Raw genomic sequence first — 60,948 nt, forward strand, 5'->3', positions numbered from 1 at the left:
CCCCCAGGGGAAAATAGGAAATAAAATAAAACGCTGGGAAAATCCGGCAACATGCGAATCGAGCATTAGGCGTCACCTCTAATTTCCCTTTTGATTTTAAGTAATTTATATGAAATTACCAGAAACAGGGAAACCGAGGGCTTTATGATAAATGTTCGTTTTCTATTCGATTAGGTAGATAAATGCGACTGATATGTATCGATGAATGATCGACTGCGTAATAATCACCTCGGGAATGATATCTCGCATCAGCTTGAATATTTCAGTGCTTAGTGTCATTGTAACTGGGATGATTACTGTAAACGGGGATGATTATTTCATTTGGAAGAACTATAATTATCATCGTGGTCGTTTGTTACCTACATAATTGTTAAAGGTATGTCCCAGTTTGCCTAAACTTGGTGAAATTCGTTTTTGAAAGACATTAATGAAATCCGACCCGAAAATCCCCAAGCATGTCCCCTACCTACGAGCATGGAATTTGGAGATGGGCACACTAAATGTTAGGTCGTGTCACATCACAAGATCTTGAGAAAGGAGCTGGCGAACACTGTCATCCGACCTACTCCGATATTATTTAGTCAAATGTTTTGAATAGGTACAAAACAAATACTACAAGGATTAAACTAGGTTGAGTTCAAGGTTGGCAGGTTTGCCAAGCCAAGAGATCGCCCAGTCTCTGTAAACGACCCATGACAAACTTCCACAGCAGACTTTCTCTATAAAGTACAAGCTCTAATATTTGTTAAAAATTATATCGAGATACTGACACGCCCCCGAGCTCTCTAGAGATTCTAAATATTAACCGTTAAGATAATTACATTAGCGCAGCGCTATTCTTCACAACTGTTGTCGACCACTTCCTCACTAGTTGTCCAATATTCGTGTAACCTTCAATCAGGCTTTATACTCGATTGTCCTGGGACTCCTGGGTTCGAAACTCTGTAATGGTATTTATTTGTGTTGTGGGATGCGTTGGATGATTACCTATGTAATACGTTATTGTTTGAGTATCTATTCACAGATTAGATGTACGTACGGTCAGAAAGTTAGATCTACCTATGACACTTTAGACTAGACTAGAACCGTCTTATTGACACCGTGCCTTATTTGCCACAATGTTTTAACGTTTACTGTACCTGCCATAGCAAAAATCTCCTGTTTTTAAATCATGACTCCCTTTGTTCTATGTATGTCAGTGTGTCTTTCTCTGTTGTTTAAGCACCCAGTATCCACATTACAAGCTTTCTCTAGCTTACCTTAAGGCATGGTCAATTTGTGTAAGATTGCCCAACAATTATTTATTCTCAAGAATCACGAGGCCAAGTTATACTAGGGAGACTGTGAGCTACAGAACAATGTTTAGTGAATTCTCGAGCGCACGCGCCACTGTCAATCAAGTCCGCTCATGCGCAGAACGCTGTTATTAGACAAGTATTGGAAATTTGACTACACTTTGATTTGAAACGTTATAAATCAAATAGAAACTATAGGAATGTAAATGAATGGAGTCAAATGTTAGGTCCGGGGTCTAATGTGGTAAAAAGTAACGGATTTTGATGTGCGCGTGAGTTACCTAATGTGATAGGTAAGTCTTTTAAAGTAAAGAGACTGTCAAATATCGATTTTGATTTTAAATTTATTGTTACATACATAGGTACGTTTCTTGAGAGTTCCGTCATTTATTTAACATATTTCTTTAATATATCTAGGTATATGTATATTCGAAGAGATAGTATGTACCTAGTACCTACGTAATTACGTATAGTACATATTTTAAATCAAATTTCATTAATATGTATAAGAAATATTTTGTTTAAAAGATAATGAACAGTAAGACACAGTCAGGACCAGGAAACAAGACACTATAGATGTGATATATATAATTGACCGACAGAATTACTGACCACCGCGCCGTACAGATCTAATCGTGATTTGATGGCTTATTTGCCATTCACAAACACGTACATACAAAAATTCATTCAGAAATAACGGTACACATTAAACCAATTTCAAACACCACGCTAATTTTGACACAAATTCATAATAATTATATCGAACAACATTATTGTTATTCTTTCCAAAACGTTCACACTTAAACTATACTTTGTGCTACGATAGTTTAAGGTATATTTTCAGTTTGGGGTAAATTATGAGGTATGTAAGGAACGTGCACATTTAAACTATACTTTTGCTTTGATGGTTTAAGGTATATTTTCAATTTAAGGGTGGTAGAGGTATGTAGGGCTGGTGCTACCTGGTGTACTTCCTAGAACGCGGTGGGTAATGGCGAAATCTGTAATCCCTTTGTACAGGATGCCGTGATGCAGCCATGATAATTTAAAACTGTAGGGTTGACACTGCTTACGATTTGGTGTACCTAATATTGTTCGATAAATATTAGGAAGTTCAAATTAATTAATGATAAAAGGAATAATTAGTTTACTTTTGGTTTATTCTATTTAAGAATAGATCGACATATTATGGATTATCTGAAGTGTTCATCAATTAGGATATATTATATTTAATAAAAAAATAAATGATATACCTACAACTGTTTCAAAAAATGTGAACATAGAGCTATGTATTTGGTAACTTATTTTATAAATACCATGCTAGGTACTATTGTAGTGACAAGGTGTTGTTAAAATAGTTTAACCAACGCAATTTAAAAACCGGTGAATCTTGTTAATTACTAATTACACTATTTATTTCTCATATAAATGCACCCAGTAACAGCGACATAATCGTAATATGTATTCACATAGATTTTTCAATATTTTTATCCGCCTGTTGCCAACCCTGCACACCTGAGGTACTCCGAACGATTAGCGATTTCACCAGCGCGGCGTCACAAAGTCTCCGAAAGCCGAAATCAGGCCCGGAAAGGATTACTCTTTTTGCCGATTATCCGGGACTATTTACTCGAAACATTAGTCCTGGATATGGATATGTGCAAACATTATGTGCAGGTACAGCGAAAAACTTACTAGATACTTAGATACTACTGGCTCTGTGATCTGTAGATCTTTGCGGTGCTGAGAAAACGCAAAAGTGAAAAACAGTTTTATTCTTTTTTTTATGTTATGCGCCATATATATTAGGCACTAAAGTATTTTATGGCAACTTCTGTATTTTAAATAAAATCCAAAAATTGCACCGTCAAAACTTATAGACATACATATAATCTATAGGTACCATAGACCAAAGGAGCAAAGCTAACGGTACGATCAAAAATGAACCGCAAAACAGTTGGGACATAGTTCGTCGGTAGTCCTAAATTTAATATCAAATGATAAAATAGGTGGTGTATAATTTACACATGACTTGCTTGGAACATCTCATACGATCTTTAAAAATATATGTAGGCTTATGTTTAGAATGCGCGTTGAGTTTTGAGTTGATACAGTCGTACCTCGTACAATTATTGATGTCAGAAAAAATGTTCAATGCTTATTTAGACGCACGCTTATTTTCACTATAGTTAAATTAATTATGGTTAAAAATGAGTTTCTCTAGATTGTATTTTAATATTAATGTAGAAAACACACTGTAGAATATATGTTGTATCAAACGATCTGGAAAAGTGACCATCTTATGTTTATGCGTACCTACGTCATACCATCGATATGCTGTGTGTGCACTGATACTCGTACCACTTGCCAGCTTGTCAATATTGGCACAAATGTTCCAATGACAAACACTAACAACTGTACTACATATATAGACCGTGATGGACACGAAGACGCCCGCCTTGACTCGTAATATCATGTAATTAAAGATTAGATTAGACAAATCTAAGCGACATCATGGATGACGCGAACAATACAAATTGAATCAACGAGTCACAATTAAAGGAATATATTTCAATAAAAGAATTAAAAGATCGTGAAAATATTAATGCACTGTATTGTGAAAAGTATTAAATAATAAAGAATTTTTTGTGTGTTAAAAAAGGCACACGTAACCTAATATGTATTTTGTGACGTAACCTATATTAAATGGATAATACTGACGAAAAATGATTGCCAAGGCAATCAATATAATTTTATAACTGAAACCATAGTCTACAGACTAACCTACTAAGAAGCTGAAAAAAAATCTGTTAGCGCCCTTCGCGTAGACATGTACACTACGCTTAGAAACTTTGAAAATGGAGATTTTTATCAAACATCTATCAGGCCGATTTATGACCTGATAGATGCCGCAATAAAAGTATTTTTGACACAACAACTCATGTCTCATTTATGATATATAGAATTTATTATAGTAGACTATTTTTTTTATCATAGATGTTCAGGCACTATCATCAAAATAAGCGTCTTAACATGTCTAAAGCCAACTTTCTATCTAGACATACTAATATCGACCAATTGGTGGAGGGTATACAAGAACTAACAGGCGTCAAAAGGTTAATAACTAATTCATAAATTATATTCACGCTGAGCAGATTATATGACTGACTCGCTCTCATCTTAGCACTCAATTTTGGATCTGAGAAGGCTGAGGTGTATAATTTGGTGGGTTGATACAGGCCTAGCCTAGTTTGTAGTCCACCGACATTGACATTGCCTGTGTGTAAAACTTGGTGTTTTTATTTAATTAATAAATTTACTTTACTTTACTATACTTCGTTTCTTTTAAGATTAGAATTATCTGTCAAACGGGTAAACAAAGAAGCAGTGGTCGTAGACCTTCCTTCTTCGATTTCGGCCGATACCACTGATTTCTTGGAACTTATGTACATAGTATTATAAGTTATAAGTTCCAAGAAATCAGTGGTAACGGCCGAAATCGAAGAGGGAAGGTCTACGACCACTGCTTCTTTGTTTACCCGTTTGACAGATAATTCTAATCTTAAAAGAAACGAAGTATATATACACACGATAAAATATCAGGCCGTCCCTATCGCACTTACAAATAGGGCGATAGGGACGGCCTGCTATTTTATCGTCTATCGCGCGACCATGCTTCCCGTGCTGATAACGGACCTAACGACGTGTCGAATTTAACGGAAAACAAAAAAAACACGGTGTATACAAAATGTATTTATTGGCAATTGGAACAAGCAAGACTAAGAAGAAGAAAAATAAGTGGGTTTGAGATACAAATTATTAAACATTACAATATATTAGTTTAACAGTAGTCTTTACACTAGGTCAAGCCTGTGTCTTGTGGATTAAATATGTTTATTTAGGTGGAGGACCAATAACCGTACCTACCATTAAAATAACAATTATTTTTCTTATACATAGTTTTTTCTAACAAGACCACAGTAAAATAATCCCTATTATTTTTCCCTCGCCTTTCACCTTTCGCCCTTTCTCTTTTTTCGTTTTTCGTTCGCATTTGTACAAATGATGTATGTGTTATTTTTTTTTCCTATTATGTATATGTGTTTTTATTGTTGTACAATAAAGTGTATTACTACTACTACCATTTTTGTCACATAATTAGATAGATGCAACGGTGTTTAACTGAGTCAAAAAATGCTCGTGGCGTCTTTATTAACAATTTTCGGCTTCGCCTCAAATTGTTACCCACGCCGCTCACCTTTTATGACCTCTTTTAACCACCAGTTGCATAAAATACTATTAATTTCTGTACCAATTTTTTTGTAGCTACTGTACTGCATACAATTACACCGTCATAGTTTAAATAGATACCTAACTCGACACCGACAGCAATAAGAAGCTGCTGTCTATAAGGCTGTCCTTCCGTCCTTCGTCCACATACTTATTAGTTAAAATAATGATAAAAAAGTTTTCCTTCATCGTACAATCTGCCCCTGTTGCGGCCTCAATATATTAAATAACAACATTTTTAAAGTGGATAAATGATCATTACGATTCGGTTATATGTAGGTACCGTACTACATTTGGTTTTGATGTACTCTATTTTTTAGATCGTCCAGTTTATAATATAACGGAACACTCCTGGTAATCGATGCAGACCCCAGATTCATAAACGTACTCTAAAGTGATCAAGCCGCGAGCCGATAAAGTTCGTTTGTCCTTTACTATCACACCAATACGTCGGAAAGTGATAATTTTAGAGTACGTTTATGAATAAGGGGGTTACTATTTAGGTAACCGCTTTGTAAACCTGGGTAATCGTTACGCTGCGTGCGGTATACGACTAGTTTTGCGCCAGTTAGAATACAGTACATACTAATAAGATTAAGTGTTGTGTCCAAGTCTTCATAAATTAACTTGTCTCTGGCTTGTGTTATATATGTACCCGATTAGTTGTGGTGATACACGTCATTATTTCACATATGTAAAACTGTTTACATAGCCTGCGTGGAAACAAATCCAGCGAGAGAGTACGTGCCGACAAGAAAATATTTAGTAAATAGTTATCGTAAATACTTAATATGATAAGAGATTTGGCAAAAAAAAAATATAATGGAATGAAAGAAAAAGAGACGTTGGTAGCCCGAAAGGCATGATAAATATATACCTAAACGACAGAAAGTTGAAGTTTTCATGTGATAGGTGACAATTGAATTTGTGAAAATTTGGATTTCGCGCCTTTTTTTAGTGCCAAAATTTGGTTGACCGATCTATATCGTCTCTGGCAAGCTGAAACTAAAAAACTACTGAACTGATATGACTACTGAACTGACACTTTTTATTAATTCAAACAATAGAATTTATTTTTAAGGAAGATAGATAGATAGATAGATAGATAGAATACTCTTTATTGGCACACCTCAGCAAGAGATACAGAAAAAAGATACAGCGGAGACAAAACAAATGATTATAAATAGAGGCAGACAACAGGCGGTCTTATCGCTAAAGAGCGATCTCTACCAGACAACCTTTGAATATGTATTATATTTAAGCCTAACGTCGAGCCAACTGTATGGCAAAGCCTTTTTCCATACAGTTGACCCGACGCTACGCTCGCGAGACGCTAGATGTGGGGGGGGGGCTCTAAGTAAGGCTTTGTGTAACCTGTGCGAAACCGGGGCAGGGCGCTAGTTCAAGGTCAAAAATAAACTACAAATGACACGTAACCAACCAATTACTGGGATCGTCCAGTTGTTTATCTGACTCGCTCTCATCTTAGCGGTCAATTCACACCGTCCGCGAGGAGCGAGCGTGGTCGTTTTTTACGGCGGCTCTAAGTGACGCGATCTTGGCGGGGGCGTGGGGTAAATGTTTTAGGACAATAAATAGTTGGGAGTTGGACTTTATTAGTTTATGAATGGACAGGGTTTTAATTATACAGTCAGGATTCAGGTCACTCTCGGAAAAAATCATGACCGGAGGCAAAGCATGAATAAATACGTTTATTATGTTGGTTATACTAGTAAATTCTGTGACTCATCTCATCCCCAAGTAATTTCTTACCCTAAGTTTTGCTTCCATGATCCCACAGTTCGTATTAGTGTCGGATATTTAGTGCGTCGCCAATGTCCCGCTGCGTGACGATTTGGTATAAAAAAACTTAGCCAGGGAATTCAACCAACCAGAGTTTATATTCGTAATGTTCCAAAAACTAGCACAAATGTACTAATGAGTGCTCGTTTTTTTTTTATTTAACGTCATTTATTGAATACACGTACCACAGATAATTATAGTATTTTATGTTCTGAGACACGTACCAACTGTAACACAGCATTTTGACTCTTTTCCGTCACATTTTCTTCATGATTCGATGGTCAAACGACGTAAGTGGGATTTTAGGATTACCCTTGGTTCTATGATCACACTAAGCTAAATATATATTTTTATAGACCTAGTGATCGGACAACACGAAATTAAAAATCTTTTGTCCACCGACACATCAGACAAGACTAAAACTAAATATGTTGTTGGTTTCGCATAGAGTAATTATACCTACAATACATAATGTTATAGTAATACTGTAAAGAAAAAAAAATCTACAACCGGGGTTTATCAGCAATTCAGGGACGAAACGTGTTGTCATCAGCCTTCGGGTTGGGTTGGTTTCGAAAAACGAAAGTACCTACATATTAACTTTTCTGCTGATATGCACGCAAGATAGTCAAGTTTTGCCGACCCTGATAGCCTTCCTAAGCCGAACGCAACCGACATCGCCCGAAACGAACAATTTCTCGCCACTGCTTGATACCTCTAGCTAGTGAATAGTGTCTTTCCCGTCCTCTCGTTCCTTGCACCGTCCCCAGATGATACCGTGGTCGTCGTTTTGCTATCGGCCGTCGATGTCGGCGCATCAAAGTGCGCCCGATGACGCTGCGTTTTCGCTGCGATGCTTTTCCTCATCCTTGAGCGTCGGACAACAGTGAAATATGTCGGTGTGCGTGATTAATAATTTTATAATGATATTTTGTAAAAATTATGCTTGAATTTATTGTAGTTAATGTCATTAGACTCATTATAATAAATGCGTGACAATCAGTGATATGATATGTAACCATCACATTATTTTCCATTTTTTACTCATAGGTATAGGAGGCGAATTGCGAAGAGATTACCGCTGTCTATATACACCTGCAACATCAAAGAAGTCAATAGTGTATAGCCGGCTTTAAGATGGGTGTACGCTCTTTTCTTGAATTAAAAAAAATCAACCAAACGTCATAGAAAATAGATATTTCATGGACACCTTAGTGAGTATAATACCACTAAAGCAATGAATACTTTTAATTCTATGAAAAAAAACTTATAGACGTTAAACTTTTGTGAGACATATTCAAATATTTAATGAAACCATGGTTGTACTCACGTTATTATATCGCTACTGCTCCTATATCTCCTATCTTTAACTCCTATATATGCCTGAAGAGGGGCCTCCAAAATTGGCCCAAAACATGTATTGTCACAGCAGTAACAATATAATAACGTGAGTATAACCGTGGTTTCATTAAATATTTAAAATAAACTTATATCAACCATTTCAAATCTGCCATCCAATTTGTATTCAAATAACAAAAATAAACACAAATTTATAGACTTACTTAAATCCGTTTGCGTAGTTCATTACCTACAAATTACTCATACCTTATTCCATAAAGACATATGACTGCAGCATTTGAACCATTCGAGTGACATTTTTGTATCGAATTGATACCAAATACGACTACCTGGTTTGATCACATCCGTTCCTTAATCCTAACAGAGTAATCGTTTACTTCCTACGTAATTGAAAAGGGATGGTTGAAAAAAACGTTAACTTCAATTCAATTCAATTTTTAAATAAGAGAGGTTATGTTACCAAAGATCGTGTAGGATATACTTCCGTGGGATTGGGAACCCATTTGATTCATACTCAAAAGAAAATGTCATGCCTTAGTTGTAACACGTAGGCATTTATGACCTTTGGTAGCTGAGATTTTTAGGGTTGGTTGCGTGAAAGTTGACCAACGAATTAGGTGTTTCATAGTTATTAATGTTATTATATTACCTACTTTTGATCCAGTTGAATCACACGTTTAAAATATCTGGTATAAAAAATAGCAAAATTCTTGGTACCCTCAAGTGACATCGAGATTAGGTACCATATAAGACGTAGGCTAGGAACCCAAATGGGAAATTCGTGATTTAAAAAATAGGCCAGTAAGTCGTCAGTCAAAATTCTCCCCCTGTTAGACCTTATAACTTTTTCCTGTGATTTTGATACGACCCGATCTTAGACATGGTCTTGGTGACTGGCCAGCGACTCGCGCATAAATCGCATGATTCGCATTATTTTACACGCATTTTTAATAAAGTATGATTTTACATATTACTTTCTAAATCTACCACTTTTATTCACAGATTTATACAAACTTGTGTTGTCATGTGAACAAAAAAAAAGTATCTACTTACATAAGTAAGCAAAATTCCTTATTTATCTTACCTATATGGCGTTAAGTGTCACTGACACTGCCAATCTACAAATAATCCTCGTGATCTTGTTATATTTAATTTATCAACACGTCGTGTCATCACGTCATTATTCTCGCACGGGCGCCATCTTGTGACGTCACGTGCACGTGCAGCCGGTGTACACTTTCAGTAACCAGAGCCGCCCCGCCCCGCTGAAGCAAAAAACGAACACCCGGCGTATATAACGGATATATGGCAGTTTGGGGCACTTATGTATGTAGCTGTAGGCATTTATTTTAATTTAAGTACCCAATAAAACAAATTGAATATTAAACCATTAACCGTTCTGTAAGTAATAGTTATTTGTTTTACAAGGGGGCAAAGTAGTTGTTTAACCGCACGGGCCAATATTGATACCTGAGCAAGCGAAAGATTCCAATATTGAACCGCGAGCGTAGCGAGTGGTTCAAAAAGTGGAATCTTGAGCGTTGCGAGGGTATCAAGGCACGAAGGTTAAACAAACTTTGCCACCGAGTGAAACACAAAATTTTTCACCACACCAACACGAACAAAATACTGACTATAAAACATCAAAATAAATCAAATCCATCAATTTATTCAATATTTATGATTCAAAATCATCATTAATAGGTAAAATCTAGCAGCCAGATTAAGACATCGAGTTAAAATTTGTATGAAATTACTTTGCCCCCTTGTGGATAAAATGCAATTTTGCTATCTGTTTTTGGATAGCAAAGAAAGCCTTTACCAGTTGGTGTGGTGAAAACATACTTACTGCGATAATGTAGTACTACATAACATAAAATACATAAATATATGTTTTTGTGATAGTATGTATATGCAATATAAAACTACCTGAAGCAATAAATCAAAGCTACCAGCTTCATTAATGATACGTTCAATAATCCTAGTAATTAATTAAGTAAATCTTCAAAAGCTTCACACAAAAGAATTATATCAATAAACGGAAAGGTCAGCACGAGTAAACATAACGCATTGTTTAAACCCATGACCGTATCAATTACAACATAATTATATTTCATTGTAACACTGACCGAATGTTTCGTTCATAATTACATTAATCTGTTAACAGACAAAAGTACTGCGCGCACAAAAAGTTCGCGACTATTGATATTACAACAATATCATTCTTTTGGATCCTAACCATTCATATGAGACCTTTGACGCCGCGCGACTTCAGTACAAAGACGACAAAGTCATTATGATCCGCAAAGCTCAAGAGAAATTGGCCGTTTCATAAAGAACTATCGCATGAATTGTACACTTGTACAACATGCTTTGTTGAAACGGCGCCTGTCTTTGTATACAAACAATACAACATGCAAGAAACGTTTTTTAGGAATCCTCCATTCATGAATCTATTAGATCGTACGGTTTTGTGGCAAACGCCGTGATAATGTAACCTGTTGCGATGCCATTCAGTGATCGAGGAATGTGTTTACCCATTCAGTAGATGAATGAAATGAATGGTCGTTTTCATTCCATTTCAAAAACGTTAGTTTTTAATTGTAGTCTAAGCTTTGTGTCTGTGGGCGGTAGTTATGTGTCAGTAGTTCAGACAACAGTTTATCCTGTACATTTGTACATGTGCAAATTATACAATAACAATACAGTATGCTTGCAATTAACAAATTAACATAGACTTACGTAAACGAAAGGAACGTTCGCGCCATAAGTTCATAATGTTCATATCCATACTAATATTTATTATTTATTTATTTATTTATTTATTTGAAAACATATTTCAATGACATTACAGATAAATCCAATGCGTCATGAAACTTAAATAAAAGTAAAAAAACAGTAAATAAGAACAAATATATAAGTAATAATATAAGTAATATATAATAATGTAATATAGTAATGTATATATAAGTTATATATAAGTAGTAGTAGTATATTATAAATGGGAAAGTGTGTGTGTCTGTTTGTCCGTCTTTCACGGCAAAACGGAGCGACGAATCGACGTGATTTTTTAAGTGGATATAGTTGAAGGGATGGAAAGTAACATAGGTTACTTTTTGTCTCTTTCTAACGCAAGCAAAGCCGCGGGCAAAAGCTAGTATTGTACGGTATACTCAATATTATTTCAAACTTTATGTGGCTCGGCTAGCTCCAGGCCTCGTTATTTGTTTAGAAATTGAAAACAGTTTATTGTGTCATTATCACAGTGAAATGGTAAAAAATCTTAAATAGATGCTATTGACACTTAAGTAATTGGTGCCAGTTTTGGTATTTTGATAAACTCCCAAAAACATTATCGAAAAAACTACAGAATCTGTTTCTCGAGAATCGGAAAATATTATAGGTCATTCTTATTCATAATATTTTATCAATTTTTTTTTTTGTAACATAATTATTGTATTAATATTTAAAATAAATAAATTGAAAATAAAAACGTTTTATGTCACTCTCAAGTTTACACCACAAGTATTAAGAAGTTTAAAAACACGCACAAAGAAAAAGCTCCCCATGATCTAAATAAGAATTGGTATTTAATACCTACAACATTTAAGGTAGAATAAGAAATATACTGGAACTACTCCGTAGAGACAGTGAACAAAGTAGTTAAGGAGATATTTATGCTATAACCTCGTTTTCAAGCTAAGTAGAATAATGTTTGTGGACTTGCGAAAATGCCCAACATAACTAACCTACATATGAATCAAGCGCACATCCCACATTTACTTAAACACGCTTAAGCATGCCACATGCATGCGGCGAGGAAGCAACAGTTATGATCATCAGAATACCCCCACTAAAGCAATGCCAACTTCGTTAAATATAATCAAAAACGTTTACATAGTTTCCCCTGAAATAATCATGACGTAGGCGGGTACTCAAGTACCACCGTATTAATCAGTTAAAAACAAATTTAATGTTTGTAGGTACTCAAGTTTACACCACTAAAAAGTATAAGTAATTTACGAAAAGTGACAAAAGAGCTCCCCATGATCTAAATATAAGACCAAGGCTGGAAGCATTGTTCTAATACGGCCAAATATCATCAGAATAATGAAAATAACCTGGTAAGGTAATTCACCAAAATTTATATTTCAACTAACAAAGTGACGTCACGCCTACATCTCAAAATAAATAATTGAAACACTCCCCGTGATCTAAATACCTACAAAATGTGCTGGAAATCACAGCGCGCAAACCGCACTCACTCAAACAGTACATAGCACACATGCGTACGCGCAGCGAGGAAGCTGCGCGTGAGATTCGCTCGCAGCTGCGCGGCCAGGTGTGCGCTCCCCTCCGCGTGTGAAGTACAGGCGCGCACAGAGCACATGTACCTACGGTTTTTTGGGAGTTGGTTTTTGGATAGACTTAATATGTATATGATGGCCTATATTGCGGAATTTTATTGAAACTAATATTTGATCCTAGATCCGTAAATATTTGCTTTTGTAATACTTTGTTATGTTTAAATGTTTATTAATACGATACTGAAGTAACACATACCTACTTAAAAAACGATTACTTGATTTTACTTTGCCAAGAGCGTGTCGGGCCACGCTCATAGTGTAGGGTTCCGTAGTTTTCCGTACTGTTTTCTCAAAAACTACTGAACCTATCAAGTTCAAAAACAATTTTCCTAGAAAGTCTTTATAAAGTTCTACTTTTGTGATTTTTTTCATATTTTTTAAACATATGGTTCAAAAGTTAGAGGGGGGGGACGCACAAAAGTCGTCATGGGTGTCGTAAAATAGGTTTTAGGGGGTGCTGATTCCAAAATTAATGACCAATGTTCAATCTGACATTGCTTGTTTTTTCCTTTAGGAGCGATTATTTCCGAAAATATTAATATTATCAAAAAACGATCTTAGCAAACCCTTATTCATTTTTTAATACCTATCCAACAGTATATCACACGTTGGGGTTGGAATGAAAAAAAATATCAGCTCCCACTTTACATGTAGGGGGTACCCTAATAAAACATTTTTTGGGATCTACTTTTATAATTATTACTTTAATTTTTTAAAATAAATTTTCCATTTTTTATTTTTGCACTTTGTTGGCGTGATCGATATACATATTGGTACCAAATTTCAGCTTTCTAGTGCTAACGGTTACTGAGATTATCCGCGGACGGACGGACGGACGGACGGACGGACGGACGGACAGACAGACATGGCGAAACTATAAGGGTTCCTAGTTGACTACGGAACCCTAAAAAACATATATCTGAAAAAGCTGGGAACAGTGCGTCTCTACTATCTACATTTATATAAAACTGTTTCAGAAATAAAGTCCTATAAAAAATTTACTGTTATAATTTTTACGTTATGTATGGTTTAAGAACTTTATTCTCATAAATTATGTCAATTATTAGTTAGGGTACGAGACAGACGGACTGTAACTCTACTGCATTATACATCCGCTTGCTTACTGCACTCCGATAGGTTTGATCACCTTCCAATTTCCATACAAATTTCATGTGGTTCACAGTGCGTCTGTGTCGACTGATTACAAGTATATCTAATTATCTAATCTAATAGTGTTAAATACTTAGCTCAGCTTCAAAACTTTTTCATGCAATTACCATTGGTAACATTTATTCATTTAAAAATAACTATACCCTATTCTTTAACAAATTTAACAGGAGAAAACAAAAACTGCACATTATTAGCCAGAGAAAAGGGCATCGTAGGCGCACATTATGGGTTTACATGGCGGTCCAATTTCAGTCAACATCTGTCTCTCGTACGGTGCGGACGCGTTAGATTAGTGCTCTTCTTTGTTTTGTTTTTACTGGCTCGTTTATTGGACTGATTCCATTCATCGACAGCAGGATGATTAGGTAGTAATAAATTTAGAAAATTATAATTGTGATGATACAGATAATTATTAAATATTTTTACAAAGAAATGATTATTATTCATATGACATTTTCACACTTCAATTAACTACTTTCGAAGTAGGTTATTCTTATTACATTAAATGAATAATAATGTATAAGTAATTGTACTTTATAGTGAAACATTACAACAAAAATCATAAGGAATAAAATTAAGACAAATATTCCAACCGACGGCATGTAAGCCGAGCTCGCCTCTGAGGTAAAGTTGTTTACGCCCATCGACTGTTTTTTGTCCTTTTCAATTGCATACAAAAGTGCAACAGAGACGGCGCTCTATTAACTTTGTTAAATGAATAGGGTATAGGTGGGTTATTGATATAATCAATGATATAAATAGGTATTATTTAGAGCGTTTGGTACCTAAATAATTATGTCAAACCTACATAATGTACCTGCTTATATGTAATGAGCCTAAACAGTTACTAATACATAACGCATTTTATTAACCACAATAGGCGCACAAAAATACTTGTTAGCTCGCCAACAAAATTAATTTCACTCCGCAATGTTTAACACTTTAAAATTCCATTATGTTCACATTAATAATTAAGTACTTTCGCCAAATTAGGCCGCATTTTCGGCCAGAGCCAATTTAATTTCGTTCTCGACTGTACCGCGCTACCCTATCCAAATCTGTGAATGCTTGCACAAACCCGCTTCCATGACAAGTAAGTACCGCATTTATTTGGCTGTACAAGCCGCCGGTAAACTGGGTAATTCGTGGACGGGGCCCTCATGGGGACCGCTCCCTGCCAGTAATTATCCTACATGTTTTTATATCTGATTTTTAGTGGATTATTATTCACGGTTTCGGACAGCTCTGACGGAATTTCGTTTGGTTGAAAGGTAATGCGCAATTATTTTTTGTTTGGAATTTTATTTAACTACATACATTAATATCTACTGTTTGAAGGTAGTACATACCTAAGTATTAAATGGCAAGAGCCATTCAGTTTACTTATATATTTTAGTAAATATTGTCGCACCAAAACTTAAATTATTATCGTACTGTAGGACAAATCATATAGAATCTTATGAAAAGTTCTTAATAATTTATTCTCAAAATTACAACAATAGCAAAAACTTACAAATATACACTTATACTAAAAACTTACAAATAAAAACTTATACTACTTACAAATAAATGAATGAAATGCCAATCAGTTTTTAATTTAAAAGAAGACGACGTCTAGACATTTTGGTCGCTAAGTCTTGATATTTATGGTTGAGTTTGACTGAAAAACGTGGAATTTTAAACGTTTAACTAATTTACTTACTAATTTTACTATACTTAACCTATAGCTACTGTTTTGATATATACTTTGTGTTCATTCTGATAAGTAGGCAAGTATAGCAAATAATGCCCACTGTCCAACGGTTGTCGACTCGCCTTATGGAAAGGTGAGGAACAAAACGGTCGTGCCGTCAGCGCGTGAGCACACTTTCCCTACTCCCCTCCCGTGCCCGTCCCACCCCCTCCTGTCACCGGAGAAATGGAGAAATTTCACGACTGTCAATTGTCAACCGCTTCTGGGAAAAGAAATTTGGATGTTTACGGATTTGCGTTAAATTTCGCACGATTTATAGTTTGTTCAGTACCTATCGAGAAGTCTTAATTTCTCCAAGCGTGGATTTGAAAACTTTAATTGAGTTTATGACCTCCAAGGTATTTTTTTGAAACAAATCTACTTCTAACCTTTACGTACTAGATCAATATCAAATCAATTATCTCTTTTTGTATTTCGTTCAATTGCCTTAGTTTAAGTAAATAGTGTCAAGTCAACCATTTCTCACTCCTCCTATAATCGAAATATGATTCTAAAATAAAAAAAATAATAAAGGGAATTAAAAAGGGAAGGTATCATTTGCTGTTAAAATAGTTTAAAAATCCTAATAGGTAAGTATCATGAATATAACTATATGTACTAATAGGCCGTCAATCTATGTACACACACTGTGCAGTCAGTCCGTTGCATATACAAGTGACCGCCCTGCATAGATATTTGTACCCCACGCTTACTATTTTAGTATTGTTAACTGTAAATTAATTAGTATTTTTCGGTAAAAGGCCCAATCGATAAACTTTAAGAGTTTTTGAGCACAATTTCAACTAAGAGAAATCATATCTATAAAATATTTAGCGACATCGTTGCTTTGTAACAAACTTATGACTTTCGAGAAAAGTAGCTAAAGCCTGACCCAACTAGCCCACCAGTGACCACACTTTCGTTCCACCGTGACATTACCCTGGCGTGACCCCGCAGCGTGACCCAGCGCCGGGCCGTATAATCCGGCAAATCGCCGTGCCGCGCCGTGCTTTACGGGTGGGGCCCTTTACAGCCGCCGATTCCACGAAGCAACGGCAGCGGCACACGATCGACACCGACAGTATTTTTCTGTTTAACTGGTTGCACTCTTGAAGGTCCTTAAAATGTAGCAAAGACACACGATTGAGAGGATACATATTTGTTTCCTCAACTATGTTTTCGCACGTTCTAAATTTCTTGAAGATTTTGAGTGACAATGGGGAAGATCTTCATCAACGCGGATCAGTGATGTATTTCTGAATCGAAGGGGACCGTTGGATATGGTATACTCACGTCCGCATGGACGGTTATTGTAGTGTATTCTTGAAGTCCATTGTCTGCTAGATATCGACAGTAGATGATCGTTTTAGTACCTGAATATGTAAGATAAATTAAATACATCCTGTGTGCAAGTTTCATGTGAATGATTTTTTATTAATAAATACAATTCTTGAAAGCATCCTGTGCCAATCGTTTCTTTCATAGACTTCACAAGTAAACCACTCCGATAAGGAATATTTTGGCCTCTTACAGTTTTCGTCATACGTAGGCATTTCATTTGTCACACCGCCGCAGATTCAGTCGTATGAATATTAATAAGCCTCTTTGTAACAGAATTGACCAACCCGTGAAGTGTAAAAGGTCGTTAACACTATGTGTCCACTCGCACGCTCCTAATCGAAGAGGAAATTAGGGACTGATGTTCAAAACGCATAACAAAATGTACACATATCTAGAAAACCACCTTGAGAATGACTTCAAAATGTTCGAGAACTTTGTGTGAGTGGAGATCTACTCTATACTTACTGGAAATCTCTGTAAACTGTAGGAATAGGGTAAAAGGAGATGCACTGAAGATCTGCGACAATTACTGCCACTAATGTGCTGTTTCTAAAACCTATATGTTTTATTTTCTTGCACTTTCCTAGGTGTATATATGACTTTTTGTACTAGAATGGCAGAGAGCGACCGAGACAGTGACAAAATGCATATGCATATTCTAATTTTTAACGCACATAAGATGTTTGCGCTTGCATTTAGTAGAAACGTGGATGGGATAGTGAAAAAACATTATGATCAGAGGAAAGTTGTACAAATAAACTTGAAATCCATTAGTGGCAAGACGTATCTAACGTTACATAGGTATACCAAACTTTCAGCACAAATGATGTAGTTTTAGAAATCGAATCTAAACGTAATTATTTTACACTAGTTTGAATTAGTATGAACATATGCCAAATGTGTAAAATAACATGATGGGTGGGTAAGTCAGTAGGTGTCTATATATTTGTTTTATTCTCACAAAACATTTACAAGAATTTGAATATAGACCACTACATTTTTATGCAATTAATACGATTGAGAACTAGGGTGACTTTATTAATAATGCTTTCCCTCAGTTTTCTGTGTCGATTTTTTCACTCAAAATTAGTTTCTTTCTGGTTAAATTATTTTCAGTAAAAACTAGTTTTGACACAATATAATAAAGAGTAACCTACCTACTATCGTTCAATATGGCCACTCCCGCTCCCCGCTAAAAGTGCCGCCCACCCGCTTTCGGTTACCTCACAGTTACCGCTACCTGTCATATCTCACTCATACATGATACAACCATGGTACGCGTTCACCTACATGAGCTTAGACTGTGTGCGTAGGAACGCGCCTCTTTCATAATTTGATCGCCATTTTCCGAGGTGTGGTTTTGGTGTCAAGTCAAAACTAATTATTTTCGCATGGTTTGAGTATTCCTTTTTCTAGTCTATTCTGACATCAGTAACCCAACCTGGTGATCTAACGGCGGCCATGTTTGCAGCGCACCCGCCTTCCGCTTCCTGCCGCGCCCGCGCAGCTTCCGCCCGGATCAGACATAATGTGAGTATGTCGCGCCTAATTACCTATATATTAATGGTATATCACATACATATGTCGCAGGGAAATGGCCAAAACAGAGATTTGATCAAATCTCTGAGGGATTTGATCAAATCACGCAGGATGTTAAAATGGCGAATCCATTTCATCATTTCTGTAGAAAATTTCAGTCATTTGACTAAATCCCTGACTCTGTTTAGTGAGATCACAAAATCGGCCAATAGACCCGCCACGTTTTGTCATTTCACTAGATTTGTTTAGGGATTTGATAAAATCCCGTGAAATGACAAAGCCAAGAATCTAATATATCCAATTAGATTTATTAGACTCTTGCCTTTGTCACTTGATTTGATTGAATCCTTAACTGGATTAGTGAAAGGGTATAATTGAATCCATTTTTAAGAGTTTTTTATTTTCTATAAATAAGAAAAAAAAATAGAGTAAGTGAAGAAACAAAGCTAAAAATGTTTCATTTTAAATTATTTTCATATTTATTAAAACATTTTGTCTTTTCACTGAACTTGTTTAGCGAAATGATAAAACTATTTTACTTTATATAAGCTCGTTTCGTCAACTTACTGCAATCTAGTGCAATGACAAAACGTGGCGTGTCTATTGATCGATTTTGTGATTTCACTAAACAGAGTAAGGGACTTAGTCAAATGACTGAAATGGATTCGCCATTTTGACATCCTGCGTGATTTGATCATATCCCTTAGTAATTTGATGAAATCTCTGTTTTGGCCATTTCCCTGCGACATATACATTATGCTGTATCCGCTAAGTTTACAAGTAGTACTTCAGGAAGTGTTGATTTAAGGAAGAAAGTAAGTCCTAGCGAATGGTGTCCTACAACTGCGCTATCATGTCAAGTGTTAGCAGTTTGGGCTTCTATCATATATGTATGGATTTGCATTGCCAAGTTAATGAAAACATTGCCAACTTATTAGTCTAAAATATAGCTCTAATATTTTTATTTAGAAGTTTCGTACGGCTAAAAAGCAGTTAGTCTAAGACTATATCTATGGGTGCGGTTCGACCAGAGTGCTACGTGGATGTTTTTTGACACCCATCAATCATGTTGATTCACAGAACACCCCACTAGAAACCTAATGCAAGCGATATTGTTCGAGACGCAAATCACCAATCTTTGCGGGGTGAGGCGGGAGCGCACGGTGCTGCCATTGGTTGTTTCAAATAATGGCGCGCCTTTACGATTAGCCGTAGGGATGGGAATGGGACATGTCTATTATAGACTATGGTACCGGTACCAGTACTGTGGTGAATTTGTTTTGCAACAAATTATAATATTATAGCAGTTTTTCTAACTTATTTATATTTCTTTAGTTTATAAAGTATTATTTCTACAAGTAATGGTAAGAAATGTGCAAGTTAGGCGTTTTTTTCAAGCTTTTATTTAACTTGCAATGTTAGTATATTCGGGTGAAATCATGCAACTTTTAAAGCAGATATTTTTAACCGATTGAGCTGAAATTTTGCACACATAATTGTGTAAATCATGTGACGATGCAATATTATGGTATCATGGAGCTGATCTGCTGATGGACCAGAAACGTGGCCATAGATTAAATTTCATATCTGATTACGATGTTACCCCAATTCCAATAAGGCCTAGAATAGAATAGAATAGAAATATTTATTTGCATGAATACGTTACAATAAGATCTTATAAGTAAAATATTTAGTCACAGTATCCCGTCGACATAACATCAACATGCAAATTATTTACAGTTTGTACATGAAGGTACGAGTACTAATTAACTAACTATGAGCATGCAATCATTATACAATTAAAAAAAAAGTATATATAAAAATGACAGTAAAGTAGAATTAGGATAGTCAATGAATGAAAAGTAATAATTATAAACTAGGGTATTATTCCAGAATTGTCAAAAGCTAAAGCAATAAAATAATTTATGTCAACACCAAATCAGCAATCCTCATTACATTCCAAATAATCCTTAACTGAGTAAAAACAGTGTCCAAGTAGCCACTCAGTCAATTTTATCCTTAACTCATTTCCGTTTAACATTCTTAAATATTTAGGGAGGTTGTTAAAAATTACAATACACATGTTAAATGCATTTCTCTTATATACATCAGAGTTGCATGCTGGTTGGTAAAGAAGATGTTGGTATTGAGCCCGGAGTTGTCTTGTAAACATTACTTCACGCTTTGTAAAATAATCCGGGTGGTTAATTGTAAACAGACTCACTTTCAAAATATACATGCAAGCTAGTGGGAGAATGTGAAACTTTTGGAATAGAGGTTTGCATGGGGCATCAAATTTAGCGCCAGCCAATGCTCGTACACAAGCTTTCTGGAGTATAAAAGCCCTCTGAACTTCCACAGAGTTACCCCACAATAATAGGCCGTAATTCAGAGTAGAGGAAACGTATCCGTGGTAAGCTGTTATTGCGGCTTGTGCGGAAACAGTATGTGTTAGATTTTTGAGGGCAAATACAAATCGCGCTAGTTTAGAGCACACTGCGTCGACATGGTGTTTCCAGTTTAAATTTTCATCAATTGTCAAACCTAAGAATTTAGCACTATGAGATTCTACAATTGGAACATTATTCAGACTAATAGCAAGATTTGCAGTTAAATTTGAATTGTGATGGTGAAATTGTGTAAACAAAGTCTTATTAACATTAATATGGAGGTAATTACACTCTGACCATGAATTAACATCTGCCAATGCTTTATTTATGTCCGCTTCGTAATTATTTATATCACTTCCCTTCACTATTAAAGTAGTGTCGTCTGCAAAAATGACGCATCTTTGCGATAGTTACCCTTCGGGTTGGAAGTTCAGATGGCAGTCGCTTTCATAAAACTAGTGCCTACGCCAAATCTTGGGATTAGTTTCCAAAGCGGACCCCAGGCTCCCATGAGCCGTGGCGAATGCCGATGCCGGGATAACGCAAGGAGGATGATGATTGTGATAGCACCTCAATAAAAATCATTCTAGTAACTAATAACTAAACTGTGCATTTTTACTTACGTTTACTAAGTTAAATTACCAACTCAGCAATTCCCGTCAACTTTGTACAAAAATTAAGGGAAAAGTTAAATTTGTTTTTATTAATTCCTATTTTGTTACCAAGATTTTGTTGATGAATTGAGATTTTATTAAGTTTTATTTCGTCATTAAGGTTCTCTAGTATCTATATTTTCTTAATTATAACAATTATCCTGTATATATCTTACGAAAGTCGAATTATATTACTAAATGTTGGTAACAAAATAGGATCAATTAAAATTTGCTGACGTGGCATTGTACAAAGTTGACGGGAATTGCTGAACTAAATATTCTAAACTAATCAATCAACTAAATAACACTACAGACTCTACAGATTCTAGATAATTATTCACAATTACAAATCTGCTTTCTTTTATATTTCATAACGAACGAACGGTAGTACGAAGTTCCCGCAACAGACATAAACTAACATGGCCCCATCCCTAGTCGTTTACGTGAAAGGGATAGCATATCGCATTGTTAACTAGGCAAAAAGGGATGGACGCGCATCGGCGCCGCTCAGTACAACCATATTGACCAGTATAAATGAACTCCGCGGATAATAAACAATATTCAACAAAATAATTAATTTGACTTAACTGTGGAATGTTATTCCATCTTTTTTATATGTGGAAGTGTTAGAAGACTTGCCACACCACTTTATGCTGCAAGAGACCATTGTTTGCAACCAAATTTAATTATTTAAGATTTTTTCCCGAGCGGACACGAACACTGTTAGCGGGTCGTATACTTGGGCGCTACTGATCGGTGTCGCACGCGTTCAAACTTTTATACACCTGATTTGTCGTATGCTTGGTGACCGCGAGTCGCCCTGTAAGGGCCGTCTTGTTGTATTGGTCTGTGTGTTGATTACTCCACTGGTTATGTGAACTAGTGGGTATTCATGCTTCTTCTCCTCCTGGCTCATAAAAGCCTGGGGTCCGCTTTCGCAACTAATCCCAAATTTAGCGTAAACACTAATTGGGCTATTATTTATACTGGTACCTATAATGTTAAGCACTTTCAATCCGGAGGTCGCGGGTTCGAACCCCGGCTCGTACCAATGAGTTTTTCGGAACTTATATGCGAAATGTCTTTTGATAATTGCCAGTCGCTTTTCGGTGAAGGAAAACATCGTGAGGAAACCGGACAAATTCCAATCAGGCCTAGTTACCCTTCGGGTTGGAAGGCCAGATGGCAGTCGCTTTCGTAAAACTAGTGCCTATGCCAAATCTTGGGATTAGTTGTCAAAGCGAACCCCAGGCTCCCATGAGCCACGGCGAATGCCGGGACAACGCAAGGAGGATGATGACCTATAATATTAATCACATTTCAGGTCATACACAGACCAATTCAATTCAATCACTTCACGGGATTAGTTCCCAATGGGATATTGCTAGGAAGGAGATTCACCAACCATCCTTACACAATCCTAGTTTACAGCCTTTACATAACGCATCTGCGTCAAATCTGCGCGTGCGTCACCGTGACTCGTGCGTCATCTGTCGGAAGCGCCGTGACACATCCGGCAGTGACGGAAGGCAAAAACAATGCACTAATTATGTAATGGGATGCCTTTTTCTATTTTTATCTGGTTATTATGTGCCTAGATTAGAGATAACTAGATAAGAGTTGGTATTAGGATTTAAAAGGCTCATGTTGATGTTTGATAGAATGCCTACTTTACGATATCAGTATCGCATACGGTTTATAAAATTAGGATAATTTTTTTTTTTTTTTTTTTTATGGGATAGGAGGCAAACGAGCAGACAGGTCGCCTGATGGTAAGCGATCACCGCCGCCCATGGACACCCGAAACACCAGAGGTGTTGGAGGTGCGTTGCCGGCCTTTAAGATGGGTGTACGCTCTTTTCTTGAAAATTTGAAGATTAAATTAGAGCCACCCCCATTTTCCATAGCGCTTACTACACACCTTATGCTCAAAATACGCTGTGAGGGTGACCCTTGAATTCTATGTTGTTCTGTTTTCCTAAGTTGCTTATGAGAGTATCTGGTCATTTTCACTCTTTGATCGCCTCGAGGAATGGAGGATGGAGGTGGCAAGATATTGGCAAAGTATAACTTTAGTTATCATGCCTTCACACGATAAGAAGTATCAGGTCGGTCATACAGCTTGCTTTTAACTGTCCATCAAAGATACAAACCTTCTTTCCTCTCCTTTCGGCGGTACCACATCTTCAGAATATGAAAGTCGTTCAGATGGGTTCTAATGCTTCAAATTCCTGTCTCATTAAGATCATTATTGCACATTAAGCACAAATACCCAAGACCAATGGATATTTACACATAACACACATACATATAAGTGTTTAGTGTGTTTTACACATAAGTGTTACCTATTAGTGAAAACTTCATTGGCTTATGATCCACCTAAATGTACGATTTACAGATGTATTATATAATGCTGTTTGTTTTCCTTAATAAAGAAAATAATAATAATATGTATGAAGACGGCAAGGAGCGGAGCGGGGAGGGAGCTTATAGAAGTCGCAAGTTCGAACTCAAACCCAATACTTAATGATAAAGACCAATAATAGCTCTCCAGCAAAACGGAAAGGAAATCAGACAAATTAGACCAAAGGTGTAAAGGTCAGATGCAGCAGCAATGCTGTAGCATCTGCTTCAAAACTTACTGTCAATACACGATGCTACTGCTAAGGTGCGAAGGAAATGGTACCATGAGACCTGGTACCTATACCGATAAACGTAACCCCACCCAGCATAAACATGACACGAGCTAGATGTCATTGCTCGCGCTAGAAAGGTCACGTGCTAACCTATCAATGCGAAAAGTCCTAACCGCGTACTGGTCGCTAGGGGAGTTAGGCTGTAGTGGTACCGGCGGGTGGCATGTATCGGCTGTCCGCGCCGCATCCTGCGCGAGATGAGACGCGCCTTCCTGCGCGCGCGCGGTTGCACGCGCTGCCGAGCGCGACAGGGAGCGCGGGCGTAGATGGAACTGGTGGAAACTATATTAGCTGATTTTTTTTGTTGTCGAATTTTTTTTTTGGTCCGGTTTCTATACAATTTGATAAATAACTGAAACCCCTACTCTGCATAATATAAAATCAGTTTCACTGACTTGCGAAACGATATACTCGTATGCAAATTTTTTTTTTCTGAATTATTTTATTTGTCCGCGCAGAATGAGGAGCTCTTGTGACCACCAAAATTTATTTACATTCAGAAATTCTCCAACAAAATAAAAATTAGTTCAGCCTCTACACTTTTTCGTAATACTTTCTGCATTAAAAATTATGGGAATTGGTCTTTAATAGACACCATACCCTGGAATTATACAGCGTAAGACCGTAATGTTCCATAAAAACAATTCATTGCGAATAATACAAATCAGCAGTAAAGACAAACTAACTAATTAGATTTATTGTTCACAATTAAAAATAAAATCTATTTTCCCTATTGCACCACGTGTCCCCAGCCTCCCCGTCGTGTGCGTATGGTATAGCATTACGTTGAGGCCAGAGATGGGCAAAATGTAATCGACTAACGATTAACGATTAAAATTACAAGATTTAATTGCGACTGACGATTGAAAACCACGAATGATCAATCTTAGTTGTATAGAGCGCGACTAATTTAGTTGCAACTAAATTAGTTGCCGATTGATTTCGGACAACTAAATTTTGTAATCGACTAATTAGTTAGACTTATTTCTCGCAACTAATGTTGACAGACTGATTAGGACATCTTAACGAATGTTTAAACATATCATCATGTATTACCTACTTAAGATATTTTAACCATTTCTAAGGAGTTAGATCGGTGTTCTACTCGTAACTATTATTTTGCTACTACAGTCACTTTGAAATTGGATTAAATTTCTCTTATCTAAGGGTAAATAAAAAATGGGTACTTTGTTTGTGCATTAGTAAAATAACATTAAAAAAACACAATAAAAGTACCCGGTTGACTGGTTTAAATACATTTCCAAAAAAAAAATGTTTGATTTATTTTTTGAATAATTCTACAACCGTAAGAGTTAAGTCGCTAGTTTTTTAGAGCAATTCATTGTATTTGACCTACGGAACCTTCCCTTAAAATTAACGGAATTCAATAAAAACATGGTGTATAGTATATACCAAATATCGTGAAATTCGTTGTTGCCATTATATAAATTTGAATGTAGAATGCCGCAAGGAAGATGAACAATAATTAACGCTGAGAGTTCTTTACATTACAAAGAGGTTTAAATATTTTAATGACAACAAAATAGTGCGCGTAGATAATAGATAAACAATATGCAGATGTTTGATTCAATAGAACGAACGTAGAAGATGCGTCGGCCCTTGCACCAAAATGAAATTATTTCCAGGTAAGTAGGATTAGTCATTTAGCCCAATGTTTTGTCACCACGTGCCACTAAAAAGAGTTTTACTATCGACAGAGACAGCAAAATACTGGTAATTTCTATGTCTAAGATTTACTCAGTATCGTATAATTTAAAGTATTGCAATAACATACTTAATTGTTTTGTTTGCTACTTGTGAACACTGCAGTTTTTCGCTATTTTTCGTTACCGATATATCGTTATAATATTGCATTGTCATTCAAGCATTACAAATTAAACGTGTATACGTAATTTTAGCTCAATCGGTCGAATATATCTACTTCAAAATAATCCACAAAATTCTCCTGTGCATTCTCCAATGTTATATACATACCTACTTGTAGTTACAAATAAGATATAAATGCAAAAACGGCCGACTGTGTAGTTTTAATGATTTATTCGTGGAATTTAGTCGATTGAAACTAAAACTAATTTAGTTGTTAGTCGAACATTCCCACAACTAATTTAATCGCAACTAAATCAATCGCGATTGAATAATGACGATTGATATTTTTAGTCGATTGATTAGTTAACTAAAAAATCAATCGATTGATGCCCATCTCTGGTTGAGGCCGGACATCGCGCGCTCGCTGCGATCGCACCGATTAACTCTAACCATATGTCACATGAAATAAATCATAACGACATGTCAAAATTGTCAAAACGGATAGAGATTTTTGCTATTTGATAAATGACAAACGGAAATACGTACGTACAATATAAATTGCTAAAAAAAAGTACATTGAAATCAACTTCGCCGAATTTGCACATAATAAGATATTTTGACCAACTACGATTAGCGATGCGTGGTCTATTTTTTATGTTTCGAATAGAGATAAAGGATAAGCATAATTTAAAAATTAAATTACCTGTAAAATGTACTTTTATTATTTGGAGAAGTTGTCCAGGATGGCAGATAGTTTTGGTGCGTTGTTTCGTCCACTACTATTAGTACTGACCGTACATAGGTATTTTTTTTATTTGAAATGTCAATTTTGATACTGACCGACCCATATTGTATCTACTTCTATCGTATGTTTGACGTATCTTACAGTTCACATAAGGCCGAAAGTGATTGCATGGAAAATGTAGTCCCAGGAACGACCCGTTGAGGCCGTTGATGTCTTTTCATAAGAGATACGCATCTCCTGCGATTAGACGCGCTTGCGCTTAGCCAGCTGATACCATGTTTGAACTAAAAATCCTTGATAATAGCTGCCTCCTGGCAGATTTGTTACACGGTGTCAATGTTATTAGGACCGTTAAACTTGTTTATTCGAAGAACACTTATCTTTTGTAATCCATACTAATATTATAAATGGGAAAGTGTGTGTGTCTGTTTGTCCGTCTTTCACGGCCAAACGGAGCGACGAATTGACGTGATTTTTTAAGTGGAGATAGTTGAAGGGATGGAGAGTGACATAGGCTACTTTTTGTCTTTTTCTAACGCGTGCGAAGCCGCGGACAAAAGCCTAAAAGTTATACCTACTATAAGAATGTTCTAAATGTTCTTAATAAGTTACAGTTAATTCAAAATAAATCTGGTAATTTATTGATACAACCCTACAGGTTGATACTCTATCATCAGACTAAATTTTAATCTATTTAAGAGCATAAAACTACTAAGTATTTATTGCCTGTATTGAGTATACTGCCTAATATAACCCAATTCGACACAGTAATAGAATAGTTTTTGTTAACCTTCACACAGATCCAATCGATCACACAACTCATCGATAACAATATAAATATACTCAATGGCTTATATCAATAAGTGATAGAATAAATTAAGGCTTATGTAAATCACAAGCACGAGCCCCGCCAAGTCAATCGCTCCCGAGTCGTTTACACATTAATATAACAATTCCAATAGATATGCAAAATTTTTATTGCACCTGACTCCATTCATATGTATCATCGTTTTATAATACAGGTCGATGAACTTTGTAGTTTTGTACAAGTTTGTAGGCAACCACAAAGGTGTTTGAACATTCATAATATTCAAATGAAGCTATAATTTTCACTTACTCCAATTATCATCTGAATATAAACTTTAAATGCAAACAGTAGAGTTGTATTTTTATATAAGTTCGGAAAAGATAAAGTTTGAATGATTTGCTTTGTAATGCACGTTTTTATGCGAATTAAAATGATAATGACTGGCGATAAAAGTTCGGATTCCGGCGCTTTTGTGGATGTTTAGTTTGGGGTGGTTTTCATTGGGATGTCATTTCCTGAATGGTATTGAAATTGAATATCAATACAGGATGAATCGTTGGAACGTGCCGTCTTTTAAGTCATCTTATACAAAAATTTCAATGAGATTCCACTTCTTATACAATACTGTTAAATCGAATTATATTAATAGATTGTTATATTTAAGAATGTGAGATGAATATTTGCGTTAAATCTATAGTGAACCTGCTAATCGTTTTCATCCACACGCAATGCGACCGTACTGTAACCATAAACTGTTTGAAAAATATAATTAATTGTGCAATAAAGCGTATGTAGACAAACAAAGTGCTGTTACGATCGTAGCCAATTAAATAGTCACAAACCCATTATCAGAGGTTCATTGACACAAACACACTTGCGCGCGCGTTTGTACATAAAACAGTCTTTTCATACGGCCATTGTAAAAACACCAGCATTGTATCGCTGGAAACTGAGACCATACAATATGGCTCTATTATGGCTGATTATCATAAGACGGTGGATCGGTGATCAGATATTGATATTGTCATTTTGTTATGGTATTGTTATAATGCTTTTGTGGCTGATTGCTGGGTAATTAAGATTATTAGTTTTGTGGGCCAATAGGCTCATTGAATAAGTTTTTGTATGACTATGTTTTTGATTGTTTGGTAAGCTACTCGGTTATTGAATTAGTTTTGCGTTTTTGTTATGAGAGCTTATATAGCTGCTACTTGTTTTTTCAGCATCAACTATTTTAGTGTACTAATATTTAGTCTATTTATAACTGGTAATATTCAATTGGAGGGTAGGTATTATAATAAGTCTTGTCAAGAAAGGGAGCGAGTTCTAAGTGAAACAATATACAAAAATGAAGTAGTAAGAGTAGGTCAAGGACTTGAAACTTGTGGATATGATAATACACAATCGGAGAAATACACCTCAATAAGTCAATATCTCGAGCTGTGTTTATGCCAAAAATATATGAAACCAGTAATTTCCAAAGCCATTCACACGAACAGGTAAATAAAAACCACAGGTCGTTCAACATTTAATTGGCACATTTAAAAACATTCTATAGATCACATAAATCCTTGGGGCGAAAATCAATGTTTAAAAAACACGTGCACGCATTGCGAATTCGCTGGCGAAATAAATTCCAATAGTGCCCTGTATAATTTTATACGCATTTTAAAACCTTTAGAAAAGAACGTGGGATTTATACATTGGAACCCGTTCGAGGGGTCTCGTCGAGGGGGAATTTCTTAAATTTTTTTACGTCTTGACAAACCCCAGCTGTCGTAAATGTTATAAATAAAATCGCGATTTTGACCCGTCACGCATGTAAGGGATGCTCAGGATTCGCGTTTAACGTCTACAAGATATAACCCCAATATAAAACTATGCATTAGTAACTTCGCTACAAAGTTTATATTAGGGTAGCAGATAGTTTGGTAGGTGTACAGTTATAATAGTTGTTTTACGAGCGATTCGATGCAGGACGTCCTGTCTGTTTTGCAGCAATTATTATTATACCGAACCGGAACCGTTTGAATTCGTTAAAATAGTAAGTAGAGATTTCATTGCACGGGGCATTAAGTTTCGAATTACTGCATGTTCTGGGGACTAGGAAATATATAATAATGACGAGTGTGATCAGTAATATTTGCAAGCTACCAAATCAATACAACATTAAATGTTATATTACATTTTAATGATGATTGCAGCAATCCGTCTGTCGCCGTTGAAGTGATCAGAAAATTGTATTAAGCCTATTTCAGATATATTCTTATACCTATTTCAGATTTCTGCCGTAGAACGTTGACCAATCGGTTAATTGTGTTTGGTGCAATTGGCCGTTAAAATGTACCAGCGCCTTATGTGTAAGTATTTGGCGTCAATATCGAGCGCAAGCCACTACGTAAATTTTAATGAATGTACCTAGTGTTACTTCCTGTACCTACACATTTTAAACAATAAATATTTCTGATTTCTGATTTATATCGTAAAAAGCCATCATACCCAATGGACGCAATTTAATATTTAAATGTAAGAAAAAAAGGGTCAAAATATAAAAAGGATCACCACATTCGTAATTATTAGCTAAATGGCTCCTATAGAGCGAGAGGAAAGGGCTTAAAATCAAAACGAAAAAAGATCATGGGGGTAGTCATGATCTAAGTATGTACTTCGTCGTCAGTCTTCAAACACTATGTGAAGACCTAGCTAGGTCTTAAATCTATGTGTGTTTTAGATAATCTGGTCAAAAAGACCAGTGTTTCTACCGGGAGGAGTGTGAGTATGCTCCCTGCAACCACCGTGGGAAGTTTCTCCCCCAGCAACCCCGCACCGGCGCCGGCGACGATCGCGTGACCACTGCGTTTGCGCACCGTGTGCAGGCATGTTCATGCAGTGTTCATGTTCACTGTTATGTTAGTCGCTTCCTTTTATAAAGTTCGACGGCACTACCTATTCTAACTTTAAGATCAAATATTCGCTCTAGATAATAGAACAAATGTATATGTAGTAACATTAGTTTTGATACTAGGTAATATATGTGAGCTAATATGTGAAGTATCTTTAAATTCTAATCAAGCCATGAGAACATTGAGATTGTCGTATTAGGGTATGTCATCATCAATTAGGGTATGTAATTACTTAATTAGTTATAATTAGGAAGACCAACTACTTATTTTATTACTGGGTGTTACGGGTGAAATAAAAATATTGGGTTGGTAAGAAAGTAATGAGCGATCGATTGAATTCCACATAAAATTTTTGAGAGAGTTCTAGAATCTTCTATGGTCGAAAGTATATAAAGGGCGAGTCGCACAGTTTCTCGTCAGTCATTCACTAGCTGTCGCCGAGCTAATATAAGGAAGAAAATGGACGAATTAAAAGTGCATGTAAGGCATTGCTTACTATATGAATTTCAGTCTGGCCATTCAGCCGCCGAAGCAGTGCGTAATATATGTCAGCGTGTTGCTCCTGAAGTTGTGTCTGAGGCCACGGCGAAACGATGGTTCCAGCGGTTTCGTAGTGGCGACTTTTCATTATCAGATCAACCTAAGTCTGGTCGACCGGTGAAGATTGATGTAGCCAAATTAAAAACCTTAATTGAAGGAGATCCGAGGCTAACGAGTCGTACTCTTGCTACCGAGTTAGGCTGCTCTCATGTCACCATAGAAACACATTTACACGAGTTGGGAAAAAACTACAAATACAGTGTTTGGATACCGCACGAACTTGATAGAGATCAACTAAACCGTCGTGCCGATATCTGCATACAACTTCTGTCTTTTCGCCGCACATTCAACTGGTTGGACCATCTTATCACTGGAGATGAAAAATGGGTCTTATATATAAATCACACACGCAAACGTCAGTGGCTAGCTCCAAACGAAAAAGGAATAGAGGCACCAAAAACAGAGACTCACACGAAAAAAGTTATGCTGTCCGTTTGGTGGGATATTCATGGTATTATTCACTGGGAACTCCTACCAAGTGGAATGACTGTTACCGCATCAGTATACTGTAATCAGCTTGAAAATTTAAACCAAAAAATCTGTCAGAATCGTCCACAGCATGCTAAAGTTTTTTTCTTACACGACAATGCTCGCCCACACATTGCAAAAGTAACTCGGCTAAAGTTATTGGAGCTAGGTTGGAAAGTGATACCTCATCCACCGTACTCTCCAGACTTGGCACCTACGGATTACGCATTGTTCAGATCGCTAAGCAATGCCTTGAATGAAAAAAAGTTCGATGATCAAGCCCATCTACGACAGTACATAGCTGAGTTTTTTGAATCTAAACCTAAGAACTTCTTCGCCGATGCTATTCATTCTTTACCAGAACGGTGGAGACAAGTAGTAGATAACGAAGGACGTTATATTTTTGATGAATGATTAAAATACTAAATTAAATAAAAATTACAATATTGGTTATGATTCGCTCATTACTTTCTTACCAACCCAATATTTCAAGATTTAATTACGTATACTGATCTCCAAAAAAATCAGACGATTAGTTCCCATACTTGATTTTTTTTTCTCTTTTCAAATTGAAAGTTTTTCTATGCCTTCTCAATGTTGTAAAATTTTCCAGAAGTTTTCCAGCTTATTAAAACCTTCCAGCATATGTGTCACATTTGTAATAACAAACTTCTTAGCAACTCGTATTTATTAAATAAATAAATAAAATAAATATTATAGGACAGTCTTACACAGATCGACTGAGCCCCACGGTAAGCTCAAGAAGGCTTGTATTGTGGGTACTCAGACAACGATATACATAATATACAAATACTTATATACATACATAGAAAACGTCCATGACTCAGGAACAAATATCTGTGCTCATCACACAAATAAAAAATGCCCTTACCGGGACTCGAACCCAGGACCGCGGCTCAACAGGCAGGGTCACTACCGACTGAGCTAAACCTGTCGTCAAAACAACTATTGCAACTTGCAACTTATTTAAGAGCCGTCATACGACCTTTGTATTCTTCAAACATACCAACAAAGGTATTTAGTAAAGATATTAGTCATAGAAGCCAGAAACAGCTAATGCAACTTTAATCTGGAACACATTTACACTCAATCATGACATAACGCCGTCACACTGCCAATACATTCTATTCTTACTCAAAACCAGACCGAGCGTGAAATCAGATTCCAAATAATTACCTACTTACATAACTAACGGCGTAATAACGAGTAAAACCTTCTCAAAGAAAAATACACTAAAATGTATGTAAGTTATATAAAGTTAATGCTTTTTTCCTCGTAACGGCCGTTAGATCCGTTACAAAACGCCGTAATAACGAATCGAACGGAATCGTGCTAAGATAGAAACTTGAAGTACTTACATAAAAACTGCAAAAAGCGTGACAATCTGTCGACTCTATTTATAAATTAGTCTGTGGCTGTTTACTTTTTTTATCACGAGAATTTGAATTTCGAAATGGTACGGTTGCTGTCACCGCATAGTGGCAAATTAGATGTAGTTTTTTCTTGAGGACGGACATGTTTTTTAATAATTTAGTTTGAGGTTTTATTTGTTCAATTAACTTTTCTTATAAATTTCTAAATTAAATGAAAATGTAAATAAAATAACTATTTATTAAAGAAGGCCTCCTAGCATAGTAGGTAATGTGTATAAGAACAGGCATAGGTATTGCTAGTTTCCATTCGCAGCCACCAGACGTCAAGTCTGCGTAGCGAATATTGTATTAAGACGATACGGTAGGGGTCAATTCTCCATACAAACGCTCTCGACTATTTCCTCCCTGGTTTTTGAAGATAGAGCAATGATTTTTTCAACACAGATTGTTAATATTTTTATCTGTGTCGGACCGTTTTGATTTTATTGATATTCTGCTTTTTAAAGACTCTAGAGCCAGTGAAAAATTTTCAAAAACGGCCTTTTTCATTGCGGCCTTTTTCACAATTAACCAAAAAAGCTAAACGGTCCGACATAGATTATTTCATTGTTATTCTGATTCTCAAATTTCGTTCCGATTGATTAAGTTTTGAAGGAGGAAAGAGTCGAGAGCGGAACCTCGATTTTAAAGATTTGTTTGAAATAACTTTTGTCTGAGTTGTTCTTTATGGACAATTTTTTTCTATAAATCTGGTTAATAACACTTGTATATTTAACTAAAATTCCCAAGTTGAAAGGGGAGCTCCTTTCCATTTTAGCATTTTCGCTACCGTATCTTCCTCTTAAGTAGACGATTTTCCGTGTTTGCCACAGATGTCATATATACCATAGATCAAGCAAACGTATCTACTTAGCGTGTCAAATGAACTCAGTGAAATCCACTGAGTTGTCCGTCTTTACTCGCAGCTTGCAGCTTTCGGGCGTCAATTTTTGTAAGTTGAAGTCAATCAAAACATAAAAAATGCCTCGTTACGTGATATTCAATTGCAACAACACAAAAATTATGAACAATCAAGAGCCTGAGACATATTTAAAATTACAGGGAAGAAACAACTTCAGTACAAAATTTGACACGCTCGGCCCCTATACAAATAGATGAACTTGTTTATTCTATCTAAATATAGTTCTGTGGTGTTTGCTAATTTAATATTCAAATATTCAGATGTTCCAACCAAACGGCAACTAGGTAAATAATTTATTTTAAGACACACGCTAAGTCAACTGTAAGACGAATTCTCAACTGTAGTACCAATACCGACATTCGCTCCTGGCCCCGTAGCCGAATGGCATTTCTCCGACGCCAAACGAAAACGATACGCCGCTGGCTCTGTCGCGCCAATACGCAAGCGCGATAGAGATAGATATCTACTAGCGCTTCGTTTCGTGAGCGTTTCGTGAGCGATTGTGCCATTCGGCTAGCCACCCTGTTAGCTAAAATTATATTTTCGGCTCAAGAAACGGTGTTTCAATCTCTATACAAACCAAAACAGGACTCACCCCTTCACAAACCCGAATGGCGACTTCCCAAAGAATTATTGTAATTTAATAACCCAGTCCGGTGCCTTTAAAGGGCCATTCAGACGCAAAAATAACACAATCGTTCACTTGTCAACTACTTTTCTTTGTCATTGGCGTATGCAAATTCTACGAGGTGTTTTGGATCGTAAATTCGGAGCTAGAATGGTCGCAAAGTAGATTGCGATCATATGTTATGTTATACGGCTGTTTAATTTTGCAGATACAAGATATGGGCTTGTAATAACGTCTTGTATAGCTTGTTTAACTTGTTAATCGGTACAAGCTCGATAAGGTCGCCCCTTTAGCGTCACACGTATTTTATGGCATTTTTATTTTTACTGGTTACTTGATTATCAGGTGTAAAGTACACTACTGAAATAATTAATCTTGAATAATAAAATAAATAAATATTATAGGACGTTCTTACACAATTAATAAATAACACTTACACAATTAATAACTTGCGAGCTTGTAAATCTTGTAATTAATCAGTGTCACGTAGAATACAGACTGCATGAAATCGAAAACCTAATAGATGCCCTATGTATCTAGAATTAGCTAGGAGTCAATTGCGCACACATAGTGTACCGTTTGGGACCTTTGTAAAGCCATTTGATTACGTCTACCACGCTCCCCTTTGCGCTCGTCGGTTGTCCTCAAGGACGCTGTACGGCCTTTGGAACCTCGTTAGAATAGGTATTTAGCAATTTTAGCATAGTGTTGGCTGAATAAACGCCCGAGATTACTACACGTCGTTTCTATCTTCGCCTACGCGCACGCCCCACCCCTCTTCGGATTTTCATCCCCTACATCCAGATTATAATGCAGGTTCGAATATAGAAACCACCACGGCATATTTAAAGACGTTTATTGTCAAGAAAACCGAACGACAGTAAATATTACACAAACAGTAAGGCAAGCGTTAGCTAAAACTAAGAAATGGAAAAAAACTAAAAGCAATGAGTTGAATGCGTCACAGTAAATATTAACAAAACAGTACGGCAAGCTAGTACCAAAAGTGAGAAATAAGAAAGCTAAACAATAAGCAACAAGCGTAAATTATTATTGTGCAAATATTAACATTAAACAATGTTAGCAAATGAGAAAACTAACTATAAAAGTTTACAAGAGAATATAATAATACAGTGCAAGTATAACTTTAACAAAGCTAAGCGTTTCGAAAATCAAACATGCGCAAAAACAAAGCAACAGAGTTTAACTAATAATTTTACTTTAACAATTAAGCGACAAGCTAAACTTAGCATTTACAACTAAAACTATAACATATTACAACTTACGGTTCTTATACTAATATGCATACGAAACGTAGTGCAATGCCAAACAGATATCCCGTGCTACGGAAGTATCGCTCAGCGCAACTACACCTAAGTACAAAGTGTACGTCCTAGCACTTAGAAAAATACCTCGCGGCTGACCGGCACGTACCGTGCTACGGAAGCAATACCGGGCGGTCGCGATGCTTAGCTCGTCAAGTCAGCTACTCCGTCCCATGTCAATGTGATCGGATCGCTGCGCGAGACCAACTGAGCGAGCGCCGGCCGCGCGGTGGCTTATAAAGGCCTGGCGCGGGCGAACGAGCGGGCTGCGCGCGCGCGGGGTAAGGCGGGTTACTAGTACCGGGCTCATTGAGGAGCGCTTATCGCTCATATTTTTACTACGCGCGGTGGTTTCTGTATATCCACGGAATTTGTTTACTGCCCAAACGACGCTCAAAGCTTCTCGTTCAGTAGTCGAGTAGTTGCGCTCTGCCTGATTTAACAACCGACTAGCGTATTCCACGGGATGCTCTTGTTCTCCCTCCCCCTGCACTAAAACTGCACCGATGGCATAGCTGCTGGCATCTGATTTGATTATATAAGGCTTAGAATCATCAGCCTGTGCCAAAACGGGAGCTGAAACAAGAAGTTTCTTTGAAGTCTCAAACGCAGTCTGCTGTTCGCTTGTCCAAGTCCACTCTGTGTTCTTCTTTGTCAAACGTGTGAGAGGCTCAGCAACTTTAGCGAAGTTTGGCACGAATCTTCGGTACCAAGAGCAGGTTTGTATAAAAGACAGTAAGTGTTTAAGGTTAGAAGGCGCGGGCATCTTTAAAATAGAACTGATCTTGTCTGAATCGAGTTCCAGTCCATCCGCTGTAATATAGTGGCCAAGATACTTTATCTTTGCGACGCAGAAGTTGCACTTTTCTCTATTCGCTGTTAAGTTGTACTCCTTTAAACGAGCGAATACATCTTGAAGATCTTTTAAATGTTGCTCAAACGATGTTGACATGATAATAAGATCGTCGAGATAAACTAAGAGTTTTATATGACTCAGTGATATACGGAAACCATCCATAAGCCTCTGAAATGTGGCTGGGGCGTTCCGGAGTCCAAATGGCATACGGAGAAACAAATACATGCCAAATGGCGTGACAAAGCTAGTTTTAGCTTGATCTTCGTCTTTAACTTTGATTTGCCAATAGCCAGCACGCAAGTCTATGGTAGACATGAAAGGCGTTCGTTTAGCGTTGTGCAGAAGGTCATCAATACGAGGCAAGGGATACACGTCAGGTGTTGTGATAGCGTTTAATTGTCTATAATCAACGCAAACTCTAGTTCCTCCATCCTTCTTAGGAACCATAACAACAGGTGCGGACCATGGTGACTGGCATGGCTTGATTATCCCTTCTTTAAGCATTTTGCTGACTTCCGCTCTCAAAATTTCAGTTTTTGCTGGCGGTAAGCGATACGGTGGTACAGAGATGGGTCTATGACTTCCAGTGTCGATGACATGCTCTGTATGCGTCGTTGGTTTTCCGTTTGGAATAAAAATGTCTTCGTGTTGACTTATCAACTCGTTCAACTGCTGATCCTCCTCGAGACTGAGAACTCGTTCAGCTACGTCAATAGAGGCAATATCTGTGCTCGGAGTTCCAAAAAGGTTTCTGGAAACAGGCGATAACTCTATGTCATCTTCGTCAATAGCTCTCATCGCATCACGCTTCAAGACATCTATGATAGGAGAGTATCCATCGAGCAGAATGTTACATCGAGATTATAATGCAGGTTCGAATATAGAAACCACCACGGCAGATTTAAAGACGTTTATTGTCAAGAAAACCAAACGACAGTAAATATTACACAAACAGTAAGGCAAGCGTTAGCTAAAACTAAGAAATGGAAAAAACTAAAAGCAATGAGTTGAATGCGTCACAGTAAATATTAACAAAACAGTACGGCAAGCTAGTACCAAAAGTGAGAAATAAGAAAGCTAAACAATAAGCAACAAGCGTAAATTATTATTGTGCAAATATTAACATTAAACAATGTTAGCAAATGAGAAAACTAACTATAAAAGTTTACAAGAGAATATAATAATACAGTGCAAGTATAACTTTAACAAAGCTAAGCGTTTCGAAAATCAAACATGCGCAAAAACAAAGCAACAGAGTTTAACTAATAATTTTACTTTAACAATTAAGCGACAAGCTAAACTTAGCATTTACAACTAAAACTATAACATATTACAACTTACGGTTCTTATACTAATATGCATACGAAACGTAGTGCAATGCCAAACAGATATCCCGTGCTACGGAAGTATCGCTCAGCGCAACTACACCTAAGTACAAAGTGTACGTCCTAGCACTTAGAAAAATACCTCGCGGCTGACCGGCACGTACCGTGCTACGGAAGCAATACCGGGCGGTCGCGATGCTTAGCTCGTCAAGTCAGCTACTCCGTCCCATGTCAATGTGATCGGATCGCTGCGCGAGACCAACTGAGCGAGCGCCGGCCGCGCGGTGGCTTATAAAGGCCTGGCGCGGGCGAACGAGCGGGCTGCGCGCGCGCGGGGTAAGGCGGGTTACTAGTACCGGGCTCATTGAGGAGCGCTTATCGCTCATATTTTTACTACGCGCGGTGGTTTCTGTTTACGTTGCATTATAATCTCCCCCTCTGGCTCCGAAGACGTCTCGGCGAGGAAGCCAGATTATCTTGTTGACGGGGTTGACGTTGACGACCACGCGGGCGCGAAGTGCGTTGGGGTGCTTCCTTGGCTGCAGGTTTCTTTGGAGGACGACCTCTTTTGCGGATTGGTATAGCAGGTAATGGCAGTGGGCTATCTTTATCGCATTGGTATGGGCGCAATGCTGAGGCGTGATACAATCCAATACTACAGTCAGGATGGCTAGGGTCGGCAATATGGAAGGAACTTGGTCCATGGCTGCTGAGGATCGTATATGGACCATCTCTTCGAGGTGCGAACTTTGCACTAAATCCTTGAGCGGTTTTACTGACGGCATGAGTTTCTACCATCACTCGATCTCCAGGCTTATAATTTGGACAATTTCTTCTACTCTTGTCGACGTATTCTTTTCTCTTCTCTTCCTTCATTTCTTGAACTTCTCTTACTCGTTTCAATGTTTCAGCTAGAGTTAGTAACTTCGGTGTTATTTCCGGTATGAAGTTTTCTGACAGTATAATCTCTCTTAGATCATGCTCATTGTCATCAGGGGTTCTCAACTCACGACCAAAGGTTAGATAAGCAGGTGAGTGGCCAGTGGTTGAACCTGTCGCAGTGTTCATTGCGAAACGAATACTCGGTAGCTGCTCAGACCAGATACGATGATTGTCACCTACGAGTATGGCTAATTGCGTCTTCAGATCTCTGTTTTTCCTTTCAACAGGATTCGTTTCAGGGTGGTACACGGGAGTAAACGCATGCTTAATCTTGAGGACATACGTTACTTGTTGCATTACAGCGCTGACAAATTGGGTACCGTTGTCACTAATCATCCTTCTTGGCATTCCATAGCGCAAGAAGATCTCGTTGATAAGTGCCATTGCGCAAGCTTCCGCTGTTGCACTCTCTAGTGCAAATAGTTCAACCCAACGAGTACACAAGTCTTCGACTATCAAAATCCACGATTTGCCATCAGATGATGTCGGTAACGGGCCAAACAAATCAAAGGCAATTACTTCAAACCTCTTGTTCATAGCTGTGGTCTGGAGTAGTCCAGCTGGCTTCATGTTAGAAGGCTTATATCTTTGGCACGGTATGCAGTTGCGGACGTAATTTTCGATGTCCTTTCTCATGCCTTTCCAAAAGTATCTCATACTGATACGATTATAGGTTTTCTCTGCTCCGTAGTGTCCTGCTGTAGGCTCGTCATGGTAAACAGAGATAACATCTTTCTGCTCTTGTACTGGAACAACAAGCTGACTATTTTCAGCGTCACTGTCGGGGTTATATCTGTACAATATACCGTTGTTCATGATATATCCTTTATGACTCCAGTATCTTGCATCTTCTACTGAGCTTCCTTCTAAAGCTGTAATAATTTTCTTTATATCTTCATCTTTCAACTGTTTCTCTCTTATCTCTTTTGGACTTTTCGTAGGTGCATCTACTACAACGCTACATATTCCACAACTCTCTTTGTTGTCCATATCACAGTTAGGACGTGACAACATATCAGCAACAACATTAGTCCGACCTGGTATATATTTTATAGTTAAGTCGAATGGCTGCAACTGTAGAGCCCATCTGGCTAATCTACCGGTTGGAGATTTTAGCGTCATAAGCCATCTCAAAGCTTGATGATCAGTCATGATCGTAATCTTCGTACCTTCTATATATCCACGGAATTTGTTTACTGCCCAAACGACGCTCAAAGCTTCTCGTTCAGTAGTCGAGTAGTTGCGCTGTGCCTGATTTAACAACCGACTAGCGTATTCCACGGGATGCTCTTGTTCTCCCTCCCCCTGCACTAAAACTGCACCGATGGCATAGCTGCTGGCATCTGATTTGATTATATAAGGCTTAGAATCATCAGCCTGTGCCAAAACGGGAGCTGAAACAAGAAGTTTCTTTGAAGTCTCAAACGCAGTCTGCTGTTCGCTTGTCCAAGTCCACTCTGTGTTCTTCTTTGTCAAACGTGTGAGAGGCTCAGCAACTTTAGCGAAGTTTGGCACGAATCTTCGGTACCAAGAGCAGGTTTGTATAAAAGACAGTAAGTGTTTAAGGTTAGAAGGCGCGGGCATCTTTGAAATAGAACTGATCTTGTCTGAATCGAGTTCCAGTCCATCCGCTGTAATATAGTGGCCAAGATACTTTATCTTTACGACGCAGAAGTTGCACTTTTCTCTATTCGCTGTTAAGTTGTACTCCTTTAAACGAGCGAATACATCTTGAAGATCTTTTAAATGTTGCTCAAACGATGTTGACATGATAATAAGATCGTCGAGATAAACTAAGAGTTTTATATGACTCAGTGATATACGGAAACCATCCATAAGCCTCTGAAATGTGGCTGGGGCGTTCCGGAGTCCAAATGGCATACGGAGAAACAAATACATGCCAAATGGCGTGACAAAGCTAGTTTTGACTTGATCTTCGTCTTTAACTTTGATTTGCCAATAGCCAGCACGCAAGTCTATGGTAGACATGAAAGACGTTCGTTTAGCGTTGTGCAGAAGGTCATCAATACGAGGCAAGGGATACACGTCAGGTGTTGTGATAGCGTTTAATTGTCTATAATCAACGCAAACTCTAGTTCCTCCATCCTTCTTAGGAACCATAACAACAGGTGCGGACCATGGTGACTGGCATGGCCTGATTATCCCTTCTTCAAGCATTTTGCTGACTTCCGCTCTCAAAATTTCAGTTTTTGCTGGCGGTAAGCGATACGGTGGTACAGAGATGGGTCTATGACTTCCAGTGTCGATGACATGCTCTGTATGCGTCGTTGGTTTTCCGTTTGGAATAAAAATGTCTTCGTGTTGACTTATCAACTCGTTCAACTGCTGATCCTCCTCGAGACTGAGAACTCGTTCAGCTACGTCAATAGAGGCAATATCTGTGCTCGGAGTTCCAAAAAGGTTTCTGGAAACAGGCGATAACTCTATGTCATCTTCGTCAATAGCTCTCATCGCATCACGCTTCAAGACATCTATGATAGGAGAGTATCCATCGAGCAGAATGTTACGTTGACGTTTAGGTGGAGTGCGCAGTTCAATTGGTATTAGAGGTCCATAATTCTTAAGAATCTCTTCAGGTGGTAGCTGGCTAGAACTCATGCTTTGAACAGAGGTAGAAGGGGCTTCATCAGCTAGTTGTGGCTCAAGCTGTCGCTTAACGGCCATCTTTGGGGAAACAGTCAACCCAATACTGAAGGACGGTCCATATGGACGCTCAAGACTCATTTCAGTCGTTGATGTAGACTTCTTCGGAGTCGTACACTTCTCTGGAAGTGATAAAGTTGGAGAGAGTAGTTCTGGCAACGAAACTTCAGATACTACTTGGCTAATAAGAGTTTCTCCTATATCTTCCATCATCAAGTCGAAAACTTTGGATGGCTCATCTAAAAATCGACATGTGAGCTGGGGAATGTTCACAATCATCAGAGAGTCGGTTATATAGTCAACCCCTAGGTAAGTTTTCGTATTACTGGGTCCTGGTAGTACAACCAGTAAAGTGGGTACGGCTTTACCATACACACATATAGGAACAGTGATGGTGTGAACGTCTTGCATCTTCGGTACACCATCTGCGAGGGTTATATATCTCCTTTCTTGCTTAAACTTGTATCCCTCGTCTGTAAGTCTTCGATACAACTGATATGAGCAGACACTGGATTTCGCACATGTGTCAACATAGCCAATTGATTCTATGTTATCAATCTTGATAGGAACTGTAGGCCTTCGGTGTGTTCCGGATAAGTTAATTGAGCAGATTTCCTCTAACTTAACTTTCTCAGTATTGCACTTCGGACACCGACTTCGGACAACGCCTGGCTCACCACAACCGTAACACTTGAATTTTGGCTTTGCAGGGTCCAAAGGAGTAATCGACGACGTCGTTGATTGACTAGGCTTTGCTTCTGGTTTCTCAGTAGCCTGTTCGTTCCTTCGTAATAGCTTTCTGCAAACGTCAGCTGTGTGACCTGGTATTCTACAGTAATTACAGCGTGACTTCAATTTTGTGTTGTGACTGGCTACTGGTTTGTCCATCTTCGCCGCTTTTTCACTTAAACTGCGTTCAACATGTCTGGCCTTTTCAGATAACTCTTTAAAAGTAGTTATTGTGTCTCTGTTTATTTTATCCCTGATCTCAAAACGTAATTGTCCAAAAACCATATCTATCTCGAGTTGCTCTGTGAACCGAGGTGATGGTAACTGTGCAATAAGTGCTCGCTTCTTTTGTATAAAAATCTCTGTTGGAGTATTCTTGTCTTGCTTAATCTCAATGATATCCTGTAGGATTGCATAGGTAGGCTTCTTTGGTGCGTAAGCGTGTCGTAAGCGATTTTCAAACTCCTTCCAAGTATCTATCTCATGCTTAACACCTTGCCACCAAACTGCAGCATCGTCTTGTAATATCAAGGGTAGCCCCTCGAGGATTGCGCTATCTTCTAACTCTTCAACTTGCATAAAGGTAGAAACGCCTGATATGAACGCTTCCACTGCTGTAGGGCTTCGAGTGCCATTGAATCTTGCGGGACATTTGCTTAGTAACGTTTTCTTTTTGCTACTACTACCAACCGCTTGTAGAAGTTCTCTGAACTGTTCCGTCGTTAGACTCATTATTTGTGAAGTCTCCGTCGGAGAAGTGCCGGTTGACATCTCTAGCTTGACGTTCTTGACGACCTTCGTCTTGATGGATTTCTCAACAGTCCTAGGTCTTAAGTTATACCGTTTGGCCTCCACGGCTGGGCGCCAGATTATAATGCAGGTTCGAATATAGAAACCACCACGGCAGATTTAAAGACGTTTATTGTCAAGAAAACCGAACGACAGTAAATATTACACAAACAGTAAGGCAAGCGTTAGCTAAAACTAAGAAATGGAAAAAACTAAAAGCAATGAGTTGAATGCGTCACAGTAAATATTAACAAAACAGTACGGCAAGCTAGTACCAAAAGTGAGAAATAAGAAAGCTAAACAATAAGCAACAAGCGTAAATTATTATTGTGCAAATATTAACATTAAACAATGTTAGCAAATGAGAAAACTAACTATAAAAGTTTACAAGAGAATATAATAATACAGTGCAAGTATAACTTTAACAAAGCTAAGCGTTTCGAAAATCAAACATGCGCAAAAACAAAGCAACAGAGTTTAACTAATAATTTTACTTTAACAATTAAGCGACAAGCTAAACTTAGCATTTACAACTAAAACTATAACATATTACAACTTACGGTTCTTATACTAATATGCATACGAAACGTAGTGCAATGCCAAACAGATATCCCGTGCTACGGAAGTATCGCTCAGCGCAACTACACCTAAGTACAAAGTGTACGTCCTAGCACTTAGAAAAATACCTCGCGGCTGACCGGCACGTACCGTGCTACGGAAGCAATACCGGGCGGTCGCGATGCTTAGCTCGTCAAGTCAGCTACTCCGTCCCATGTCAATGTGATCGGATCGCTGCGCGAGACCAACTGAGCGAGCGCCGGCCGCGCGGTGGCTTATAAAGGCCTGGCGCGGGCGAACGAGCGGGCTGCGCGCGCGCGGGGTAAGGCGGGTTACTAGTACCGGGCTCATTGAGGAGCGCTTATCGCTCATATTTTTACTACGCGCGGTGGTTTCTGTTTACGTTGCATTATAATCAGATGTAAGGGGATGAAAATCCGAAGAGGGGTGGGGCGTGCGCGTAGGCGAAGACAGAAACGACGTGTAGTAGTCTCAGGCGTTTATTCAGCCAACACTATGCTAAAATTGCTAAATACCTATTCTAACGAGGTTCCAAAGGCCGTACAGCGTCCTTGAGGACAACCGACGAGCGCAAAGGGGAGCGTGGTAGACGTAATCAAATGGCTTTACAAAGGTCCCAAACGGTACACTATGTGTGCGCAATTGACTCCTAGCTAATTCTCAAATAAAACGTTGTTCAGTACATGAGGTCGTTATCCCAGGAAAAATCTTAATAGCGACAACTAACTTTGAAATGCGCCACAGCACAGCGACATCTATTGAGCTTTGTGTGTAACAGACAAGTTGATCTTAGTACTAACATTGTTGTTTGTTTTTTACATGTTTGTCTACTTATTTACAATCTTTACATTTACTAGTTACTTCAGTAAAATATACAAGTTACGGGAACCGTGTCCCATGATTTAAATATTTAAACACCGAAGTTCAATATCACAATATTGATACCCGTGGCGCCATCTGTTGACGTACGGCCAAACTAACAATTTGACGAATTTTATCTAAGAGTTACATATTGACATGGTTACTATAAAATTCTAGGTACCCGTTAACATATGTTGCACTAGGTTTTAGAATTTTAAGTCTACGGGAACACTTAAATATTTGCTAAGTTCACTCGGAAAACCAGTACCGGTGGCGCCATCTAGTAGCGGCCGGTTAAACTAAGCTTGTTTGCACTGAGTTTATACATTTTGGTAAATGTTCGCGTTACAGTCAGCAGATTAATATGGATATCATTGTGTAGATTATAGAAGTGTGTATAATACTTAATACGAGCTAAAAAATACTTCTTTATCCCCTCACTACCTCGGAAACACGTGTTTTGTCCTTTAATACCAGCGGGTAAAAACGCATTTTATCCACTAGTGGGTAAAGTAATTTGACCTTGAATAAAGTCAAATTAACTGCTTTAAAATTGATAAAAGTAGGTAAATCTAGTAATAAAGATGATTTACCACCTGTGGAAATACTGGAAGCAGTGATAAAAGTATTTTTTGCGTTGTAGTTTCCTCGCTATAGTGAGAGGAAAAGTGTTTCCTGTAGTTTAGTGTTACACTCGTTGTAGTCGCAAATGTATGTTTTTTACTTCTCGTGTGTTAAAAAACTCGCAAGTTCAGGATTCTATTCTCGAACCACTCGCTTCGCTCGTGGTTCAACTATAGAATCCTTTCACTCGTTTTTCAATTCCACACTCGGCGTTAAAATACAACTTTGCCCCCTTGTATAACAAATAACTATTAATCCACCGATTTTGTCGACATTGCAACTAGAAACAAAAATCTTCGACCGAATCAAAATTATGTTTCTCCGATGTGACAACAGTAGGTACGATATAAGTAATAGGTACCGTCAATGTTAAACACCCCTGAAATGTATGGGTCTTTCAAGGATAAAACTAGATCGCGCTGTTTTGCAGCCTGGAAGTGGCAAAAATCATATTTTTCCCAAATATTTTTGCGTGTGCTTATTTTTTATAAGAACAAATGACATATTTATTTATTTTAATATTCAATATCACGTCAATACAAATTATGAAAAAAAATAATTTGTAGGCATCATTAGTGTAATTATGATAGTATTACTAGTATTTAATAGATGGCGCTAAAAATTGAGGTACGATGTTTAGTATGAAGATTGTAAATCCTATACAAATCATCCTTGCTTCAAACGTAAGTGTTAACTCTCCCTCTCAATCAGTAACATACCGCTGCGACATTTTAGAAACGAGCAAGTCGGCGCCTAGCAACACAATAAACGCTGAAAAGTGAAACATCTTTGTTACTACCGAAAATACGCCAGAAGCGACCTTGAGCCTCCCAAGCCATAAAGGTTCGTTTACACTGCAACTGCTACCGTAGTGAAACACAGCGCCCACATGGCTAGCAGGTGCCTCATTGTTGTATGCAAATTAACTCTCGCTTTCATACTAAACCATTTTTAGGGACCGATGTTGATGACTGCGGTCGATAGCAACTGATAACTATTTGGTGTGTGAGCAATCTCTTTTATTTGCAGGTACTAGTCTCTTTTCGCCTAAAAAATATATCAGAGGTTGTTAACAAACAAAACTGTAAGAAAAACTGTTGTTTCCACCATGTAAGCTTTGAGTTGTAAGTTCCAATAGATAAAGACGTAAAATTTTACTTTCGGAATTTTTCTAGTAATTTAAACAATCGACAGCCATAGATAGAAATACAAACTCATTGACCGACTAACCGAGGCATATCGTTTTGTTTGCCCGCATTCTTTATAACACCTGAAACACCAGACACCTGAAAAAACGTCGTTTCATTTTGATAGGAAACTTCTGAAATTAATATAATGTAAAGTACCATGATTTTTTTAAAAGCTGTGATAATATCTTACTAGCGACGCGCCCGGCTTTGCACGGGTATTATGCTTAGAAACCTTCCACTTGAATCACTCTATCTACTAAAAAATCTTATCTAAATCTGTTGCTAAGTTTTAAAGACCATGAAGATGGCTGGCAGTCCTCAACTGTGCGTTTCTCCAGAAACTTCCTGCCCCACATAGCTAAACTGTGGAATGAATTGTCGCCTGCGGTATTTCCGGACCGATACGACCTTCAAACCTTCAAGAAAAAACCGGCCAAGAGCGTGTCGGGCCACGCTCAGTGTAGGGTTCCGTAGTTTTCCGTATTTTTCTCAAAAACTACTGAACCTATCAAGTTCAAAACAATTTTCCTAGAAAGTCTTTATAAAGTTCTACTTTTGTGATTTTTTTCATATTTTTTAAACATATGGTTCAAAAGTTAGAGGGGGGGGACGCACTTTTTTTTCCTTTAGGAGCGATTATTTCCGAAAATATTAATATTATCAAAAAACGATCTTAGTAAACCCTTATTCATTTTTAAATACCTATCCAACAATATATCACATGTTGGGGTTGGAATGAAAAAAAATATCAGCCCCCACTTTACATGTAGGGGGGTACCCTAATAAAACATTTTTTTCCATAAAAGCGTAACACCCATCTTAAAGGCCGGCAACGCACCTCCAATACTTCTGGTGTTTCGGGTGTCCATGGGCGGCAGTGATCGCTTACCATCAGGCGTCCAGTCTGCTCGTTTGCCTCCTATTCCATAAAAAAAAACCTAAACATACATAGGAACAAAATACAAGCGGGAAACTACTTTTTTCTATACTTTGATCATTGTAATGTTACGAGCCGTGAAGTGTGACTACAAAGTAAATATTAAAGAAAAACACCAACACTAATTCCCGGCCTGTCCAACACGCTATAAAGCGAGCTAAAACGGCAAACCAGTTAGCCAACCCTGTCTCATAGATCACGGAAACCAGTACCGAATCAAAACTAGTCGCGGGACATGACAAACGACTTGTTAATAGTCTTTGTTGCAGCCCTAATGCCTTGTTCAAAAGTATCGACTTGATCCGCTAGGGTCATCGCTTAAAGAAATCCTTCTATTTTAAAAGTGGAAGGTCAGTTTTAACGGTCATTGTCTGTCAAAGCGGACAAAAGTGTCACTTTTTGCGCAGACCGCTAGCTTGCGATTACCGTGAGAATGTAAGGTAGGATAAATGAAATTGATAGCAACATACACTTAGAAACGATTTTTATTTAGAGCTAGAGCAATGACAAATTAATATTTTCCAGATAAAAAGAAACTTATGATCTAATCATGTACTGATCTGTGACACTACCAAATAGTAAAAAATATACAGAGAGATACAGAGGTTAAGTTATAGGTGTTACCTACCTACTAGTGATATATATTTTTTTAATATATATTTATTTTAAATATTGTATGTATGTAGTAATCTAAGGTTTCAGAATTAGAATATATGTAATTTGAAAAAAAAAAAAAAATTCAAAGTAACTTCCTTGGGCCAGCGGGCCTTAAGACTTGAGATTACCAAATTATATTTACAAATTTTTAACTATCTAAAGTATCTAAGATAGTGAACTGTCCATCTTTTTGTAGGTTCATCGTCTCGAGTTAATTGAACGGATCATAAAAAGTCGAAGCAAAAACTAATCTTAGCTGTGTTTTGGTCTGTGACGTAATCAAAAGTACAAATACGTACACCTCAAGATAAACAGATTGTTGAATCATAAGATTCATAAGACATGTTATAGAAATTTAATCGAAGCTGTCAATAAACTCTCCGAGATGCGCTACAAAAAAAAAACAAAGAATTATAGACACAACGGTAGAAAGATTGTGTTTGTATTTTGTTAGGTACGGAAATTGTAATAAATGTGTACAAAAGTCGGTAGGTAAATTAAAGAGCAAATTAGATAGCTAACTTGAGATAATGTGCTCACTTTCCTACGGTTCCTTCTTTATGTTGAAATCATGTGATTTTCATATCTAAATAGTAAAATTAACACATAAAAAAAAAAAAAATTGTCCCGATGTAAATCTTTCATTAACTGGTTTAAATAAATATCTATCGGTCTGCTTGAACGTCCTCGTGACGTCGGTAAGCACAGGTGTGTTCCAGATACGTAGTTGCCCGCGCTGGCTGTACGCTGGTCAGGTTTCAACGCTTTATCTGCGTGGAAATCATTTTATCAGTTCTATGATTTACTTGGCCTGGTGTTACAATATCGAGATTCGAATTAAGGTCTACTTGATTTCTTCGCGAAAAAGCGTCATCACAAACTTTGGATCATAATTATCTAATAAAGAAGAAAATAAAGCCTTAGGGCCAGTTGCATCAAACCGTCTGTCACCGTTAAAGCGTTCGTTAAATGTTATTGTACGGGAAGTTCCATAGACATCTGCTGCGTGACGATGATGTGTCGTTCAAATGTGGTTGATGCAACTGGCCCTTAGAGCGGTTTTGTTCTACATTCGATTTCCGTCATCCGATTTCTTTCCGTCATTCTTCGGATCTAGTGCGTAAACTACCATACAAATAGTTCTACGGCTATGACGGATCTTATTTTCACGGATTCAATCGGACATAGTGCGAAATCATAAGTGTCATAAATACAAAATGTTAACCTTCATGACTGTTATTGATGATATTGTTACTCGTATACATATGTACGTACTTTAAGGAAAGGCATTGTCAGCAGATTAATCCATAACAAAATAAATATTAACTCTCATATTATAATGACTGACGTTTGTATCAATTTCACCAACACCGAAACACTTTTCGATATTAATTAACTCAACTGCAGAGTCATTGTTCTACAGCATTTTTAAAATAAAATTTCTCTTACGTCAATTAATATTAATAGACACCTAAATCGAAATGTGATCGAGATGCAGTTCGTAAAAAACCGCGCGTTCGACTCGACGTTTGTTTTTATATTTCGCTTTTTTATCGGGAGGTCACAGAGGCGGTCGAATACTCGAAATAAATTAAAAATGCTCACTCATCATCAATCAAACTGGCTCGATTCCATCAATATAATTTACTTTTTGTAGTTTTTACCCTAAAGCGCCCTCGGTGACTCGCAGGTTGTTGCGCCAGGCACTGCCTTCACTCTTCTGACACACTCGAAAGGGCATAAGAAGTGAGAAGCTAGCACACACTTACCACATTCTTCTTCTGTGTAATATTGTACTCATCATTACATTAGCCACTATACTAATTTCTATATCATTTATATAACTGTAATTTACATGTGAGTCAGTTTATTTTGGCCGAGTTTGAACACCATTATTGAAATTGATACCGCAAAGTTGGATGTACATACCTACATTATATACCGTTTGATTATGCGTTGGAACGTTAGGTGAAGGTCATAGATGTCTAGACGGGCTAGCCTTTACTATCCTTGTAATAAATGGACCCAAAGTGACTAGCTAATACTTGGGGTACTGAGGTTTAAACTCATAAATTATTTGTGACAGTCTTGTGAAATTTAACGCAAAACCTTAGCCAAAAATTTACTTATATCTAATTTTATCAACATTTAAAATGACATACCCACATTAATTGAACCACAGTGTAAATTAGGTAGGTATTAGTTCCTTACCTATACATACATTGCGATATAATATAACTTGAAAATCATTTTTCATGAAGTCCCAGGGGGCCGATTTTTGAGTCTCACTGTCACTAAAATACCGGTTGAAAACGGTGACTTGCCTATTATTTTCAGTGACAATTTTCTGAATTCGAACGCGTGAGACTCAAAAATCGGCCCGCAAAACTTAAAATGCCTTATTTTCATTTATAATTTCCATACTATGAACTATAGAAGAATCCTTAATTTATTAAGGCTCCATTGCTATAATTATAGCCAAAATATGTTTTAGTAAGAAAAGCAAACTTGTAACGTATAGGTACCGTTATTCCGTAAGCTATTTGTTCAGAGAATAGTGAAAATGTTCCTGAAACTCGTGTTCAGTTGATGACGTGTCGAAACGGGCGGTGCCACCGTAATGGGTTTCCTCCAATATTGGTGGCTAAAAGACGATTTCACACTGCTAGCCAGATATTATAACAATATTGCAACGTATTTACCAGGCTGCCTGATTCGAAAATGATTATAAGATGTCACACTTTTTATACAGATCAGTAAATTATGGTGTGACATTTTAAAAGTATTGTTCAAGACAGGCAGAGAAAAGTAGACTACTTTCCTCTGCAGCTGACTGTACAAGCAGCATTCAGTATATGACGCGACAGCTTAAACATTGTTTAGAGAAATTTACAACATAAGAGAAATTTGCTTTCTGAATTTAACAAGTTCGACTTGTTGCGAGTTTATCCGTTTGAAACAAAAATATTTTAGTAAACGGAATTAATCACAATGTTGATTATACAAGTCGAATTTGTTCGAACAACAAGGTCAAACTTGTTAAAAGATATTTGATTGAATCAGCCAAACATATGTTCAAAACAATGAGTCATGTTGCTTTTATAAAATCGACTTGTTAATTCAAATAAAATATTGATTAAAATAAAATGAAACTTGTAGAGGTAGAATGTACTAGTTACATTTAACAAAATCTAACTTGTTGTTTGAACCAAAGAGCACGTAGGCGCTATTTTAACCAAAAAACTTGTTGAATGAACATGAAAATTGGTTGTTTTTTCTCTCAGTATACGGGCAGATTCTAAGGGCCAATTGCATCAACCACTTTTAGCAGACACATCAACGTCACGCAGCAGTCATCTATGGAAATTCCTATTAAAAAAATATTTCGAACGCTCAATTCGCTAACGTACGCTAATTCGGTTTGGTGCAACCGACCCTAAATTAGGTACAGTCAACCAATTGGAACCCTAGGCCACTCTACAACCATGTCAAAATGAGAATTAGTAAGAGATTTCTTACAATCAGATTTATAACGTCACGTAACGTCGTCTTATGTTTCTAATTGGTTGACTGTACATGTATGTAAGTACCGTCAAGTTCCGGAACTTCAATGATGGTAATATGCTCCTGTTGTTGATATGAAGACATGTCGAAACGGCTCGTGGCACCGTAATCGGTTTCCTCATATCATCCTCAATGCCAGGATAACAGCATTTGTCACGGCTCATGCGAGCCTGGGGTCCGCTTTGACAATCGGTTTGCTCATATGTATATTGATGGCTAAAATACGATTTCCCACTGTTAGCCAGAAACCATAATGTAAGGTACAGCGGGTCAAATCCCGACTGGGGGACAAATTGATCCATTTTTTCCGTTATTTCACTATTAAGTTGAGTTCCACATATATCCACTGAACACGCGTACCATATATAACCACTGGACACTCTAATTAATAATGCAAATACCTACTCGTATTACTATACATGGAAAAAAATAGATGAGTTGCATTTGTCCCCCAGTCGAAATTAACCCGCTGTACCTAATAACAAAATTTCGACATATATTTACCAGAGACTGCCTTATTCAAAAATGGTTATTAGACGTCACGTCAAACATTGTCAAATTATTTCATTATAACCTAACCACAAAATTAAAATTTTGAAAAAACCCCCGACTGCGACATAGTAGACCGATTTTCATGAAACATGGCTAAGAACACTCCCGACTAACTCAGCTTTCAGACAAGAGCGTGTCGGGCCACGCTCAGTGTAGGGTTCCGTAGTTTTACGTATTTTTCTCAAAAAAAATGTGCTGTTTCTTTTGATTGCGTTGACATAGAAGTTTGATTTTGTTACAGCTTAAAGGTATTATAGACCTGAGTATTTGGTATGAATTTCAATTTAATACCTCTACGCGTTTATGAGGAAATGGGTAGTAAGGTTAAAATTATTAAAAAAAAATATATTATGTGATGTAACTAAAAATTTATGGTTTTCGTAATTTTTCCTTTATCTATGCTATAAGACGTTGCTTCGTACCAAATTTTAAGATTCTGAGTTCACGGGAAGCACCCTGTAGGTTTTGATTCCCTTGCAAGTGTCGAAAATTTGCGGCATAAACGGCGTTATCTTTTGATTGCGTTGGCTTAGAAGTTTGATTTTTTCACAGCTTCAAGGGACAGTAGACCTGAGTAATTGATATAAATTTCAGCTTCATACCTCCACGCGTTCCTGAGAAAAAGGGTCTTGACAGACGGACGGACGGACAGACGGACAACAAAGTGATCCTATAAGGGTTCCGTTTTTTCCTTTTGAGGTACGGAACCCTAAAAAACTAAATCTAAATGGGTTCATCCGTTCGGGAGCTACGATGCCACAGGCAGACACACACACAGACAGTCAGACAAACAGACAGACAGACAGACAGATAGACAGACAGACGGACAGACAGACAGACACGTCAAACTTATAACACCCCGTCGTTTTTGCGTCGGGGGTTAAAAAACAGTTTTCACCCGAACAAAGTCTGTACACGCAAAATTCAGTATAATATATGATGTGACAGCTTCATAAGCATTAATTGTTCGGAACGTACAAATTCCATGTACTGTCCAGTTCCGCAACCGCAAAGAGGATGGTAAAATGTTCCTGAACCCATGTTGATGACATGTCGAAACGGCCAGTGGCACCGTAATCGGTTTTCTCCAATAAACGGCGATTAGACGCGCCGGCGTCAGCGCCACGGGAACGACCCTGTACGCTTGTCGACGCAATTGTTACCAGCAGAGAACTAATTTAATTATTTTATGTGGAAAAGTGACTTTATTGAACGCAGTTCAATAGGACAATAGGAAGTAAAAACCATTAATAAATACTAAACTAGCATAAATTTACCTACCCATATATTTTGTTTTTGCCATAGTAAATTAAATACGTTAGTTAGTAAGTATTTTATACTAGATACCTATGAAATTGCCATGAGGGAATACCATTTACAAATATAAATATGTAGTTTAATACCCTTACTTACAGACACATATTATCCACACTAAAAACAAATTAAGTAAGTATAAGATTAAATATAGTAATTCATTCTGCACCATGGTTACAATTACAATCAAAATAACATTCAAACAAGCAACGCGAAGTAACAATCAGTTTTTAAACTACATGTCAGAATGATAGTTTAAAGGTCTTACTTATTTAAAATGGTTCTAAATAGATTTGCAAATTCAGGTGCTTTCAAATAATACATATTTTACCGTTTAGTCCTTCTATTATATAATAATGAAATCAGAGACAATAGGATAAGGACGCGACTGTACCGGGCTCGATCGTGACCAGACGGCGATTTCAATTATTATCTAGAAGTCGCTCCACGAACCGCCCCACCCTTTTAATCATTCGTATTACTATTACCTACTACTTATAATAAATAACAATGATCTAACACGTGCTGCAAACCTGGTTTTATAATGCAAATTGTTTGAATAAGTCGATATTTTATTGCAATCCTATTCAATTTAAGTCGTGATGGCTCAGTTGGCAGTTGGCAGAGATCGAACCAGAGACCGTGAGTTCAAGTCTCACCCAAGGCACAGTATAATAAAGAGTACTATCGTACAGTATGGCCACTCCCGCTCCCCGCTGAAAGTGACGCCCACCCCCTCTCAGTTACCTGACAGTTACCGCCTGTCAAAAACGCGAACAATCGACCTGTCATATCTCACTCATACAAGCATGGTACGCGTTCACCTACACGAGCTTAGAATGTGTGCTAGGAACGCGCCTCTTTCATATATTTGATCGCCAGTGTCCGAGATGTGCCCAAGGTAGACATTTTGCACTTTTAACTTTATTCTAAGCCTAGTGGCATCGATTGTTGATGACGTTTCTGCTTGTCAAATAGTTAAATTTATTTCCAAAAACACAAGACGCGTGACAGTTTCTAGAGTTCTGTCGTTCTGTTGATAGAGTTCTTTATATACAACTTCAACTTCATCAACACAGTCTCAACCAACTACAACTTCAAATGACACCGTTGTAATTATAGAGAGTACTCACACATCTCTTACTTAAACCACTTACATTTAAAATAATACCTACTCACAAAACCGTTGCACGTTGTTTACACACTTTATTAAAAATAAGAGATTATTTCTACTTTACACCTCATCTTGGAGTAAAAAACACATTCCATCTGTCTTCTCTAAGCCTTCCAAAACGATAAATAAACACTAGTCGAACTCTCGTATGGAGTAACTCGGCTCGGCTATTGTCAGAGCGCTCGATATTTTGTCGAACGATATCGCTCTGAAAGGATAAAATACGCTAAGGTTTGTGTAGAATATTAGCTATTAAAAAATTGAAATATGAAGTAAAACTGACACGCACTTACTTGTTGAATTAATTTTACTTATTCCCATTATTGGCGCATCGCATTGCACCTAAACAGATTAAAACGCGTTGGCACAATGAACTGGTCACCAAGTAATATTTTCTATCCAACCCCATGTCCCATTTTCTCCTACGATATGTAAAATTATGGCAAGCTTGTCATTATCGATTGCCGCATTATCACTCAAAACCAAAAACTCCGCGATAAAATCAAGGGTAAGAGATTTATTGATTGTCAACTGATCTGACTTAGAACCGTTACACCAAGCTCTGTTAAAGGACTGATCGTGATCAACGTCTCACAGCAGTGAATTATGGACCTTCCCGTACTATAACAGTCAGCAGAAGCTTTGACAAGTGACAGACGGTTGGCGCAACCGACCTTTAATGTCGCACGCCTCCATAATAGCCCCCGCTCGCGCCGAAGTGTATGGATAGCGAAGCAGTCGGCCCGAGGTGACGGCGCGCCTCAAAGCTTCGACAGCCGTCCAGCGCTCATAATTAAGAACGGTGACTGTTGAAAAATGGCCGCCGCCCCCGGCCGCCGTGAATAATCGCCGTAATTACGATTCGGAATAATTTCCAGCCAGTCATAGCGATGGTATCGGGAGGTGTTGACGAGTGCTCGTTACGCGCACGCTAGTTGCGAGGAAATCGCGTTTCCAGCGGGGAAATCTGTCGATTCCTCTCGTAATCCGCAGTCCATTTCCTTTGGCACGTTTGTTCACTTTATGTTAAAAAAAAATATATTTTATTAGGGCAGTGCCAGTTGCAGAACTCTTGGGAATGACCTTTCTTTTAAATAGACTATTTTCCAGTCAATCTTTGCGAGAAATTTCTAGCATAACTTGCGTTCTCTCTCTCTCTCTCTCGAGTCCATATTCGAAGTCGCGCTCTCTATGGACGGCACACGTTGGATAATTTTCAAAACTGCAAAACTTTTGACATTGTAAAATTTCACACGAAATTATCCTATGATATTTCAGACAGCTTTTGCAACTTTCTTTAACATTTCCGCAACTTTCACATTTGTAACTGTATCTGTATAAACTAGTTCCAAAAGTTACTGGTCATTTATTTGTTGATACAGTTTCGAATAGAGATACTTGCCCTTAGGATACTGAACTTGATTAGGCCAAATGTCAAATGGTGTGGACCGACCTTGATCTAATCAGGTTACAGATTTCCACAGACTTTCCTAACGTAAAAGGTCATACATTTTATCACTGTATCTCAAGTTAATTCTATGTATCCGTTACGAGCTTTAAAAAATATTAGAGACAAAAATACTAGCACGATTTTCAAAGACAAATAGTAAGGTGACACGTATCTTCTTATCCAACAATTTACTGAGTAATGAAAGTGATAAATAAAAACGTAAAATCTTGCAAAATTTTATTTATTAGTATTTGGATGATTTTCAAAGACAAATAGTAAGGTGACGTTATTGTTCCGTATCGTTTTCTTATCGACCACACAATTTACTGAGTAATGAAAGTGATAAAGCGCGGAAAAACGTTCCTCTCTCTGCAGAAATCTGCTGCAAAATGTGTTTTTATTTATTGTTTTGGTGGTTTTGATTTACGACCCTGTTTGAATAAAGAGGATAATAATATACATTTAAAATGAAAACAAGGTACTTAAATAGTGAGCTCAGTAATACGGAGGACAGAAGATACGGCTTCACAAAAATTCTGAACTTATAGAATGGACTTATTATTAGTTTTACAGCGCAGACGAATTATTATGCTCATACTTTAATGCATTAATTAAAAGCTACATAATAATCAGACCCAAGGCCAACTTCATTAAATAAAGTCTGATTCTGGACCTAAAAACTAAGGGTTATAAGGATAAGCTAAGGATTCGCGACTAGAGTTTACTATCCTACAGAGTTTTCCCGATAATATTGTCAAGCGTTATCTATGGCAAAGCTAGATAATCTAAAAAGCCGGAGGCGTGCTTGCGCCACGGTGTGGGTAGATTTAATTATACTTTTTTCGCGGTTGCCTCACCGCGGCCTCGGCGCCATGCGTGACCGTTTTACACGACACGACACGACTGAAGAAAGGCTCCAAATTCACTGTCACGTGACAAGTAGGTTGATTGACTGTGACAGGCTAGGCTAGTTGCTCTGTGACTTCTGTAAGCTGTAGATCACAAGATAAGTTTCGAAGCTTCAACTTCAACAAAGTCAAAGCAAAAATACTTCGTTAAGTTCTAACACAGCGAATTCCCAATGATCGTGTCATATATCCTACTGTTAGGTACTAAATTTAAGTTGTATATTCGAAGTTCTACTAATCGTCACTACTTTTAAAAAAAACTTGTATCTTCGTCTGTCAATGAAAAGAAAAAGTAAGTAATGGAATCATATAGACTTACTGCGTTCTAACTTTGAGAAACAGCGTGAGATACGAGATTTTTTAAAATTAGGGACGTAATTCTACTATATTACAAGCATGAAACATTCATAAACAAAATGACAATATGTCGAAAATCGACCTATTAAGTCAGTCCTACGAACATTTCACCTTTGCTAGGTTCATGTTTGAAATGGCAAAATAAAATGCCTACGCAATGGAGATAATTAGTATTGTAGGTAGCCTATACCTCAGTCGTATCGTATAAGGTAGGTTCGTACATCATCGCATCCGAGACTCGAGTTAATGACCTGAAAACATCCGTTTGTTATTGAGATTATCCTCCCACTTACTAATTTAGAGGTACTAATTAAATGTTTACGTTAAATATAAGGAATATTGTCGCGATAGTTACTCATGAAATAAAACTATTGAAACGGATTATATCGCGTACATAATGAATTTAAAATTTATCCCAACGTTTCGAACACTTTACAGCGTTCGTGGTCAACGGGTGACTGAGGAAAATAACAATGTGCAAAAACTACCCACATACAAGAAATATTAATGAACCATAAATAATTAAGATTTTTGTAAATTCATTATTTATACGGCATATAATCCGTTATCATAGTTTTATTTCGTAAATATAAGGTATTCAGCTTACGCCGATAAATCTACACTAGACCACACGGGTACCCTTCTAAAAAGTTAGATCCGTTACATAGTTTTAGTTTGTAATATCGGACAACGCGTAACAGTTACACCTCAAAATGTGAGTTGCAGGCAGTCCAGACGGACAGAGTGACCGCGCCATAAAGGCGGGCTTTTAACCTGTTTGATACCGAAAACTAATAATATAAAAATATATTCACCTCATTAACTGTATTAATAAATGTAACATAGTTATCTGGTCAATCGCGACAAAATGTGAAATTGCAGAACAGAAAGACGGAAACATTCTTGAGAAAGTTCGCAGAACATTCCTGCAACATGAAATTGATTGTTTTACAGAATACACTTGAAATAAAGTTTAAATGGGCATAATATAAAACTATATGTTATTATACATATAATATTGTCTATTACAGTTATGATATTAAGTCCTGACTTTTTTAAATTAGGTACCGAACGATTATTTATTAATGCCTGTCTTTGGTCATGTCAAAATATAAAAAAAAAACCAAAAAGATCGCTGTCAGGATCGAACCTGAGAACATCGGCATACGAAGCCAGCGCACTACCACGGGACTACGTCTTGAGTTCTTGACTTGCTGAGTTCGACGAAATCATGGTATAAACTACGAAGTTACTAAGTATTCTGATAAATTCTCGTTCTCGAGGACATTCTCAGAAGTTACCGAAAATTCTCATGAGGAAAGTTCTGCAACTTTGGAAACTTCTCGTCCGTGCATTGCTAATCGCGAAGTATACATAACCTAAACTTTACACCTGACTAGAATGAATGCACCATGCATATTTTTAATACATCCCATCACGAAACAATATAATAGTCTTCCGGATCTTTGTAGGCTTGCGTGGAGCCGAAACCAACACGTAGGCTTTTGACACTTTAATGAAATGTAAGGGGTAGTAATATTAATATTGCCTGAAACATAAGCAAGTCACATAAAATACATACATACATACATACATACAATCACGCCTGTATCACATAAAGGGGCAGGCAGAACACATGAAACTACTAAAGCTTCAGTGCCACTCTTGGCAAATAAGGGGTTGAAAGAAAACGAAACTGTGACATTGCAGTGACAGGTTGCCAGCCTCTCGCCTACGCCACAATTTAACCCATATCCCATAGTCGCCTTCTACGACACCCACAGGAAGAAAGGGGGTGGTGAAATTCTTAACCCGTCACCACACGGCTACCCACTAATACTTTCCATATTTTAATATTAGGTGAAATCATCATCTCTTTAGCTTTCTTCTGACACCTCAAACTACTCACAGTAGCAACAACAAATATCAAAGTCTAACACCAAAAGTTACTCAAGTCAGTGATGAACACCGAATGATGGATGTCTCGTCGACAGTACGTTATTTACGATATTTCATTATTTACCTGAGACTAGCTACAGCTCTCATAATCGGTGCTATTATAGTTTATATCGGATGTAGGATTTGACTGGAACTGTTCATTATATTCGGGTGTAAGTCATTACCAAATATTTTTTATTTTTATGGAAATGTAAAAAAAAAAACTTTATTGATTCTTGCCATATGTGTCGCGATGTCGGTCCGATTCAAAATTTAAGATAGAAAGAAATAAAAGATATTCAAATAAAAACATATGTCACTATGGATTCGGATATTCAATGATAAAAACTAAAAATTTATGGTTTTCGTAATTTTTCCTTTATCTATGCTATAAGATCTGAGTTACTGTATCTTTTGAACAGCTTCAAGGGACAGTAGACTGAGTAATTGATATAAATTTCATTATATGACAGACGGACGGACGGACGGACAGACGGACAACAAAGTGATCCTATAAGGGTTCCGTTTTTTCCTTTTGAGGTAAGGAACCCTAAAAATATATCGTATCCAGGCTAATAATTAACTATTTAATATTTCGAATAGGGCCGTGTATAGTGTATCTGCGTGACTATTTAATAACAGGATTTAACCAAATATATTGTCCTCCATATAGATTTTGATAACTATGAGGGCGACCTCAGCAGTCAAGGGTTTTCCTTCTTGTGCCAAACTTGTTCTGAAATTTTTTCTCACATTCACGGCAGTACAGTTGACCAGCCCTGCTGTATACACGTAGGAGGGCTTGGGTCTTTCCTTACGTAATTGGCGTTTTGTGTCTAATGCCGTGAGGTGATTAACCAAATATCATGCCGGTCGTTCGGCCAAATATTATTTGATGAAATGAAAGGGATAGCACGACTATGTTGCCACTTTTCATTTTTTTTACTCTTTTTCCAAGCTGTAAAACAGTCAATAAACCGCAAGTACATACCTTACCCACGTACTTTTTAACCATGTCTGTCTGTTTGTCTGTCTGTCTGTCTATTTGTCTGTTTGTCTATCTATCTGTCTGTGTGTGTGTCTGTCTGTGGCATCGTAGCTCCCGAACGGATGAACCGATTTAGATTTTTTTTGTCTGAAAGCTGAGTTAGTCGGGAGTGTTCTTAGCCATGTTTCATGAAAATCGGTCAACTATGTCGCGGTCGGGGTTTTTTCAAAATTTTAATTTTGTGGTTAGGTTATTA

General features: G+C 37.4%; 1 protein-coding gene across 1 annotated transcript; it reads right to left on the bottom strand.

Annotated features, from left to right (window-relative positions):
- Positions 1–16,951: 16,951 nt before the first annotated feature.
- Positions 16,952–52,095, bottom strand: LOC125226991. The gene is made up of 5 exons (XM_048131180.1): positions 52,038–52,095; positions 41,946–43,667; positions 36,596–38,004; positions 24,749–24,907; positions 16,952–17,134 (listed from the first exon to the last, which is right to left on the bottom strand). Exons 1-5 carry the CDS (start codon positions 52,093–52,095, stop codon positions 16,952–16,954), a joined length of 3,531 nt encoding a protein of 1,176 aa, XP_047987137.1.
- Between the last annotated feature and the right edge of the window lie 8,853 nt (positions 52,096–60,948).

This window comes from Leguminivora glycinivorella, chromosome 6 (assembly GCF_023078275.1).
Source record: "Leguminivora glycinivorella isolate SPB_JAAS2020 chromosome 6, LegGlyc_1.1, whole genome shotgun sequence".
Lineage (NCBI taxonomy): Eukaryota > Metazoa > Arthropoda > Insecta > Lepidoptera > Tortricidae > Leguminivora > Leguminivora glycinivorella.

Coding starts and splice junctions, on each gene's coding strand:
- LOC125226991 (XM_048131180.1), bottom strand. CDS start 52,095: ATGTCTTCATATCAACAACAGGAGCATATTACCATCATTGAAGTTCCG. Junction 38,005..41,945: donor CACTCCACCTAAACGTCAAC/GTAACATTCTGC, acceptor TATAATCTCGAT/GTAACATTCTGCTCGATGGA. Junction 17,135..24,748: donor CCCCTAGCGACCAGTACGCG/GTTAGGACTTTT, acceptor CTACATTTTAAG/GACCTTCAAGAGTGCAACCA.